This window comes from Andrographis paniculata, unplaced genomic scaffold (genome assembly GCF_009805555.1).
Source record: "Andrographis paniculata isolate CXL003 unplaced genomic scaffold, ASM980555v1 Contig86END, whole genome shotgun sequence".
Lineage (NCBI taxonomy): Eukaryota > Viridiplantae > Streptophyta > Magnoliopsida > Lamiales > Acanthaceae > Andrographis > Andrographis paniculata.
In genome coordinates this window covers 2,902,377-2,973,615 of record NW_026137624.1, presented here as the reverse complement: position 1 = coordinate 2,973,615, position 71,239 = coordinate 2,902,377, and the positions used below count along the sequence as shown (strand labels likewise).

General features: G+C 37.3%; 6 protein-coding genes across 15 annotated transcripts; 2 read left to right on the top strand and 4 right to left on the bottom strand.

The window, feature by feature from the left end:
* The first annotated feature begins 130 nt into the window (after positions 1-130).
* LOC127242400 (lipid phosphate phosphatase 2-like) lies at positions 131-4,223 on the top strand. Of its 9 annotated transcripts, none has more exons than XM_051261935.1 (10): positions 131-355; positions 479-560; positions 1,829-1,906; positions 2,078-2,341; positions 2,450-2,537; positions 2,667-2,776; positions 2,883-2,973; positions 3,087-3,275; positions 3,367-3,426; positions 3,889-4,223. In XM_051261935.1, exons 4-10 carry the CDS (start codon positions 2,126-2,128, stop codon positions 4,134-4,136), a joined length of 1,002 nt encoding a protein of 333 aa, XP_051117892.1. In that variant the 5' UTR covers positions 131-355; positions 479-560; positions 1,829-1,906; positions 2,078-2,125; the 3' UTR covers positions 4,137-4,223. The 9 variants fall into 9 exon arrangements, with proteins under 9 accessions (XP_051117892.1, XP_051117890.1, XP_051117895.1 ...); XM_051261934.1 differs by having other exon boundaries at positions 132-355; positions 2,120-2,341; XM_051261933.1 differs by lacking the exon at positions 479-560.
* A 26,340-nt stretch (positions 4,224-30,563) lies between these two features.
* LOC127242433 (mannose-6-phosphate isomerase 2-like) lies at positions 30,564-33,974 on the top strand. The gene is made up of 5 exons (XM_051261973.1): positions 30,564-31,179; positions 31,617-31,784; positions 32,508-32,720; positions 32,912-33,178; positions 33,442-33,974. Exons 1-5 carry the CDS (start codon positions 30,844-30,846, stop codon positions 33,760-33,762), a joined length of 1,305 nt encoding a protein of 434 aa, XP_051117930.1. The 5' UTR covers positions 30,564-30,843; the 3' UTR covers positions 33,763-33,974.
* Positions 33,975-34,572: 598 nt separating this feature from the next.
* On the bottom strand, positions 34,573-36,663 carry LOC127242258 (40S ribosomal protein S7-like). Its single transcript, XM_051261730.1, has 6 exons — positions 36,446-36,663; positions 35,775-35,856; positions 35,597-35,670; positions 35,397-35,520; positions 34,950-35,132; positions 34,573-34,844 (listed from the first exon to the last, which is right to left on the bottom strand). The coding sequence occupies exons 2-6, from the start codon at positions 35,847-35,849 to the stop codon at positions 34,725-34,727; spliced, it is 576 nt and encodes a 191-aa protein (XP_051117687.1). The 5' UTR covers positions 35,850-35,856; positions 36,446-36,663; the 3' UTR covers positions 34,573-34,724.
* Positions 36,664-37,031: 368 nt separating this feature from the next.
* Positions 37,032-39,828, bottom strand: LOC127242257 (caffeoylshikimate esterase). 2 transcript variants are annotated; one of them, XM_051261728.1, is made up of 9 exons: positions 39,652-39,828; positions 39,357-39,535; positions 38,626-38,655; positions 38,343-38,469; positions 38,111-38,257; positions 37,870-38,000; positions 37,648-37,785; positions 37,464-37,562; positions 37,032-37,398 (listed from the first exon to the last, which is right to left on the bottom strand). In XM_051261728.1, exons 1-9 carry the CDS (start codon positions 39,701-39,703, stop codon positions 37,156-37,158), a joined length of 1,146 nt encoding a protein of 381 aa, XP_051117685.1. In that variant the 5' UTR covers positions 39,704-39,828; the 3' UTR covers positions 37,032-37,155. The 2 variants fall into 2 exon arrangements, with proteins under 2 accessions (XP_051117685.1, XP_051117686.1); XM_051261729.1 differs by having other exon boundaries at positions 39,357-39,527; positions 39,652-39,797.
* Positions 39,829-55,723: 15,895 nt separating this feature from the next.
* Positions 55,724-57,059, bottom strand: LOC127242364 (LOB domain-containing protein 40-like). The gene is made up of 2 exons (XM_051261877.1): positions 56,751-57,059; positions 55,724-56,626 (listed from the first exon to the last, which is right to left on the bottom strand). Exons 1-2 carry the CDS (start codon positions 56,938-56,940, stop codon positions 56,067-56,069), a joined length of 750 nt encoding a protein of 249 aa, XP_051117834.1. The 5' UTR covers positions 56,941-57,059; the 3' UTR covers positions 55,724-56,066.
* Positions 57,060-67,641: 10,582 nt separating this feature from the next.
* Positions 67,642-70,033, bottom strand: LOC127242023 (uncharacterized). Its single transcript, XM_051261357.1, has 2 exons — positions 69,989-70,033; positions 67,642-68,154 (listed from the first exon to the last, which is right to left on the bottom strand). Exons 1-2 carry the CDS (start codon positions 70,031-70,033, stop codon positions 67,642-67,644), a joined length of 558 nt encoding a protein of 185 aa, XP_051117314.1.
* Between the last annotated feature and the right edge of the window lie 1,206 nt (positions 70,034-71,239).

The window sequence follows — 71,239 nt, the reverse complement described above, 5'->3', positions numbered from 1 at the left end:
AATATACAATATTTTTATTCTAACCAACATTCAGTTCCGTTGAACAGTTCGACAGCTCGATTCTAATTTTTTTTTGCCCATACAGACCAAACCCATTACCATCCGTGTGGCGTCCCCAACTTGTGACACGCCCGCCCGCGTGGCACGTCACATCCTCGCCGCCTCAGCCGCTGTCTTCACGACGTGGCGGTAATTCCATTCCCATTCTCATTCCCTAGTGGTCGGTCAGTCGTAGTCAGGTCGCCGTATGCCATGATTCTGCCGAGCGAGCGACACCCATTATCTGTCTCTCCCCCTCCGCTTGCTTGCTTAGTTGACTCTCTCTACCCTACCCTTCGTCAACCTCCTCCCAAAGGTACCATTTAATTGATTTATTTATTTAAATTACATCGATCTTTCTGTCTGCTATTCAATGTCAACGCTATCTATTATATGGAACTGAATTGAATACAATTAATTAATTAATCATTCATGGTAGGGCAAAGTTAAGCTTCGTTTGCCCCATGTGATGTGACCCATCTCTCGTCGGGCTCTGATTTTCGCTTTCACGGCCCTTTTTGGTATTTGATTTCTATTGTTTAAGAATGATTGAATAGAATAGAACCAGTGTTCATTTCGACCTCACGTTATTTGGGGTTTATTTGCTTGGCTTGGCTGTATGTAAGTTCCATTTTGTCTCAATTAATTGGAAATCATCAGCCATGCCCATGAATGATTTTGACTATTCTTTTTGGCCCCAGGTTTGTGGATTCTCTGTTTACGATACTCCTTAAGCATGTTACGTTGTTCACGTTTATGTTGTTGTTCTTAGTTGTAAAGCCTCTTGGTTTTATGCTGAGTTGAATTTGGTTGCAGATTTTCGTGATATTGTTTCTAGTTTCAGATTTTGTTGCATTTCTTTCGAATTTGCTGGACTGCGCCTTTAATCGGATTCTTGGAAAGGAATATGATAGAATATTAACATTTTTTTTTTCTTAAAGATGAGGAAAATGAATAGTTTTAGGTTAAAGAAGATTGCTTTTTTACCTTGTACAGGGTTGATGAATATGATGAAAAATAATACTTTTGCTCCGCCTTTCTCCTGCCAGATTGGACATTTTCTTTTTCATTCTATACCCATTTCCTCCACGGGCTTTATAAAAAATCCTTAAATAAATTTACATTTTTGTTACTTTGTTTATATCTCTTTTAAAGTGCCTTTACAAAGATGCATAGCCAAACAGGATGTTATCATGTGCTTCTCTTATAACTTTTGAGCCTAACAGAGTTGAACTTTTGCTTCATTTATATGTATTGTTGAGGCCAAACGTGCCTTGAATATGGCTGCATTGGGACTGACTGTCCATTATGAAAGAACTAACTTCCCGAATATTGAATTTGTGTATTTGATAGTAGAGCTGCTGTATCTGATTTATCAGAAATGTTCTAGTTGCCTCTGAATTATTTTGGTATCCAAAATCATAATTACATATATGCTATTCAATGCCATACATGTTAGAAATGGAAGAAACATCAGTAGTTCACAGAATGACCAACATTTTTTTATTAAGAAATCCTTTTTATTCTCATAGTTTGAGAACTATTCCCACTATGTATTCTTGTCTATATGTATCATATCACAGATTTGCGATCAAGCGCCGGATGCTCGTCTCTGTATTTTAATGTAACATGTTTCCTTTGTGTAACATATTATGTGATGCAGTCACTGACATTTTTTATTAATCTTCTTTTCTCAACACGGGTTGCAAAGATTTACATCGTGTTCCTTGCTATTGTTCCATTAAAGGCCATCTTTTGTGATTGTTTTGTATTTTTGATTTGGAAACAGAGGACTTATACCAGTATCAGTGACTGGTCTTCTCAGCTAGATGCCCCTTTTATAGAAATCAATAACCATAACCAACGGGTATTTCTTATCATCTAGTCTTTTTTATTTTTTATGTTTTTATGAATGTGCAATTGCCATGAATGATTATTATCTCCCATCAGATCATGACGACTTCTTGCTATTTTTGTCTTCTCTGAGATTCTTACCATTTTTAATATTTCGTTACTCACTCGTAACTTTGTGCATCAGAATAAGGCAGAATCAAAACTCATTATCTGTTGCGTTCTTCAGAGAGGAATGAGAGGAATGCCGGGCGGTGAATACATCTCAAGGTCCCATGGAGTTCAAGTGGTGAAGACACACACATATGATTGGCTAATGCTTATGCTGCTGGGGTTGATTCTAACTGTGCTTAATATTATCCATCCATTTAACCGATTTGTTGGAAAAGATATGATGTCAGATCTCAAGTATCCTCACAAAGCAAGCACTGTTCCATTTTGGTCAGTTCCAGTAAGTCAAAATTCTATATATACAGGCGTATTGAGTTAAGAGTTTTCTACTCAAGCTCAAATAGGTCACACTAACTTAACATATGTTGACTTACATGGAATGTTTTAGGTATATTCAGTTATGTTGCCAATGTTGGTATTTCTGTTATTCTATCTTCGACGACGAGACATATATGACCTTCATCATGCAATCTTGGGTATTTTTTACTACGGCGCTATATTTTTTGTTCATTTTGAACTCATTATTATACTCACACCAATAAAAACTGGATTGGAGCACATGCATTCTTACATAATGAATAAAGGTATTTGTTTGTTCGTGTAAGGGATTCTGTTTTCAGCACTCATAACAGCAGTCCTCACTGATGCCATAAAAGCTGCTGTGGGCCGTCCACGTCCTGATTTCTTTTGGCGATGCTTTCCTGATGGAGTAGATGTAAGTGATCCCCTGACTCAGTTCTTTACAGCACTCACTGTATCTTGAGAGCCCACATTTGTTTCAGATATAATTCGATTTGTTACTAAACTTCCACAGCATTCAGGTCTACGACCGATGGGGTAATGTGGTTTGCCATGGTGACAAGCATGTCATACGGCAAGGCCATAAAAGCTTTCCCAGTGGGCATACTTCATGTAATCACCATAACCTTAGAATCACCCGTCCCAATGTAATTTTTTCATGCAAATTTCTTAATGAATGTCCCTTTTACTTATCCCATTTTCTCCAATGTCACTTTTCAATTTAGGGTCATTTTCTGGCTTGGGTTTCCTATCATTGTACTTAGCCGGGAAGATAAAGGCATTTGACGGTAAGGGCCACATTGCAAAGCTCTGCGCAGTTTTGCTTCCTCTACTTTTTGCATGCCTTGTTGGGATTTCTCGCGTTGATGATTATCGGCACCACTGGCAGGATGTTTTTGCAGGAGGCCTCCTAGGTTTGTCTAATGCAGCTCATCGCAAAAAAAGTCCCTCCGATAATAATTTATTGAACTATCTTCCTTTGTCTAATGCGTGTTGTGTTTGCAGGTCTAGTTGTGGCTACCTTTTGTTATTTGCAGTTCTTTCCACCTCCTTATCATATTGATGGTATGTATGTATGTCTTTCCACGATTATAATGTCTTTTCCTCACAAAATTGTTTACCCCAGCTAAACCCGAAACACTGCCATATATGTGTTGGGTTTGCAAATGCAAACATAAATGAATTGTTGATTTTGGGTTATTTAAATGAGGAAAGTAGGATGTTGTTGACATTGGTTATTACAGATCAGGCAGGATGCTTTAATTAAATGAATAGGAGGAGGCAGCGACAAGATTTGAACTTTTCTGTTGAGATTTAGATCTAGTAAATGGATTCAAGTTTCTCTTATTCATTGATTTTATGATCACCATTGGAAAAAATTATGAGCAGACTGAATATTATTAATTTGTTGGGTGCTAATATATAGTTTGGGGTATGAATGCTCCCTCATACTCTTTCTGTTTGCTAATGCCAATGCAATTAATTTTGTGGAATGGTTAATGTAGTTTCTTCTTGGTTGCATTGTAGGATGGAGAACTTATGCTGCAGCAGCAACACATTTAGGAATAGGAATAGGAATAGGAATGGCGGAGGAGTTGCATCCCGGCCCTCGCAGTACTGTTGGGGGCTGCGAAGCTGAAGCTGCTGAGGTTGAAATCCAGCCAAGTGGAAGGAACAACAATTCAGAGTCAGATAGAGAAAAGGGAGTGTACTTGTCGTCGTCAGTTTCAGGCAATTCCAGCTTACCAGTTGATCTAGAATTTGGAAGATCTTGAGGTTTGAAGGTTGTTGGTTGGCATGGATGCATATGTACAGACATACATGCATGTTCAGGGAGGGATGGATACCAGTTTGTATGTTTATACCTTTTTTCTTCCCAAAGTAAAAGGGTGAAATTTCTGTAGGTAGTTTTTATTTTTATATATTTATTATTATTACAAATCTTTTTTATCGGAATGATCAAAAGTATATTAAAAGTATATTAATATTGAAAAAATAAATGTACAAAATCCCGGGCATACCCGGGAGATCAGGAGAGAGGACCTACTCACCTAACGTCAGGAATTAGCCTATACAATCAAGAACTAATGTTCGGATATTAAAAAAAAAAAACTAATGTTCGGATTAAAAAGAAAAAGAGACGGATCCGGTGTTGATAGGTGCACTTATGTTGATACAATATAATCTAATGATTGTAATTTAAACATGGTCTAATAATTTTTTAATTCAGATGAAAGGTTTAAGCATTCGTCTTCCCTTGTACTGATCTGTAAGCTTCCCTCCTTCGGTATTCTTTTTCGAATCACCTTTTTCAGCAAACTTGTTCACTCGTTCCTCGACCTTCTTTAATTCGTCTTCAACTTTGATTCTTCATCTTCAACTTCTTTAACCCACTGCGCCGTTTCAAATCAATGACACGGACGCGCTCGTGATTGTCAATTTCCTCATCACCGGTCGCTCCTAAATTTCGGTAAGTACTGTATGTTTAATCGCTCGTTAAATGTTTCTCTCATTCCACGCTACCCAACTTAAATCGTCGTTCTTGTTGTTGGAGAAGCCCTATTTTGAGTTTGCGGAGCCCTAGTTCGATTAATCCTAACTCGTCGAAAGCGATCAACAATGTCGAAGGCGTCCAGTTCAAAGGATTCTATCGTTCAACTACCACGTGTTCCCAGGAAAGTCGCTCACCTCAACGAATCTTTACAACAACCTTATCGTGAGCTGATTACAAGGTATATTCAATCTAGTCCTTTCAAATGATTATTCCATGTGAAACCAATGCCTATTCTTATGGCTCATATTATGCAATTACTGAGTTATTGAGATCCTGATAGCGAGTGCTTTCATCTATCTAATGGGAATAGATGGTATATTACGGATCGGGATGTTATTGTTGTGTATGGGCTGCCATATGGGAAAAATAAGGAATCTATTTCATTGTATGAGTTTGATTCTTGGTACAGTTTTGCCGATAGATTTTGGTTAGATATAAATTTATATCTAGAAATAAGAAATATATTGTCGAGCCTTTGTGAAAGAAGTTACTAGACAGTGGCAGGCTAATGAGTGATGTTAATTTTTTGAGAATATATGTCATCTACTGCATATGTGTCTTGTTGACGCCCATATCCAATTCGAAGATCAATCATTCGTATATTATAGTTCCTTGAGTCCAAGGAGTTGGCAAGTGAGTATAATTGAGTTGGTTTTTTGAGGGATAAGATTGTGGTGGGTTTGGACGCGATGTCCAAAAAATTCAAGAAAAGTTCACCGGTCATTGGAAGGTCATCCAGAGATATCCATTGTTTAATGGTAAATTAAAACATTGTAATCTTTTTGCTTACTTTTCTGTTTTATTGTTCTCTTTGTGTAATATGCTAGTTTTCTATTTTCAGCATATATTTTTTTGACAAATTCCATAATGAGAAAAAATGCGGGAGGCTTTTTTTTTCAAGTCATCTTACACGAAACTAACGTTGGAAGATGTTTCAAAGCTCTTCAGCCCTCAAAATTTTCGATCTTCAAAGGTTAGAATTAAACATGTAGCTTTGAATATTTTGAGTTGATGATTTGTTCAACCTGCTAACTGTTCCTTTACGATCTGTTAAGTAATACTTGTTGATATGCTGAATTAATATTTCTGAAATGCTGGATTTGATACATTGACTGATAAATAGGATGATGGTATAGATTTTGTTTGTTTTTTCCTGGTGACTATTCCACTATGATGCTGACTTAATACCTTGACTGATACATAGAAGAATGATTCTGAAAAATCATTACAATGGTACAAGAATGAGGTTTTACGGGTATCATGAATTCTTTGCAATTTAATGCAAGAATACAACAAGAAGTTTAAGGGTCATGAGGATGACATTATTGATGGAAGAAAAAGAGCAGAAGATGAAGATATTCATGAAAAAAATGTTGAGAAGGTGATTTTAATTATATGAGTTTATAATTTTGAGGTTGTTCTGTTATATATCAATTGTTTTTATTGAACAATTGCAATGTATATAAATCTTACTCCTAATTATTGCCATAGGAATTTTTTGAGCGTGATTTGCCATCGCGGGAGGAAGCTGTCTGTGAAGAACAAAATATTGAACAAGTATTTAAATTATATGCACATTGATCATTGTTAGATAACCATTATATCATTTATATTTTGAATTACTTAAAAACATATGCCTTGATCATTGTTATAGGAGCAAACTGAACATAAGGCGGCAGTGCAAACTAATGAAATAGATTGTGAATCTCCCAGAAAGAAACAAAAGTGCGATGAAGAAGTTTATATTGACTCAATGAGTCTTTTTTCACTTGGGTTAACATAAAAGTTTAAGAATGATGCCGGACATCCGAAGGAAGGTTCCCCAACTAACATTGCTCTGAGTATTTGCAAGGTATAACTAATTTTATTTGCTTTTTGGGTTTATTTATAATTTGTATATAGAAAATTTTTAAAAGACTGATGAATTTATTTGGCAAGAAATTGTGTTGTATGAATCAAATGAACGAGAAAACATTCAATGGCCAATGTCATCCAGTCTAAAATTACCATAGTGCATTGAGTCTTCTCTTCCCAAGCTTCAAACAAAAAAAATTTTAAGTTAATCCGGATCGAATGGCCTCGAACGTGTTGTGTTCTCCATATGAAAGATCCTCCAGCAGTTTTGATGAGTTTAAGTTGAGTGAGGAGAAAGAAAGGACTGTTAAAAGGGCATTTTATTTACAATACCCCTCAGCAGCCGATTTGGGAGATATCATTTTTTCGGATGGAATCACTGTGATATTCAAGCATGATATCCAGAGTCTACGACCCTCTTCTGATGTCGTAAGGAATGTGGTTGATGCGTTTGGTACCTTCCTAAACAGATCAGATTTCAGAAGAAGCAAACAAAAAGGTGTTTCAATGTCCAAATTTTGTGTCTCCTCCAACATGGTTGTAAATATATATTTATATGTGCTTAACCTCTGTATTGAAGATGATTATTAATTATATTTCAAATGCTAACACATGAAATATTTGATGCTTATGGTAGAAATAAATTGATGCTATGTTTCTTTTTATGCATGTAGTATATGGTGCGAGTTGAGATTGAGAATAATTTTGCCCATAAAACTGACAAGGAATTGGTCCAGGAATGGGATCGACAATTGAATCTGGAATATCTTGGTAATTATTGAATTGAATGCTTAAAGGCTGATAATGTGAGTATTTTTAATGTATATATGGCATGCTGATTTTACTTACTTGAGATGATGATTGATACATTGTGAAATGCTGAATGGGTTTTGTGTATCTTATTGCAGTACTTTTTTTTTCATACTATCCCTCCAACCACTGTGTGCTTTTCTTTGTGTCCATTCTTCGCAAGAATATTTACTATTTCAATAATTTAAATGTTGTTGATGGATGGACATCAGAATCAGTGGTTTTTGAACAACCTTTTGGTTATTTTTGACAGGCTACAAAGATATTATTTCCAGATCCACAGTGGGTTACCCATTATGCAGTCGAGTTGCCACCCCATATTATATAACCTGATATCCACAATTGTGGTACTTTCTCTATGTTCTATATGATAAATTGGCCCATTGACTTGACTGGGCAGGGTTGTGAACAAAATGGCAAGCGTGAATTTCTAGATAGATTATGAAGAAAGTATTTTGTATAAATCTTATGAGGAGAATCGTAGGATTGAGATTGTGAAAGAGAGGGCGAGGCATTTTTTTGGTGCTAAGGTTACACATGAACAAAATGAAGACACTGATGCTCAACTGAGGAAAGGTCATGTTAAGATGGGCGCAAGGAAAGTTGCTAGTAGGCAAGGTCGAGGGCGAGGACGAGGTCGTGGGCAAGGGAAAAAATGACTATGATGATTGTTGACTTAAATGAATTGAATTTGAATGGATTGTTGATATTGATCGGTGGATTGAATTTGAATGGATTGTTGGTATTGATCGATGGATTGAATTTTATAGGTGATTGGTATGTTGGTTGTGTAATTTGATAACAATTTTTTTTATTAACACGCATGTTGGTTGATAGAATAGCAGATGCTTACCGATATCTAGTAAAATGCTTGGCAGTGTTATATAAATGCTAGCTAGTTTGGGATGGTTGTAGCAAAATGCTGACAGATTGTAGGTGGAAATGCTTGATGATACTGATAAAATGTTGGATTCAGTAAATGTAAATTCATGTCCATCATTTTATGTTTTTGTTTATAGGTGATATATTTTGGTGGAAAACGTGTTTATAGTGTCCTTTTTGTGGCATTTTATGGACAATATTTATATTATTTGATAACAATAACATGCTAAAAACAATTGTAGAAAATGTTTATTCGTTTTTTTTTTTTTAGAAAATGTTTATTGGTATTCAACAAAATGCTTAGTCTTGTATATTTAAGTGCTTATTATCAATTATTCACAATGAATCATGTATGAACTGACAAAAAATCAATTCCCTTGCTTTTATCCAGCTGGTTATCTCTCTTATTCATCATTTGATGCTTATTTTGTCTCCCAGAGTTGCTGATTGACACCTTTGTTTTAATTCTTCCTTTTGGATTGTCTATTGGCTTCAATATTAAATGACCTGCAATGGTTGTATTTTGTACTCTCCCTGTAGCATGAAGAATCGATTAGTTTAATATTATATACATTTCATTAATATAAAATATATGCAAAACGTCACTGTTATTTTCATCTGTTGGCATTCCTCCATACAGATTTGGGTAGTTAACTGTGTTGAGAAGCAATTCATTAAATTTATCTAAGAATGAACTGTAATTCTTCGGCTCAGAAGCTATTAACTTTGCAGAATTCATGAACAAGTGGCAAAATGATTTGTATCTTCCTGAAAAATCCATTTCTTCCCAACTAGATGTTAAGCTTGTGTGGTGCTGCTGTAATACCCTCCTAACATCTTTTCTCCATCGATTTAATATGTATTTGTTTGGGAGGTTTTTGAATTGTGCACACCATATTGCTACTAATACATCCTTCGTGCGTATTAAATAACAACACAATATTACAACATTTTTCCACATGTTGCACGTGCACTCAATCGAAGACTCTTGAATATTGACGCGAACAAGATGTTGATAGCTTGTCTTTTCCATGTTATATACAAGATATGTTGTCTTTTTATCTAAACACTGTGTTATGAATTCAATGGATCTTTTGTGTTGCTTTCGAAACCATTGAAAGACATTTGGTGTGTAGAACATAGCTGCAGATTTCATCAATGGGTTGAACATATGATTTGCAGCTAACCGTCTATCATGTGCGAAGAAATCTGTTGTTCCACTTTTTATCTATGATTCTCCACCACTCTTTGAAATTGATAAAAAAAAAAAAAAAAAAAAAAAAAAAAAAAAAATTGAAGAATATTACTATCTGGATGTAAGAACCTATTCAGCATATTCACATTCATTCAACAACGCATATGAAGAATATAATTAACATACTAATTTATTAATTTCAGCAGACGAGTCAAGTAAAGAAGCATGTTCAGTTCTATAAAGCATAGGGGCTTGTAGATTGCATTTTCAAACCTTTCATAAGAAGTTAAGTGATTCACTCAGTTGTGTTGTTCATATCCCTGCAGTAAAGTGTTGTCTTGTCCAAGCCGAAGACTATTGTTGTCTTAATGAATGAATGTTTAGTAGCCACTTATAGGCCCTTTGGGGAAGCATGCCTACAACAGATATTCTCACTAAAGGCTGAATTGGTTTTCATCATGTACCCCGTAGAGAATATGTTAAAACATATCAGCAGACCTGTATGTACAACGCAAACAGAGAATTACCATGTGTATAGAGCATGGTATGTCGTTGGCTTGTCCCTTTTAGCGTTGTAGCCATAGCCAAATCTTTATCCGTAAAAATAGCTTTCGGTCTTTGTCCGTCCATGAACTTCAAGACAGTATTGTAAATCCACTTGAATGAATCTTGTGTTTCCTCGTACAACAACGCTGCCCCAAATATAGATGTCTGGCGGTGGTTATTAAATCCCACGAAAACACCTGATGGTCCAATATTGTTAGGATCAGATACATATGATATGATGTATACAGTGTATGAAGATGCTGACAAATAGTATTTAAAATGCTGACTATGCACAGAAAAAAAATTTGTATGTTTACCTAGTGGCCTGTAGTTCTTATTTGTTTGGTATATGGTATCAAATATAATAAAATCCCCAAACAATGCGTAGTCTTCCCTCATTTTAGCATCTGACCAAAATATATTAGCAATCTTATCTTCATAATCGACTTCAATTTCATAAAAGGAAAAAGGATTATCCATTGATCTTTGGCCAAAGTACTGTAGTATTGCATTTGCTTCGTTCTCCTTGAAAATTTCTTTTATTCTTCATGTGATTCTTCAGGTCCAACTTCATAAATTCCACATTTTCCTTTCCTCCAGCAGCTATTTTCATCAAATCATGCAATGATCTAATTGGTAGTCCAACTTCCTTATTTGTGTTCGCAATGATTAAATGTGATTCATCAATCCTACAATTGGATATAAGCATGTGCTTGTGTTTTGTAGGATGTAGATCATGATTGTGGTTGTCTTCAAAGTATGTCACTTTGTACTTTGCATTCTCCTTGTCAAAATCAAATTGTATCTTTGAATTATAGCATGTTCTCGTTTCATGACTACGATGCATAGTCTTGATCCTTCTTAACTCGCTGCATTGTTTTGGATGAATTTCAGGATGATTTGGTTTTGCATTGCTCCCCTCTTTGAACACTGATTTGTTGCAACAATATTCTATGTATTGTATCTGGTGAGGGTCTTTTTTGAACTTTTTCTGCATTTTTACCTCATTGAAAAGCCTCTATTTTGTCCATACTCACAATAGAAATTGTATGCATCATCGGTTTTGTAAATTCCATTGCATGCCAATCTATGGACTCTGCACATATGGAATGCTAGATAATGTAAATCAAAATGTTGACTACTATATTACAATATTCTTTCAGATAACTGGCAAAATGTTGATCTTCTTGTGAAATACAATCATATATCATGTTGATAATTAAATAAGATGTTGTTCTCTTCATAGAGAAATGCTGATGTTACTTGAACGGTATGCTACATAATCTTTTTTAACAGTAATTTGAATGCTTTAATTGAATCACGAATGCTAATATATATTTACAAAATTCTAATCCGATAAACTGAATCTAGTAAATTCAATGAAATAGATCACATAAGGTATGATGTTCACAATTTCAAATCAATTATCAATAAGTAACTTACGCGATTGAGCGATTTTCAATTCCACTGCGTCTAGTATTGGCGAGGGCGCTGGATCATCCGAAATTGCAATCTCTTCGATGTCTCCATTACTCGTTGAACGATTGGTTAGGGTTGGAATAATTGATAATTTATTTTGCCCACCTTTTTCTATATCAACCATTGATTCTGTTGGAAAGGATGACGTATATTCTCCCCATCGATTTTTGCCTGAAGAATGGAGGAGGGTGAGGTCAGCATGAAGAAATGAAGAAGATTGAGGTTTAAGGTAGTTATATAAATTAGGGATATTAAAATTACAATTACACCCTTAATTTAATATTAGCCATTGGATTAAAATTTTGGGTAAACTGTTTTTTTAGTCCCGTAACTGGACCCTTTATCATTTTAGTCCCGTAAGTGGAGCCTGTCGCAAACTAGTCCCATAAGTGAAAAGTTTACGCTGTTTTAGTCCTCCGGCACCGGAGATGCCCGCGTGGCTCGCCGGAGGTGACGTGTCCGCCAGGTCAGCGACACCTGTCGGACACGTGGATTTTTTTTTCATTTTTTAAATTTTTTTTTAAAACTTTATTTTAATTTATTTTTAATTCTATTTGCATTTTTTTTATTTTGTCCAATTTAAAAAAATTAAAAAATGAAAAAATTGAAAAATAAATTAAATTCACGTGTCCGTCAGGTGTCGCTGACCTGGTGGGACACCTGGCGGACACGTCACCTACGGCGAGCCACGCGGGCATCTCCGGCGCCGGAGGACTAAAACAGCAAAAAAATTTCACTTATGGGACTAATTTGCTACAGGCTCCACTTACGGGACTAAAATGATAAGGGGGTCCAGTTACGAGACTAATTTTTTTTTTAATCTAATGGCTAATATGAAATCAACATAATGTTGATGGTTAATGATCAATATGCAATCCCATCAAAAAAAAAAAAAAAACTAATGTTCAGATTAATCATTAATGACATACTTACAATTAACAGCTAACAAATACATAATTAATTCATAACACGCCAAAACAGGCATCCCCAAATGGAAAGGGTTAAGTTGTTGCCTGCATTTCCAAAGTTCGGTCGCTTAAGCCGTTGCCTTGATTTTAAATCTATCTGCCTTACAGTCGCTTAAGTCATTGGCCTGATTTTAAATCTACATACCTGCATAGGTACAAGGAGAACAAAAGGCTCGAAAAAAAATGAATCTACCTGCCTGCATAGGTTTAAGGAGAACAAAAGGCTCGGAAAAAAATTGAATCTACCCGCCTACATAGGTACAAGGAGAACAAAAAGCTCGAAAAAAAAAGAGCAGTCCTAATGCACTGTCAAGAAATAGGTCTTTTGTAGCGGGAAACGTCAATATAAATGCTCATTTTTTGATACAAAAGTCTTTTGTGTCGACTTTGTAATGAATTTTGGCTGCCACAAAAAAAAATCGAGTAATAAAAAGTCTCTATAATAGAACTTTCCATAACAAAAGTTTGATGGTCAATTTTTATATTACGCATTTGCTAAATTTATTTGTAAGGGTTCAATTTATTTTTTATAACGAAATTATCCGTTAAAAAAACCGGTATTATTGTCCTTTGTGATAATAACCTTTTGTTATTTGTAACAAAAGGGACGTTACAAATACTTTAATCTAGTTAGGAAAAGTATTTTCTACGAAAATTCGTCGTAACAACAAAACTGTTATAATTTCCTACTGACCGTAACAAATCTTTTTTTAACTATCTAACAAAAATGACAAAAATAATGGTATTTGTTACAATATTAATTTTGACACAAATAGCATTAGACCTTTTTTTCATACCAAATACAAAATCATACAAAAATATACAAAATGATGCCGATCGATATTTTCTAACACGCCAAAAATATAAATACAATGGTTTGCCCCAACAACCATGTTATGACATATTCGAAATACCTAACATTCAAAATATCCACAATCCATACTATCCAACATTCAAAAGATATAAAAATAAATATAAGTACGAATTAAAATAGACATAGTTGTTGTTTTCGGAATTTTTCGATAAGAACTAAGGGGTAGCGAATTAACTGCAATGAAAAGTACACTTTTTTTATCATTGCCCAATGAATTTAATTAGTTTTCAAGCAAAAAATAATTAAAAGAATTAATTACATACAACTTTATACGTCCAATCGATGGACTCAATGTTGACTACCTCGATGAGGGTGTGTAAACCAACATTCGTGGGAAGGATTCGAATGGTATCTGAAACCATAATAGATGTGACAAACACCTTCACTATTAAGGATTTATCACATAAATACAAATCACACATACATATTTTCTTTAGAGAAATAATTTAAAATATCACACAACAATTAACATATAAACAATAATAATGAGGTTAAACATCAATAATGACTCATAAGAAACAACACATAATGGAGGTGTTTCTCAAATATTGCATAATCAAAGAGATGCGCTATTTGAAACCCGCAAACTACACCACAAATATATTCAGTATACAAAGCTTCAAACTATCCAGAAAGATTTTCCAAGCACAGTCTTTTGCGTAATGTATACTAAATAGACATAATACTTAAAATCAAAGCATAACATTGGTAAATCTAACAACTATACTCAACTCTAAGATTGAGTATCTACATCCATGACGATGTAAATATCCACCACCTAAAAGTTCTAAGGGTGGACCATATATAACAACGAAGCAACGACAATAACAAACTCCTTGACCATGCATCAATAATAGAAAAAGGTTCTTAGATATTTGAACAAGAGGAATTATGAATGTGCCCACAAACCAACTCGATCAAAACATCAAGTACAAAATAGTGTGATCCATGACAATTAAGGAAATGACAAGAAGGTCACCCTTATTACGGAACATTTAATAAACGGTTGCCACAACTCGTATAGGGAGCATTGTATAGTTGTGTCCGTGCTTTTCCCGTTGAAAGCATAGTTTAAAAAATGCATAACTCTATCCAAATATATAAAAGAAATGTGGTTCATTTTATCTATCCAACTTGTATCCATCTAACAAAACAAGTTTAAAACATTCTCATCAACTGTCCAACCGATCTCGTGTTTCCGGTAAATGGCAAAGCATTTCTCTGTTTTCTTCATCAGTTGACCTATCGAGCCACGGTGTTTGTTATTTTGGGTTAGGAATAAAGGGGTCACAATAGCTAATATCGTATATGGAGCCACGGTGTTTGAACATTAGCTAACATAAGTTATTGACAACGGGAAAACATGGACTTGACATCATTAATAGTAAATTGTGTGGGTTCAGTTGAAGTAAAACGATCAAAAATCGTATATGGAGCTCTAAAAATATATGTGGAGTAACCATCAGAAAAAGATTTTTTCAACCAAGAAAATAGAAGTGGCCCAGAAAAGTAATACATATAGATTTGTTGAGAAATCAGAAAATCACATCTTAAATCATTTAGTAAAAGAACATGAAAAATACCTTTCAACACAATTAACTTCATGATAAAAATATGTTGCGATAAGTTCTATAGCTTGCATAAAATAAAATTACATATATTAAGCATCTACTACATAGAAAAATTCCTCAAGCCACACACCAAAAGAGAAATCAATCAACCCAAGTAAAAATATTTTAACGACTATAACATGTCTTGCTGAATGTCAATCAAATATAGGAGTTAGGAATAATCCGAGGCATCCTTCAATGTATTGATGTGAGAGAATAAACATGTCTTTTATATAATTATGATTTAAACTGTGTCACACTTGTCACTGAGATCTACATACATCTCTCTCCCAATACAAAAGATACATATGAAAATGCAGCATAAATTATTTACTTGAATCGAATCTTATCCCATCCCACCCCAGTCCAATTCAGTCCAGTAGTACCAGCCAATCCTCAATTTCTTTCTTAATTATCATTGCCCTAATTGATCCAATCCATTTCACGAACTTGCATATGCATGATCCCCAAAATTTATAAATACAATATGATCAAACTACACCTAATGCCACCCTGAAACTAATACAAATACCAATACCACATTTCATCCAACAAAAAACTATGCCTAAAGTTACAAGATCGGTAAATTGTATAAGGAAAAATTATTTTCACTCTAATTACCAAATTTGCAGCAAGAAGACATGTGTAATAACTAATGTAATAATAAACACACATTCACTAGTATCTTACCTCAGAAATCCTTTGTAATAGCACTTTATAGTATGTCTAAAGGAGGTTCGTAAGGATGAGGATTCAATAGGACCACCGAGGAGCAACAAGATCAAAGATACGGTTATCTGGCGTATATGCTCATTGATTATTAGAAGCAATAATCACAATAATGGAGTAGTGGAAAAAGAAGAAGAAGATTGGTTTAAGTAATAGAAGAATCCAAGCATATATATATATATAGCAGACCCCACCCCCAACTCTTTTCTTGTTGGCTTTCAGGCACACCAAAAAAAAATACAAACATACATATACATAAAAATACAATTTACAGAATATATAATCTTTTACTTTGTTTAAAATCCTGGCACATATATAATAAAAATAATGTCTATTATTTTCCCCGTGACTTCCCACCCCTACATGAATAAATGGCTTTTTACTTAGTTTAAAATTCCACTCATAAATATATTAGGGTATAGTAGAAATAAAGATATATAAAAAGACTAAAATATCCTCAAGGTAAAAATTTATTGTAGTGGTATATTTGTAATATAGTATAAGTTTAAGGGTAAATTAATTGTAGGTAGGTATTAGGGTTACTAAAAAAAATAAATATCTTATTTTGAGACGGACCAAAATAGAAAAATGAATAAATAGTTAAGAGACAGAGGGAGTATAAAATATTTGAAAAACATCAAATAATATTGCGGCATTGGAAGATGGAAAAACAACTAGAAAATATCTGACAGTTATTACGCACACTTCTTCAGAACACATGCACAATTTCAAAAATGAATACTACATTGCAAGAACAACATAAAATATATATATATATATAGATATCAGCCAAGACTAATATTATAAACTAGATAAAAATCAAAGCAAGAGCTCAGAGATGTACAGAGGAACTAAAAAAAAATAATCAATATAATCTTGTCATCAACTAACTTCATTGTCATATACAAGCAATCCCTCGTAATCTTCTATTATCCTTGTCCACTCCAAACAAGAAACACGAACCAATGGTTACAACCAAAGGAAATCATATTTGATTAGCTTACAATTTGTCAAATGTATCCTAACACAACATCTAATATCCATTTGGTGACATCTTATTAACATATATAATTTTTTTGAAAAAAAAAAAAAAAGCAAAAACTACAAAGGGTGTGGCTAGATAAGTTTTTGAAGTACTTTGGTGTTTCAGATTAGTTTGGAAATTTAAAAAAAAAAAAAGTTGAGAAAATATATATATTTGATGTGATATAAGTTGGTGTTGAACACGATATTTTTTAAAGATAAATTTTGATGAGTAGTTTTTTAGTGGGAAAATAAAGTGTAATACATTAATAAATAAAGCCAAAATTGTTGGATATTTTTTAAAAGCATATTCTCTCGGTGTTATTTAATAACAACATTATATGTACATAAACTGCTTTTTACTTTCAATCCGCACCTGAATGGCAATATAAGTTTATGTAAATACTGTTAGAATGACAAGAACATGAAAATCAGAGACAACATGAATGCACAAACAGATAATTGTTGCCACTAATAGTTACAATTAACTGCACATTTCACACTTACATTTATATGCATACATAAATTGACATTTATTGAGATACCTTGATGTTCCTTGCTGAGAGGCTATCATCTATGGTTGTCAGTTGCCCATTTGCACTGAAAGTTGTTGCAACTTGTGCTCTTCTTCGTTGAATTAGCGTTGAAACTGCCCTGTAAGCATATTATTTTAGAACTGTAGATGTTTGAGCTATCTAATGTTACATCACTGATCACACAAACAAGAAATAAACCCCTAGAAATTATCACCCCCAACTTGCTCGAAGAAACCTCGGTGCTTAATAAAATCGTCAATATACACTAAGATCTTCTCTCAATAAAGCGAAACCTTGTATACAAAACCACATTTTGTGCATACAATTGGAGAAATCGACATAAAAAAAAATAAAAAAAATCACCACCTTTAGCAGCAACAATACGTATATAACCCTAATCAATTTGAATATTTACTCAATACATGAAAATCAACCAACATATACATACATTCACGCATATATATATATAAGAAAGGTTTGTTCACAGAGAAAAATAAATCCATGGCTTGAATTACAGTAACAGTGAAGTCTCAAAAGGACAAACCAAACCTCCAATTCCACTCTTCAAGAAAAATCAAAATCTAAAACCATGAAAAACACACACAAAAGAAGATTTATATCGAAGACTTGGAACTTTGGGTACACAAAAGCATATTTTTTCCTGATAAGCTTGTCGTCAACCTCTTCGATTCTTACCATAAAGAACTCTACAACAGTGGCATATGCACTGCGCCAGAGTAAATTCAAAGCGTAATGTAGATTTTTGTTCAATTCTCCGCGCCAATGGTAACTGACAAACACCTAGGGCACGCGAGAAAGGTTTTTGATTTGGGAATGAAGAACATTTCTCAATTTTTGCTTAGTGTTATGGATAAATTGGTGATTATATGAACACGGTGTGTTTTTTGAAAGGGTGTTTTGTTCAATTCTCTGCGCCGATGGTAGCTGCTGACACCTAGGGCACGCGAGAAAGGTTTTAATTTGCGAATGAAAAATATTTCTCAATTTTTGCAAAATGTTGTGGATAAATTGGTGATTATATGAACACAGTGTGTTTTGTGAAAGCATTTTAACATCCAAATGGGCTATGGGTTAGGATGTAAATTGCAAGAAAGATGTAGAAGTGTTTGGTAAAAAAACACGTATGTTTTTATGAGTCATCATTCCTCTTGGCAGAATTTGGTCTGGAAGGAGCTGAATCAATGATGCTTCACCCAAAGGAAACTCCCCTAATGGTGGTTCTTCCTTTAATCCGGAAGTTTTTCTGCTGCCAATTTCAAGTCATATGTCTGCCCGAATCATGGGAAATCCTCCAACTCCGCTAAGCCTTCTTTCTTCTGGCGGCCAAGGAATCCTTCCATTAGCTCATCACCCTACTAATGCTGAAGTTCAAAAGGGTATCCTCCTCGAACCGGGTAACATTCTTTTGTCTCAACACTGGCTGAAAATAGATGTTTCCCCCTCTAAGTTCACCCATATCCCTATAAGTTCTTTAGGATTTAGCTCATGGGTAACTGGGTTAGAACCTCATTTTGAATATTTGTTTAGAGAATAAGGGGTTTATGATTGATAACACTGTGTGCACATCCCGTGGAAGCCCTTGAACCCCCTCTCATTGCTTCGGATATGTCTTCCCCTTTAGTATTTTCCAAGCCTTATAACAATAAGACCACTTCCAATCATTTTATGGTCAACAACAAGTTGTTTGGTGTTGTTGACCCCCCTGAAATTATGCACTTCTCTTTGTTTGGTTTAGCAAGTATTTTGCTTGTTTTGCTTCCAAAGGTGGGGTGAAGGAAGCCGAACCCATCTTGCATATCATTATGTACGGCCAAGAAACCGATTTGCCTTCATTTTTTTTTTTAGGTTCCTTTATAGAGAAATCATTTATTTGATTAGCAAAATATTAAAATCCTTTTCTAAGAAAACCGATCTGGGTTCATATCCTTTATAAGGGAATCAATGATATGATCATCTCGGATGCATATTGTGGTAGTGCATACAGGACTGTGGCAGTTATCACACTGTCCATGGTCACTTCATCCCAGCCGATGAGAAAATTGGCGAAATTTGGGCATACACACCCCACAAGATTCCATAGTACGTCGGGAGAATGTAGTGTTGTTGACTCCCCTTATGGCCCTAATGGAAATGGCGGGACTGTATTTTCTCCAGAACCATAGAAATTCGCCATTGGCTCTGCGAGTCATCATGTCCCCCAAGCAGGTTGGCTGGATTGATGGTAAAGCCGGCAGAAAATTCGACTCCTATTGGTGGCAGCACATTGTTGGAAGTGTCTGCCGAAGCTCCATCCTTCGGAAGAATAGAAACCATGGAAACACCAGAGGTGTTGTTCTTTGGCAGCATGATGGAGGATAGTTGTCGACTACATAGTTGCATTCACAAAAAGTAAGACACGAAATTATCATTGTTTCATTAGGTGTGCAATTTGTTGTATTTGAAAATTCAGATATTCAATTTTGTGACAAATTGAAAAAATCGGTTGGAAAATGGGTGAAAAAGGTCCCCTGGGATGCTTCAGAAAACTCCTAGGAAGAATGTTTCATGTCTGCAAAAATAGGATTAGCAAAAAATCTGCTGAGTGAAATGAACTTGAACTCGACTTTATAAATTAAAATCTCATTAAAACTTGATAAAGGACTTGAAAAGTACAAGATGAATTGAAGTAAAGTTTTAAAAAGAACTGACATAAAAGTAAATGACAAAGAATCAAAATTACAAGAAAAATAAAGATAAAAATGATAAACTAAAGATTGTGTGTTTTTTCGAGACTTTTTAAGGTATCGTAACTCTAACTATTGGGTTTCACAATTCCAATTAAGCAATCATTTCCTTCTGAACTTCCACTCAAATGAGCTCCTCTTCACTTTGGGTCTTTTCATCAACTCCTATTTCCTGGGCTCAAAATACTTAAATCTTATTATACATAACTCCTATTTTTTGGGCTCAAAAACACTTTAATTTTTTTATACATAACCGAACATCAATAAATTATATGTGTTGATGTAATTTTTCAACAAAAATAAAGTAAAATTCAAAGATATAGAAAATATCCTTAAACTTGATTAATTAGTGCCTGAGATTAGGAATCTCTAAACACTGTATGGTACAGAAAATAAACTGGAAAATAAAAGACTGAAATTTAAAGTGGTGATCCCCAAATCTGACTTTGCTTTGTTGAAGTTGATTGAAGATGCCTTGCCAAATGATTATCCAAGCCTTTAAATATTCTCTGGGAAACCGTACCGAAAACCGTCACCCGAACGGTTACAACGTCTCCTTCCCAACCGTCTTCCAACCCTTCTCCTGCTGACACGCGTCCTCAGCAGACCAAAATTATCCCTATATTTCACTCTTTGAGCCGACCACAGACCTTCCGCCCTTTAGGCCCGACTGCCAATCTACAATAGTATGGGTCCGACTGCCAATCCTCCCGACTTGCAAACCATCTGACTTGTTGGTTCTGCCGCAGAATTCCGACCTGAGAACTTCCCGACCTGAGGGCCTCCCGACTTGCGGACTTCCCGTCCTGAAAGCCACCCGACCTGCAGACTTCCCGTCCCGAGGGCCTCCCGACCTGCGGACTTCCCGTCCTGATGACTTTCCGTCTTGATGACCTCCCGACCTGAAAACCTTCCGACTTGAGGTCTTTCCGTCTTGAGGACCTCCCGACCTGAAAACCTTCCGACTTGAGGTCTTTCCGACTTGAGGACCTCCCGACCTGAAAACCTTCCGACTTGAGGTCTTTCCGTCTTGAGGACCTCCCGACCTGAAAACCTTCCGACTTGAGGTCTTTCCGTCTTGAAGACCTTCCGACCTGAAAACCTTCCGACTTGAGGTCTTTCCGTCTTGAGGACCTACCGACCTGAGGTCCTTCCGTCCTGATGACTTTCCGTCTTGAGGACCTCCCGACCTGAAGACCTTCCGACCTGAGGTCTTTCCGTCTTGAGGACCTCCCGACCTGAAGACCTTCCAACCTGAGGTCTTTCCTTAGAAATAAACCCATTTTCCTTGATTTCCTCATGGTGTCCTTCAGTCAGTTCAATCAATTCTATTGCCAGGCCCATTCTTCTTTTTACCTTGGGCTTTTAACCTAATTCTAAATTTCGTACATAACAACTTGCCCGCCGCCAAGGGACTTTCAAACGCCATCTAACAATCAATGTTTGGAAGTTCATAAATCACTACCCTCTTGAAAAATTCCCTTAGCAACTGCACCAGTTACTGCAACACTCTTGTTACATATACTCAAGCAACTAGACTTCAAATTCCGATTCTCCCAACGAGGTAGAAGAACCATTCATCGCGTCATCCGCCTAATGGAAAAAATCATTGAGGGGTATGAACCTCTCCGTGACATCCTTGGTCGCATTCCTGACCTCCATCATCACATGGAAATGATAGAAAATCACGCAGCAACCATACTTCCAGATCTTGGTTGGGATAACATATTCTCCAATCAACGAAAAGTCTTTTCAAGATTGCGTACCATTGTTGACCGTGAATATCAAGCCATAACGGACATGCAAGCACGTACCAATCAAGATTTAGACGAAATGCAAAGCCAATGGGAGAGGTACCGACCAGACTTGGAAGATCTTATTGAAGAAGAACCAGAACTAATATCCACTCACTGGGATGAAAAGTCTGATTCGGAAGCAGAAAATTTCTCACAAATACATGATGACTAACAGAAATGAACCTTTAAATAGGTTCGAACACCGAACCCCACAAATGGGTTCTGAATAATATTTGTTTCAGGCAGTTTTGTTATCTGAAAAGGCAGGATAATACCTCTTCAGATATTTAGCATTAATACAATCATGTACTCTTCTCCCTTCATGATTTACAATAATAAAAGCGCCATTCCCAATATCTTTTTGAACAATTTATGGTCCTTCCCAATTCGGTGACCATTTTCCCAATTGGTCAGTTTTCTTATATGTAGGAAGAATGGTCTTCCAGACTAAGTCTCCTTTTCGGAATGTCCTGTGAAAAACTTTCTTTCCGTAACTCCTTGCTCTGATTTCACTCTGTTTCACACTTCGACTTATTGCCTGAAGTCGGCTAACATCCAAATCCTCCAACTGTTGCATCATAAGTTGTTGGTATTCTTTTGTAAGACCACCATCAGTAAATTCTGTTCGGCCAGATGATACTCGGATTTCGGCTGGTAAAACAGCATCTTGGCCAAACGTGAGTTGATAAGGTGAGAACCCTGTGGCCGTATTTCTGGTATTCCTATGTGCCCATAAAGCCTGAGACAATAACAAATGCCACTTTCTTGGGTTCCCTTCAACCATCTTCTTTATAATCCCAATAATAATCTTATTTGCTGCTTCCGCTTGTCCATTGGCTTGGGGATAATAAGGTGACGAATGATGTAAACGAACACCGAATTCTGCCAAGAAACTAGAGAACTTTTCCCCTGTGAAAACCAGGCCTTGGTCGGTTGTTATAGACTGAGGAATACCATATCTATAAATAATTTGGTTCGAAACGAAGTCTATCACTTCTTTCTGATCCACATTTTTCAAAGCAATTGCTTCTACCCATTTGGTAAAGTAGTCAGTCGCGACCAATATGAAACAATGATGTTTCGATGAAGCAGGATGTATTTTACCAATAATATCCATAGCCCATGATTTAAAAGGCCATGGTTTTGCCAAGAATTGCAATTCGGTTACTGGCAAATGGTTTAAGTTTCCATGTCTCTGACATTCCTGGCAGCCTTTGGCAAATTGTATGCAATCTTCAAAAATCTTTGGCCAGAAAAACCCCAAACGATGAATGGCCCACCTCATATTCAGACCTGCCCGATGAGCTCCACATATCCCACCATGTACTTCTGTCATTACCTCTAGAGCTTCTTTAGACCCCAAATACTTCAAAAGTAAACCTTCAAATGATCTCTTATACAAAATTCCATTTATCAATTGAAAACGTAAAGCTTTCAATCGTGTCGCAACTGAAACACTTGCACCTGGATTCTGTAAATACGTGATAAGCTCTGTTCTCCAATCGGGCACTGTTTCGCCGTCGGACTCCTGCCCGATAGTAACTACGCAGTCGGGCTCCTGTCCGACAATAACCTCGCAGTCGGGCTCCTGACCGACAGTCTCCTGCCCGACAACTTCGCAGTCGGGCTCCTGTCCGACAATCTCCTGTTCGACCGTAACTTCGCAGTCGGGCTCCTGTCCGACCGTAACTTCGCAGTCGGGCTCCTGTCCGATAGTCTCCTGCCCGACCATTCGGTCACATATTGGGTCTGTCTTTTCTTTTATGCCCGACTTGACCTCCGACCAAATATCCTCCAGAATTCCTTTACAGGCCCTTTGAGCCAACTCATCAGCACGTTGGTTTTCTTTCCTCGGAATGAATTCAATTATTACTTCTGAGATTTTTGTTAGTAACCGACCCACAATGTCCCTGTATCTGCGAAGATGAGGGTAATTGCAAACATATTGATTGTTTACTTGGTTGACTACTAATTGAGAATCCCCCCTTATGATTACAGACTGGACCTTCCTGGCTATTAAAGCCTCCAAACCCAAAATTAAAGCTTCATATTCTGCCGAATTATGGGTCATTGCTTCCAATCGTAGTTGTAAGTTGATTTTTTGACCGTCAGGTCCTTGCAAAAAGACCCCTGCCCCTGATTTGTTTCCAGAGGTAGAACCATCAAAGAACATCAACCATGTTCTGGTACTTATATAAGGTACACATCCGACCTGTAGATTATTCAAATATGATGAACAACCAAGTGGTCGGGTGCTATCACAATGAGAATACCCGACTTGTGAAAATTCTGCTAAGAAGTCGGCTACTGCTTGTCCCTTGACTGCCCTCAAAGGGGAATGTTGAAGATCAAAAGGAGCCAATTTGATGGCCCACTTCATGAGTCTGCCCTTCATAGTAGGTCTCTGCAAAATCAATTTGATGAGATCCACCTTTGATATGACCTCAATCTTTCTGGGCAGCAAATAATGCTCGAGTTTAGTACAAGCGAAAACCAATGAATAACACATTTTTTCTGGCATAGTGTAATTCAGTTCTTGTCCTGTAAGGGTTTTACTGAGATAGTAGATTGCCCTTTCCTTCCCGTCATCACCATCCTGTGCCAATAAACAGCTAACCACTTCATATGTATTTGCCAAATAAAGTTTGAGTGGCCGACCTTGTTTAGGAGGCATCAAGACTGGAGGGTGAACCAATGCCTGCTTGATAGCATCTAAAGCCATCTGTTGATCGGGACCCCATTCAAACGCATTTTTTCCAGCTTTCAACAATTTAGTAATGGGTCTGACCTTGCCAGCAGCATTAGAAATGAAACGCCTCAAATAGTTCACCTTACCCAAAAGACTTTGGATTTCTTTAACCGTCTTGGGTGGCCGACTGTCAAGAATGGCTTTAGCCTTATTGGCATCGATTTCAATTCCCCTCTCATGAACTAAGAACCCTAAAAAGCTCCCGGCTGATATTCCAAAAGCACATTTGGTTGGATTCATTTTCAACTTGTACTTCTTCATTCTTTCGAATGCCTCTTCAAGATCTCTCAAATGTTCGTCAAAACTGGCAGATTTAACAATAACATCATCAATATAAACTTCCATAGATCTGCCAATTAAATCATGAAAGATTGAATTCATGGCTCTTTGGTAAGTTGCCCCTGCATTCTTTAACCCGAATGGCATGACTGTCCATTCATAAATACCTAAAGCCCCTAGGCACCTAAATGTTGTCTTAGGAATGTCTTCTTCTGCCAGAAATATTTGGTTATAACCTGCATAACCATCCATCAGACTAAGGACTTTGTGCCTTGCTGCTGCATCTATCAACATGTCGGCCATAGGCATCACATATTCATCCTTAGGGGTAGCTAGATTCAAATCCCTGAAATCAATGCATATCCTTATCTTACCATTTTTCTTGACCACTGGCACAATGTTAGCCAGCCACTCCGCATAACGGCAAGGCTGAATGAAACCCACTTTGAGAAGTTTTTGGATTTCTTCCTTGATTTGAGGCATCAGATCCGGGCTCATTCGCCTTGGAGGTTGTTTGTAAGGTTTACAACCTTCCTTGATAGGCAATCGATGCTCTATTAGACTCCTTGTCAAACCAGGCATCTCTGAATAATCCCATGCCAAACAATCAATGTTGTTTCTAATAACTTCGAGCATCATTGTCTGTTGCTCTTTAGAAAAATAACCACTTAGCCTGATCACTTTTGGAACCAATTCGGTTCCTAAATTAAACTCCAATAATGGGTCTTGTGATGAAGCTGTTGGTTCTGTTTTTTCTAATAAATCGGGCCAACGAAATTGTTCATCTTCTTGGAGGTGAACATCCAAAATCTCTTTACTATTTTCTGCTTTATGTAATAACTGCTTTAAATAGAACTTATTAATAAGAGAACTACATACTTCTAAACTTGTATCATTCATAACAAACAAATTATATGGGAATGGGTGTGGCTTTATCATAAGCCATACAATCAAAGTGTTCTTTTAATAGAACATCGAATTCTGGCCAGTGACTTTATAACCCTTGTTTGGGTATTCCCTGGCCATATACAACTGAGACATCGGAGCCAAATGACTGGAATAAAACACTGACTCTTCAACTTGTTCTGATACATCAAATGGGTTGTCATTCGCTTCCATTTTGAAGACCTGATTTCCTTCCCAGAACATTAATTGTTGGTGCAAGGTTGATGGCACACATTGAGAGGCATGAATCCAGTCTCTTCCCAGCAAGAGAGAGTATGTAGTATCTGCGTCCACAATAAAGAAAACAGTGGAGATCTTTTTTGGTCCGACTTCAATTGTGGCAACCATCATGCCTTCAGGCTTAGTCGGCTGCCCTGTAAAGCTTGTCATTTCGAATTCCACAGGAGACAGATCATGAATTCCTTTCCCTACCTTCTTGAGAGTCTTCAATGGCATAACATTAAAGACTGCCCCATTATCCACAAAAACCTTTGTGATTGGTTTCCCGCATATGTGAGCATTAACATACAGAGGTTTCAAATGGGAGATCGCACCCTCTGGAATAGGAGGAAACACAATCGAAGGTGCCTCCGTTTGAGGCTCGGAATCTGTAGTCTTTGCCCACTCTGTTTCCTCTAATTCATCATCTACCAAGAATGCCCATAAAGGTTCGTCCATAGTATCATCTACCAGACTTGCCCACATCGGTTCATCTCTCATCTGATTAATCTCTGTCATTCGACAAGGGATTCGTGGTCCCAGACGAGATTTAACCGATCTTGAACTTTCCTCTGTAGTTACAACTTCTTCCTTTGTCTTATCCCGAGATTGAACCGTCAAAGATTCTATGCGAAATTCCTCAAGAGATGGATTGATGTTGATCCGTTCACAATGTTGGCATCGAAAACCTCTAATTATTTCATCTGCCATTCCTTTACCTTTCCCTTGTCCCGACGAACTTCTTTTGGTATAGTCGGAAGCGCCTAATCCGTCATTCAGTTGCTTACCTGACCAGACCCGACTGGACCGACCAATTGGAGACTGAATGGCTGCTCCCTGCTCGTTGGTCGTTTGTTCTGTAAAGACTCTAATGGACTGATCTCCTGCCAAGTGGTCGGCTGATTTTTGTTCGTCGGTTCGTTGTTTTACTGAAGGGACTTGTTTCCTATACTTTGCAGCATACCTGCGTTTGGCATTGCGAATCTGTGTACGATTCATACCTGGGAAACGAGGATCTATATCAACGGGTAAAGGCTTTTTATTTCGAGCCCAATTGTTCCCGACTGATCCTGTTTTTCTGGTCGGGTGGTCACGTACTACAACCTTTTCTTTCACCTCCACATTAAACGAACCGTCTGGTCGGTCCCATTTTTCAGCGACTGGCCTTTCAACAACTTTGAATCGTTCTTCCGGTCGGCTGCTGTTTGGCTGATTTCCTTTCTTTGTTCCGGGGCTTGCATGAGTTCGTTCCCCTGTTTGTCCACTATTGGCCGAATTTTTCCCTGTTTCCGAACTTGGTTGGATGTCAACCATTGCCGTTGTTACTTTCGGAAACTGTTGCTGGTCTACACCTAGAGTGATGTATTTGAGCCGACCTGTCTTGATGGCCTTTTGAATTTCCTTCCTGAAATGAGTACACTGACTTGTAGTGTGCGTGAAAGAATTATGCCACTTACAATATGGTCTCCCTTTGATTTCTTCTTTAGTGGCCAATCTTTGCCCCTTTGGAATACGGATTTGCCCATCAGTCAGTAGGATATCAAAGATTTCATCAGCTTTCGAACTATCAAACGTCGGTTGCTCCTTTCCTTCAGATCCTGGTACTGGCTTCAATTTAGGGCATACATAAGGTTTTCCAGAAAGGATTTCGGCTGCCATCTCTTCTGATTGATTAAAATCAAAGTCACATGTTTCTGTTCCCATACTCGCCATATGTTGGCCTCTATTACGCCTGTTATGCTGATCTTCCTCTCTGAACAAAGACTCTAGACGTCCTGCCTTGGATGCAAGACTTGCCAAATCCTCAACATCCAGGGCAGTGAGTGCCTTTCTTAGACGAGTATGCATATTCCGGACCACTAAATTGGTCATCTCTTTCTCACTGATTACCGTAGGACATCGTCCCTTCATCAATCGCACCCTTTCTATAAACTGTGAAGCAGTTTCTTCTGGATACTGTCTCAATTCAAGTAAATCAGTTAAAGAAACAACTGGTAAAGGATTGAAGAATCTAGCGTGAAATGCCATCTCCAATCCTTCCCATGTCTGAATTTGTCCAGGAGGCAGACTTACAAACCACGAAAACGCCGTTCTAGTAAGAGATAAACCAAACAGCTGCAGCTTATAAAAAGGGTTATTGCCAACTTCTCCTAATTGTGCTGTGAACCGACCAACATGTTCTATGGTGGAAGATCCGTCCTCCCCTGAGAATGCATGAAAATCGGGTGGTCGATAATTCCTTGGGAGAGGGTGTTCATTAATGATCCTTTCTGGGAAAGGTCTCTGATATGCAGGGCGGTTAGCCATCTGAGGAGTTAATCCATACTGATCCCTTAATATATGTGCAATCTCATCAGGATCTACATGAAAGCGTTGATGATCAGGAACATGGAACGGATCCTGCACAGGAATATGAATAGGATCATGTATATATCCTTCAGGCCTGTCCTCCCTCGTATTGTTTGGCTGCGGATTGGTAACCCTTGGTCCCAGTGGAACATTGTTGGGAAAAGTCAAAGGAGATTTTCCCCTATCCATTCGGTTGGGATTTGTGGCACTTGGGAATGTACTATCCACGAATGATGGCCCTGCAAAATTTGCCTGTGGTCTGGACGGTGACACTCCTGGTGGCGTTTGAGTGGGCTGAAGACTAACCCTTGACAGTGCTTGATCTATCATGTTCTGCATCAGACTCTGTTGCTCACGCAACATGTTCGTTTGTTGCTCACGCAACATATTCTGCATAACCAAAGTATGCTGGTTGTTCATTTGTTGAACATAAGACCACCAATCAGTTGGTGGTTGTGGGATTTCCCCGGCATTTGGCACAATAGGTGGTGGAACGGATTCTCCCACCGGTGCCGAAGATGATTGTGGTTGTGAACCTGCCATATGGACCCTTCCGATGATTCGGCCGGATCTTAGACGTATGAAATTATCGCCGGAATTGGAATGAGCAATTTTGTCTTGCTCCCACTGTGGTCGCCAATTTGTTGATGTAATTTTTCAACAAAAATAAAGTAAAATTCAAAGATATAGAAAATATCCTTAAACTTGATTAATTAGTGCCTGAGATTAGGAATCTCTAAACACTGTATGGTACAGAAAATAAACTGGAAAATAAAAGACTGAAATTTAAAGTGGTGATCCCCAAATCTGACTTTGCTTTGTTGAAGTTGATTGAAGATGCCTTGCCAAATGATTATCCAAGCCTTTAAATATTCTTTGGGAAACCGTACCGAAAACCGTCACCCGAACGGTTACAACGTCTCCTTCCCAACCGTCTTCCAACCCTTTCTCCTGCTGACACGCGTCCTCAGCAGACCAAAATTATCCCTATATTTCACTCTTTGAGCCGACCACAGACCTTCTGCCCTTTAGGCCCGACTGCCAATCTACAATAGTATGGGTCCGACTGCCAATCCTCCCGACTTGCAAACCATCTGACTTGTTGGTTCTGCCGTAGAATTCCGACCTGAGAACTTCCCGACCTGAGGGCCTCCCGACTTGCGGACTTCCCGTCCTGAAAGCCACCCGACCTGCAGACTTCCCGTCCCGAGGGCCTCCCGACCTGCGGACTTCCCGTCCTGATGACTTTCCGTCTTGATGACCTCCCGACCTGAAAACCTTCCGACTTGAGGTCTTTCCGTCTTGAGGACCTCCCGACCTGAAAACCTTCCGACTTGAGGTCTTTCCGACTTGAGGACCTCCCGACCTGAAAACCTTCCGACTTGAGGTCTTTCCGTCTTGAGGACCTCCCGACCTGAAAACCTTCCGACTTGAGGTCTTTCCGTCTTGAAGACCTTCCGACCTGAAAACCTTCCGACTTGAGGTCTTTCCGTCTTGAGGACCTACCGACCTGAGGTCCTTCCGTCCTGATGACTTTCCGTCTTGAGGACCTCCCGACCTGAAGACCTTCCGACCTGAGGTCTTTCCGTCTTGAGGACCTCCCGACCTGAAGACCTTCCAACCTGAGGTCTTTCCTTAGAAATAAACCCATTTTCCTTGATTTCCTCATGGTGTCCTTCAGTCAGTTCAATCAACTCTATTGCCAGGCCCATTCTTCTTTTTACCTTGGGCTTTTAACCTAATTCTAAATTTCGTACATAACAATATGTAAGAACAATGTAAATCCAAATGTCCTTTTATTTTATAGAATATTACATCCCAATCATTATTTACGCATAAATAAAAAAATAAAATAAAATAAATGTACGTGTAACTCTTCCAATATTTATTCATTACATTTAAACGACATCAATTTATGCGGCCATAAAAACTAGTTGGGCCCGAAAGGGTGTCAGTGGCCCAGACGAGTCCACGTTCAAATTCAGTTTAAATCGCACCGACGCAATCAATTAAAAACCACGTTTCTAGTGCAAAGTAAACGACGACTTTAGTTTCTCTGCCACACAATACAATACTGCAGACGGATTTACAGAAGGAGAGGGGCCTTTTCACAACCGTCACGTTAACGCCAACAAAGCAAAGCTACCTAGTGTGAAGATTAATCAATTAGGCGAAAAAGGAAGGAAGGACAATCAATCCATCCCCTCTCACTCGATCGTTACCTTCAAAAACCCAGTCCATGGGAGTATTCGCCTTCCTCGATTTCCCACTTCTGCTGCTCTTGTTCCTGCGTTTGCCTTCGTCCCATTGAATAAGCTGTCGGCATTGCATTGCATTGTCCATGGGTGCCGACATTCCTGGAATCGTTCGACTCAAATGCTCGGTGAAGAAGTACGCGTGGGGTACGGTAGGGAGGGAGGAATCAAGTGTGGCGCGCCTGTACGCGAAGAACAATGGGCAGGAGATCGACGTGGATGAGCCGTACGCGGAGTTTTGGATGGGGACTCACGAATCGGGTCCGTCCTATGTGGTGGAGGCAAATGGTGGGTTTTCGAATGGTCGGAAGCTCAAGTGCTGCGATTCAGTTGGTTTGAAGGAGTGGATCCAGCAAAACCCTAGTGTGCTTGGGGATAAGGTGCTGCAGAGATGGGGGCCCGATCTCCCTTTCCTCTTGAAGGTAAGTGATATCATTTTTGTTCCAGTTGATAATATGATGTAGCAAATAAAGATCTGGATGTTTCAGTGGCAACATATTCATTCCTCGAATTCTAAAGGTCTTTGGCTTCTAAGTGTGTAACTGATTTGGTTAATGTTTATGAAAATTGACATTTTAATATGCATGATGGAAAAAAGTGGAATTACTATACGTGTTGTGTTCCATCAATTGGCAATGAAAGTGATTTATAAATGATTTGGCTGAATATTAAATTTATGGTTAGGGCAGCTGACTTTCTGTCCATAAAGAAATCTAAACTTGAATCTGAATAAAGGGGCAATGATTGAATCATTATATATGGCGTTGTTAAAGTTATGTTGGTTGATTTAGTTACTTTGAAAAGAATTTGGGTTATAAGAAACACATCCAAACACAAAAGTGCTTTCTCTGTTGTTTAGGTACTTTCAGTGGCAAAGGCACTGTCCATACAAGCCCATCCCGATAAGAGTTTGGCTGCAATTCTTCATAAGCGAAAGCCAGATGTGTACAAGGATGCCAATCATAAGCCTGAGATGGCTTTGGCAATCACCCACTTTGAGGCATTATGCGGATTTGTTGATCTTCAGGTATCGTCAATCATCATATCGAAACACCATTTCACTGTATTAGTTTGAGATTTGCTCGAGTGGGAAATGAGGATTAATTGGCCATTAAAAATTTATTCGAGGAGCAATTCTCATAAATCATGATTGATGTTGACAAGCCAATGCTTCCTCCCAAATTTCTCCGTGGTTAACTGCTACAGATGTGGATGGGAAACTGGGTAAAGTTGTCCAGGTCTGTTATTATGTTTTTTAAGGAGATGGAACTTTTTTTTCTGTGGAGATTCGGTGAGATAGTTTTTTTATGTGGCCATCTTATATTATGGAAGCCGATCAAGGTCCTCTGTTTTAGGTTACGATCTTTATTTGCATTTTTAAGTCAAAATATAAATGATGAGTGTACCCGCATCTTGGGGAAGCAAGAAAACCTTCATTGTAGCTGTTTTCTAGTCCTATAACGCCTTTTACAAGTGTTCGGTGCCCATCCATTCTGTGATCCTAACTAAGATTTTCAATTCTCTTTTGATTCTGTGCTGGGTTGGTTGCTAGGACCATGATTATCTTGATAGGAATAGCTTGTGATAATTTCTTAATTAGTGAAAGTGGAAGTAAGGGCATGAAGAAAATTGTTTTGCTGATTTCTTTGGGTTTATGTGACTTGGCTTCATTTCCTATACAATTGGAAATTAGATTTGTACCTCTGGAAACTTTGTTTTGTTTGATTAAATATGTTTTCTTTGTTTATAGGAATTGAAGAGTGTTGTTCAAAATGTACCTGAAATTGTTGAAGTGGTTGGTACTGCTGCTGCAGATCAAGTATCGAACATGACCAAAGATGTTGGGGAGAAGAAAATGAAAGATATCTTGCAATCACTGTTTACTAAACTCATGTCTGTCAGCAAAGGTGTAATTTCTGAAGTACTTCTCAAGTTGATAAGTCGACTCAACAGAAAATGTGAGGTATTTAAAAAAATTTGTCCGTAGGCATGATAGCCGCTAATCGATCAGTATCATCATATTATTAATCCAAAACATTGGTTAAAAGTTTCCTGGTATTTTGATTATATATATAATTATATATATATATATATATAATAGCATCTACTTAATTAATATTGCATTTACCAACAAATTTCAGTTGCTGCTGTCAGGCGGGGGAGCTGACAAGCAAGGAAGAGCTTGTTTTACGACTCGAGAAGCAATATCCCGGGGATGTCGGTGTGATAGCAGCTTTTTTGTTGAATTATGTACGGCTCAATCCTGCAGAAGCTCTGTATATAGATGCAAATGAACCTCATGCATACATACATGGTGAATGCGTTGAGTGCATGGCAACTTCAGACAATGTTGTACGAGCAGGGCTTACCCCAAAGAATCGAGATGTTCAAACACTCTGTTCTATGCTCACTTACAAACAGGTGATTAATCGATCCCTTCCCCTTTTGACTAGTATTTGATATATTTTACATTTTGTGATGATGATGCATCTAATCTTCTCCAATCGTACTTCTTGAAATGGCCAAGTCATGAGCCATCATCATGTTTATATTTCGAAAAGGTTTTTATTTATTTATTTATTTATTTATTAATATTGTGCATTATTTCGAAAGACAAGACAAGACAAGACTACTTTACCTTACCTACATATCATACTACATGTTCATATGTGTTTTGGTTGCAGGGTTTTCCCGAAATCCATTATGGAATCCCTTCATCAAATCCTTACACGGTCAAGTATGTCCCTCCTTTCGACGAATTTGAGGTTGATCGATGCATTCTCCCCCGAGAAACACAGACTGTCTTTCCTGCACTTCCGGGCCCCTCTGTTTTTGTTGTGGTGTCAGGAGAGGGGGCCTTTCTCACCTTTTCGAAAGAGGTATTCGTAGTCATTGAGGGTGACGTTCTTTTTGCTCCTGCAAACACGGAAATTGCTGTCCAAACTGCTTCCGCATCCGGTTTGAACTTGTTCAGAGCAGGAATCAACAGCAGGTTTTTCGAGTGAATGATTGATTCCCCTTCATTGAGTGCATAAATACATACATACATACCATACACACGTGATGATACACCACAAATTTTTCTATCTTCATGCATTGCTTATTATAACACTACATGTATATTTATCACGTCAGATCTCTGCACTGTAATTTGATCACTCATTTGTAATAATTAACAGAGAGTTCAGTTTATATTTTACTCATGCAAATTTTCCTTCGGCTTGCCTCACAAAGATTCTCACACCTCATTAATTACTTGAGCTGTTAACAAGTCAAGTGTTTATGTTTGTTTGTCAACGTTTACGAACAAAGAACTTTGTTCGTTAAGCTTTCGAATTCGTTCGCAGTGTTCGAGCTTGGCTCATTATGAATATTTATTGTTTGAGCTCGTATTCAGCTCGATTAAGCTTGTTCGAACTTGTTTGTTTCACTTTTTTCTTAAAAAAAATTATACATAAATTAAAAACAAATTTTGAAATTACTTTATTTATTTATTTTAAATTGATATTTTATTTATTTATAAATTATAATTTTATATGCATATATAATATATATAATAAATATATTATTTTAACAAAAACAAAACTCAATACCAACCAAACCAAACGAATCTATTTATATTGTTTTGCTCGAACCAAGCCGAGTTCACGGTATGTTTAACAACTCTATTAATACCTCATGTTTTTAATTGCTTTGAACAAATAGAAAATGTACATATTCAGTAAATGAAAAGGAGGATCAAGCAGGCAGCATTCAACAAATGAAGATTGTAGAATTCATTTATTTATTCCACAAGAATGTAACAAGAAAAATAATCCAATAAAGCAAGCCAGTGAATCAGTCAATACTTGTTCATGGTCAAAATTTAGGACATTGAGACGAATAAAAGATAAAACAATAAAGAAAAAAAATTGCAAAAAAACAATCATAGGTAATGTAAGATGCAGTTGTAGAGACAGAAGCACAATTAAGCTTCTGTATGGGGATATTCGAAGACAATATCTTTCCCTGAGAGCTTCCTATAGACACCAGCAAATGTCTCCAATTTATTCTCAGTGTCATTCTCCGACTTTGGATCCAGAAAAACCTGCAACAAGAGAGAGTATACCAATGTTATAACACAAGCATAACCACCATGCAATCGAATGCAAGTGAAGGAAATTTCGACATAAAATGGAGAAAAGGATATCACCTTCATAATCTTGGACCCATCAAGTCTATATCTGATGCGTTTGCCCACAATCTCAGCAGGATAAACAATATCCTCAAGCATTGCTTCATGCACAGCAGTTAGTGTGCGAGTTCGGGGCCTCTGTACAGAAGAACCCTTCTTTGGTGGGCGCAATATTCTTCGAGTAGCAATGAGGACAACTTCCTACACCCAAGGAATACAACAAATGATCAGAAACCAAACATATGCAACAAACAAGAATCCCCCAAAATTACAATGCAATAAAAGGTCGTGAAAATAAGAAAGCTGTAAAACAGACAAATATGAAAGACAATACATGCATAAATAATTAGTTCTACCTTCTCTATCATAATGTTGTAATCCTAGCATTCAAACATACTGAAGAAACATGAACAGAATTGCCTATTACTGAAGCAGCATTACTTAACTACTGTTAATCGGTACTACCTTTCCACTGAATTTCTTTTCAAGTTCTCTCACAAGTCTAGGGTGAATCTTGCGGAAAGATTTTCTCAATCGATAAGGAACATGGATGACAACAGCTTTTTTGCCACCAGATACATCTATCTGCCTGCAGTACACAAATCCAAAACTGATTATAGTTATACCATTAAAGTCATCCATCATTCCAAAATCACAACACCCACATAGCTGAGTTAATGTAGAGATCTTTCAAGTCGCTCTTAATCTCTTGGTTCGTATTTTCCAAATCAAACAATGCCTGTAGATCATTGAAAATTCATTATTGGTGGAGGAAAAAACTGAAAAACTCCACAAACACAGCATATATGCAAGCAGAAACAGCATTTCTCTCGGCAACAATACCTGCGCAACATTTTCTTCAAATTCTGTGGGTTCAACATTCTTGTCCTTGTGAATTTTCTGCAATGCAGTATACATCTTGCAACTACAATACAACACCCCATAAGTACCAATCTTGTTCTTCCAAATTATGCAATTTAGAGTAGTGGAGCAATATAATTCAAAATCAACTGTCAATATATCATGGTATAGGACATTGCATTCATAGCATCAGTCAGCCATAAGAAGGCTTTTTAGAGTTGTAATAACAATAATCATAATAATAATTAACTGCGAGTAATGAAGCCAAGTCTAACTTCTGATTTTATGATATTCGATCTTAATGAATAACACATATTTAGGCATCCAAAGCTTCACGAATTGATCAACTCCAAATGATAAGCATGTAGGGCAGTAATGTAAAACTATATCCAAGACAACTATAATGATATTGGATCCATACGTCAGTGATATCATATCTATCATATATAGTAAGCAGCAGCAACTGCACATAAAATTGCACAGGGGCTTCCGAACACCACAGGACATATACAACAAAGATTGCAACACACAAACACGGATAATCGACATTGAAGACCGAAAGGCTAACCGCGCAAATCGACTAGCATATGTTCAAAAAGAAGAAAATAAAACAAAAACCGCATTTGAAAGTTACCAAAAAAAATAAAGCGTACCTCCGGTAGGCAGAACGTAGGAAATTGACTTGTGCAGGCAGCCAGGGAACAGGGGCGAATGTGGAATATACGCAGGCAGTGCAGTTTTAAACGAAACGACTGCAAGAAGCACTGCGGCAGGCAAGGTTGGATTGGGAAACGAGGTTTTAGTGAAACCCTAGCTACCTCAGGTTCTAGGTTTCCGATGAAGCCGGCCCTTCGAAAGAATTTAAATGGATCACTTTGGGTGGGGTTACAAATACACAGCCGATTAAGATAATTGCAAAAAGCCCAATGAGAGTTGTCTCTAATAGCCCATGCGGCAAACAAGTCCATCACCCGCAAATTAAGGAGCGAAGGAGAATGAAGCAGCAGCTTCAGCATTGCATTAATGGTCGCTGATGATGGTGGTTTGGTAGATCATCATCGATCACCTGCTCTTCAATTCAATTCAAGTTTATTTATATTTATATAGTCAAAACTCCGTGAGACAGACAGACAGACAGACAGACAGACAGATGGGTGATGAATATAATTTTTCTTCCAAATCATCATCAATGGCGGCAGCAGCAATGAATCGATGAAGAGTTAGCTATCAAGAAAGAAATAATAACAATAACAATATGAATAATAATAAGTTAAGTCTCAGATACATGCTTACATACACAGATACATATTGATATACCACGTCCATGTTCCTCTAAGATGCTAACAAAACTAAACTAAGAACTCTAAGAAGAAGAAGAAGAAGAAGATGAAGCAGTTGTAGTGTGATCGTCAAGCCAAGAAATGATGTCAGTGAATACCCTGGAAATCATATCGTCGGGCTCCCCCTCTAAGAGGGAGTGATAGGCGGCTTGGTAGAGGTTGAGTTTCTTGTCCGGGCTAGCAGCCTTCTCGTACAACGCCTTGCTCACCGACGGATCAGTAACTCTGTCTTCCTCCCCATGCAAGATCAACAATGGAAGACACACCTACACCAATCCAATCCATACAGATGAACAAAGCTTTCTTTTCATTACATAAAAACATACAATACCTTGTCCAGCTCCTTCTCTATCTCTGTGGATACCCTCAGCAACTCCAATGCAGTTCCTAGGCGTGGCTTGTGCTTGTACGCAATAACATTGTACGCCGCCTACATCAACAACAAAATAATCAACACATACCTACCTACCTATATACATATATATATATATATATATTTATCTATCAATACAAACCAGCTTTCTCTTAGCTACATCGCGAAATGCCAACTCAGCCATATCCTTTTGTGGAACAAGCTTGTGTTTCGGAAGTACTTTTGCCACTCCAGTAAGAATTCGAGTCACTATCTTTGGAGGGACCATATCATCTGCTATCTACATAAAATTAAAAAAAGAAAGAAAGAATCCATCAATCTGACTAAAGGCCACTCCTACATGCTGGAAATAAATTTGAAGTACCTTGCACATGGGTGCAACTAGGACAGCACCAGTCCAAGAATCAGGTTGTTTAAGATGCACCTTCAGTGCCACTGCGCCCCCCATTGATTGACCAAATAGAAATCTCGGCAATGGTTGAAATTTTGGATCTTCTGCAGTTGTGAAAGGGTTTTTTTACTAATGATCCATGACAATAAAGACATGTATAAACAGACATGATGCAGAGAGACAAATTCCTTTCTCAAACAACCTTTTACCATACCTTTCACTTTGGAGTAATGCTCTATAACATCCTGAACTAAATCGTCAAAGTTTGGAGCATAGCCATGCAAGCCCTCGGATAGACCGAATCCCGGGTAATCCATAGCAAACACTCCATACCCAGCGGAGGCTAACTTTCTAGCAAGTCCTGCAAAGAAATAATACTATAGTTCATAATTGCCGGTACTCTGCAGTTGAGGCTATGATCATAACCATCTTTGCAAGCCATCTACCTTCAAAGAAAAATGTGCATGTATCCCCGTAACCATGACAGTAACAAATTATGGCTTTTGGGGAACCGCTTTCTGGAAGCCAATTTTTGGTAAAAATCTCTAGACCTCGTGAATTCACTTCATATGACTGTTGATAGATGCAAAAAAAACAAAAAAAAAAAGGCATTCTTTCCCATCAATAGAAAATGAAAACTAAGTCCAACTATACATAACAAAGGATAAAAAGTGAGCAGTAAATACTCGAGAGAGGAAAAGGAAATGAATTGAATACAAAACACATTACCTCAGTGATCTTTAATTTATCATAAGGTGTCTGCAACATCACCAAAAAAGTAAACATGAGTAACCACAGGCTAGTCGTTAGAAATCAAAATCTCGCACATATTAACACAGGGCCACTAGACCTTATGGGTTACATACCACTCATATTCTGAAAAAAGAATATATACACACACATATATACATATTATCAGACTGTGTTGCTTATGCAACATAACATGCCGACAAATAAATGCAACTTTAAGCCATAAAATACGAGCAGCCTAGTAACTAGATAAGTATAATATTTTAGGAAAAAGCAACTGCAAGAGTTTAGGCAACAGAGGCACTTGGTACATGATCAAATGCAAATATTATAACACCATCCATCCATATATGTTACAAACCATTTCAAATTCATCATATATTAACTCTATTTGGCCTAGAAAATGGATATACTTCTATTACTCAACATATATAGAATTCCTGCACACCATTCTCAGCAACTGTCAAATGAACAAATTAAACTACACAATGCAACAAAGCTACCAATCTCAGATTCAATGGGAATGGAGGAAACCAACAACAAATGAAAGGGCACGAAAAGGCAACGATATTAGTATTATTATCTACCAAAATTCAAACCCACAGACAGGACAGCCTCAATCATATTTGAATGCACAGAAACCATACATACATACATACACAGGCAAGCAAGCAACAGGCAGATATATTCTTATCCAAATAAGTAAATACCTTGAACAGGATGTGATCGATGGAGAGCTGAATATCCTTGAAGGCCTCGCGGGCACGCCTCCTGGCGCCCACATCGTCCATGTTAGCATCGAGAATCATCTGCAACTCCTCGTTCACGCCGTCGAGCTTCACCATTTTTTCGGCGGTGGACCTCCCGCGAATAGCCTTAGCCTGCAATTCTAACCAATAAAAATACAATTTAATGAAATCGGAATCATGGAACCGTGGAAGATTCGAAGCCCAGAAGGTACTCAAACAATCAAAGAAGGTGCCCCAATGGCGGGGCTTCGCTTACCGTTGAAGGGGTGAATCTTATAGAACTGAGAAGATTTCAACGCCATGCGCATTCCAATCTATGGGGTTTATCAAATATCATTTGAGCATGTCTTGGTGACACAGAGATGCGATCTTGTCGGGAAATTCGGAGTGGTTGGCGTAGGCGCACTGGGGATTCTGATATCTGATTAGTCTCGTCAACTCACCAATTAATTTTTTATTTTAGCGTCGGTCCCCCTCTTTATTTATACCTCAATGTAGCCTCCTCTTTTTTCTTTTTTTTTTTTCTTCTTTTTTTTTTTCTTTTTAATTTCACTATATTAAACTAAATATTTATATTTTTAGATTATATAACATTTTATTTTATGTTGAAAATATTATTATTACTATTTAAATTCACAATTCAAACCTAAAATCTTGTACAAATAGAGACCGCTTCATACATATACTTAAAATTTTGAATCTATTAATAGTAAAAATAAAATAAAATAAAATAAAATAAAATTTAACATTATATTCTTCTTCTGTTCTATTGTTGTTTTTTATTTTTTATTTTTTTTAAAAACAAAAATACTATTTCAACTTACAATATATTACACAGATATTATTATTTTTATATTATACAATATTAATAGAAGTATTTTTGTTTTTATTTTTTTTATTACAATCCAAAATAATACTAATATTAAAAATTTACGCGAACGTATTAAATATAGACTAACTTTTTATATAATAAGTCATTTATTTTAGTTATTATTTAATTTATTATATAATTTATTTATAATAAATAATTTTATTCTACCGCGATTTTATTACACATATTTTAAAAAATAATAATAAATTTATCAATACTTATTTCTATTTACTCACTATTTTATTATTAATTATTTAATAAATTTTTAATAATATTCTCACTTTATTTTTTTACTTATTTTCTCCGCTTCGCTAAATTAGTTTCATTTCTTTTGGACATACAAATTGAAAGGTATTGAATTATATAGTTAATTATTTTGATTTAGTTTATACAATGTTTGCAATATAATACTATTTAATTATTTTTTTATTGGGTAAAAAATAAAAATTATAACGATATTTATTTTTTTAAAAAAATTATATTAAATATTTTATATATTGAAATTAATTTTGAAAAATTATTATATCAATTATAAATTAATATGAACAATTAGAAAACAAAAATAATTAAACTAATTTTAATAATTTAAAAATAATTAACAATAAAAATAAGAATATCATACATCATCAGTAATGCATTAACTTCAAAATGTCTATTACTATGGTTCAACACATAATACATTTTGTTATATCTATCTTTAAGTGAGATTCTCATTCATACATGGTTAGATGATCTCATAGGTCGTTTTAGAAGTATCTGTTGATGCACACTAACATTTGACAAAATGGGGGTGATGAAATCAGCTGATAGTTGTCTGATTCGGAAAAAATCAATGACAAATTTTTTATAGATACTTAAATACCCGTGTTTACAAAGATTATACATGTATATGAATATGAATTCTTTCATATACAATCACACAACCTTTTAATTGGTATGTGCATTTCTGGTCATAATGTGTCCCAGGCACGTAACAACATACTCATACTTTCCTTGTAACAACTTCGTCGAAGAAATTAAATACTCGCATAATAAATATGATATATTAATGTAATTTCAAGTACACGATGAGGTTACACTATAAGTTATGTTATATCATAACGAATACTTAGATGACATAAAAACCTTAAGTACTTTGTAGAATTTAATAAGTAAATATCATGTGCAATGTATTATCGTTGTTAATAAGTATTACTCTTGCTCATATTTTATATCAATACAATAACATGTAATGCACTTTCATTGTAGATTCATGTACTCTTGTTTTGTACTTTGGAAGAATTACTTTAGACTGATACGTACACCGTCATAATAATTGTGTATGCCCAGTAATATAGAGAAAAATATAATATAATTTTCAAATCCTTCAATAATGGTCTCTTACACAGATCCACATTCAATGTATCTTCGAGAAATAAAAGAAAATTTCAACCACGAGAAAACAACATAAATACCTACGATAAAGCCTTCTTGCGAAATTGTCGGTTGTGTCCTAGATGATCATAATGAGTGAATGAATTTCACCTTCGACTGTGCAATTAAGTTTTGGCAAGTGGCATGACCTTTACAATAGACTTTATATGCTACTCAAAAATCATGAAAATGGACGTCCATAGTTTCTTGTTGTGCATCAGATATCTCCATATTACCTATAAGAAATCTAATTATCTTGTTGAACATATCATGCTAAACGACACATATATTTTACATATACCTGAGTGCGAAAGTTGTCCACTAAGTGCCAAAGATAGTATTTATGGTGGGCTCCGGGAAATACAGTTGGGATGGACTTTAGAAGGCCCTAACGTCTATCCGAAAAAATGTATTGTTTTAACTATATTGGCCATCAACATGAAGAATATGCCTTAATTTTCAGCAAAATCATTCTCAATTTTTATCATTTTCGGCAGACACTGTTGCATAGCAATAATACTTTAACATTATCAAATATACAAGTACTTGAAATAAATACCAAAGTTCATAGATAAGTAGTCATAGTATATATCAATAAAACCAAGATATTTGAAAACAAATGCAGTACAAAATATCAAACAACATAGGTATAAAATTGATAAATGTAGGTATACTACACCGAGAACAGGTATTCCATGAAAATACCCACATATATTAGAATAAAATCACAACATCCCCACAAAACGTTTTTCCTATACATACGTTCTTAACTGTTGGAATAAGAAATCCCCTAATCTATTTTGGCATATGGGCACTCCAATTCTTTCTTGTTGCTTTCTTTCTCAGGTTTCCTTTTGCAGTAAAGTGTCCCATCTGGTTGTTGCAATAAACTGACAACAACATTGTTTTTCTCTCTCTCTCGGTTGGTGAACAGACAAGAAAAATGGAATGGATGTTTTGGGTGGTCAACTTGGTTACAAATTTCATGTAGGAACACACAATACCATTTATGCGCAAGGGGTTTTAATTGTACTTGTTTTACATGGCCTGAATGGCTACTACCTTGTATGCCGTGAGGTGAGTCTTTGGTTGTGTGAAGGATTTTGAGAGTTGCGTCTAGTGAGAGAAAATGTGTTAAATCTTCTCAATCCAACCCTTCTCTTTTCCATATTTTAAGTGAGTGCTTGTAAATTTTACCCACCAGAGAATTCGTTGGATGAAGGAGAAATCGGAATTCCGATCAGAAGAGATATCCAGATTTTGAGTAGCCCTACTCTGTGGTAGTTGTTAGTACGAGCTTTTGACAACTTAAGTATGTGGAGGAGTTTTCTAAGGTAACCATTGTAGAGGTATGAGTTGAATGAGTTGTGGTTTGTCTTTATTCTTAATCAACACTGATTATTATAACTACTCTTGGATTGGTATCCCCCGGATGTAGGATTGTTTATATCCGAACTGGGTAAAAAAACCCTTATCTCATTTACTGCTTTGTATTTCTGCATGCATACGGTTGGTAGTAGGGGGTTATAACTGTGATATAAGTATGCTTCGGAAGTAGATCCTCTCACAGTTGCAAGGATGAGCAAGGAAGGTGATTCGACCTCATGTCCTCCGTTGTTCGATAGAACAAACTATCAAAGTTGGAAAAACAAGATAGAAGCATTTTTTATGTCTCAATGAGAAGATGTAGTCGATGCTGTTGAGTTTGTCTGGTCTCACCCCATGAAAACCATTCAAGATGAAGATGGTGGTACCACTCTTTTGAAGAAACCAAAGCGGGAATGGACGTTGAATGAGAAAGCTGTTGGGATCGTTAACTCGAAAGCCATTTATTCTATCTTCAACATTGTGGATGAAACTCAGTCGAAGCTAATATCTAACTTCAAAGTTGCTAAAGAAGCTTGGGACATTTGGGAAAATGCATTCGAATGATCTATTCAAGTTTTAGAATAAAAACTGGAACTTGTGGAGACATTGTTCGAAGGGATAAAGATGAATAAAGATGAAACTGTTGCTGAATACTACAATTGCTTTATGGATGTTGTCAATCAAGTAGAAGCTTTAGGAATGCACTTTGAAGAAAAGAGACCGGTGAGAAATATGCTTAAAAGTGTCACAAAAAAATTTAGGGCAAAAGTGATTATGCTTGATGAGCCTTCGAAATTGAGAAGTATGACTTTAGATGAATTATATGGTACATCGGTGAGTTATGAGATGAACTATCTTGAATATGAAACTCCTAAAAGTATGACGTTGAGTGTTGAAGACATGAAGCTGATTGAATCTGATGAGAAAATGGCTCTTTCGAGTAAAAAACTTTCTAGGATGATAAATGATAAACGAACAGTGAAGCTCAAGAATGAGAAATTCCAGAAAAAAATGGTTATCAGGGAGTGAATACATCTAGTTCACAACAAAAATACCCTGAGCAAAAACCAACTACTTACAACAAGCCGAAAAAATTCGATGGTGGATTCAAGAAGAAGATTGTGGTGTCTGCAAAACCTAGGATGGTTCGATTACCTACTTGCTATGGATGTGGTGTTGTTGGACATATTAAATCCGAGTGTCCAACAATAAAGAAAAGAGAGCTTACCAAGCCACATGGAGTGACAATGAAGATGGTGAATCTAGTACTGGTAAAGAACAAACAAAAATGATGAAGTGGTGGCATTTATGGAAAGTGTTGATGAAACCAGTAAAGGAAAAGAATGATCCAGTTTTAAAACAACTGATGAGCCAAGGAACTTGATGCTGATGAGTTGATTGAAGCCTATAAGGAAATGGTGGCCGAACAGAAGAAGTTGTGGTGAAAAATAAAGAATTTTTGGACACAATATATCGGTTGGAAGATAAAAAAAAAAAAAAAAAAAAAAAAAAAAGAAGCTTGATGATGAACTTGAAAAAATGAAGGAGATTGTTGATGAAAAAGCTGTTGAATTTGAGAAGTTAAAGTCTGAGAATCTGAAGTTAAATAATGAAAATGATAGACTTTGGAAAGAAAATGAGAAATTTGATAAAGTACTCTCAATTGGTAAACCTTTTGATGATCTCAAAGGGTTGGGATTTTGTGAATCCTCACAAAGTAAACCAACTATATTTATGCGTGGTGGTCTTTTAACTGATGTCAAATTTCCAGAGAAGAAATCAGTACCTGCAAAGAAACATAACTCAAAGAATAGCATAAACAAAAATTGGAATAGAAACCACAAAAGAACTCAAAATGGCAAGTCGAAGTTATCACAACCTACAGACTGCAAGTACTGCAGTATCCTGGTCATTTGACTGAGAAATATTTCAAGTTGGAAAATGATGTCCTCAATGGAAAACATATTCAGTGGCCTACTGAATGGCTGAAATAGAACATTAAAGTTAAATTGGTGTGGATGCCTAAGGAAAGTAAGAAACAGTTGGAATGCAATGTGAGTCTACGCGAGCAGATCGGTGGTACTTTGATAGTGGATGTTCTTGACATATGACTAATCAAAAGGGACTTCTGAAAATTTTTATTGAAGACCGAAGTGGAGATGTTATCTTTGGTGACGGTGCAAAAGGAAAGATCAATGGATGTTGTGTTCTTGAAAAATAAGGGATTCCAAGATTGTCAAAAGTATATTATGTTGAAGGTCTTAGCACAAACTTGATCAGTATTAGTCAACTCTGTGATGATGACCTGGATGTGAAGTTTACAAAAGATTCATGTGAAGTATATGATATTGTACAAAAATGTGTGATGACTAGTGTTTGATCATAGAACAAATGCTACCTACTGGAGTATCCTAGGATGAAAGCGTTGATATTGAAATATGACGAGACTATGCTGTGACACACCAGATTGGGTCATGTAAATCCACAAAACTTGCTGAGGATCAGAAAAATTGGAACTTTCAGAGGATTACCCAAATTTTCGAATATGCCTAGTACTACATGCGGTGAATGTGCAAGAGGAAAACAAAATAAAGTTGCACATTCGTCATAAGAATAACGTGATAGCAACCATTGTTTGGAGCTGCTGCATATAGAGTTCATGGGTCTAGTTAATGGTTGTAGTTATGGAGGTAATAAGTATATTTTGGTATGTATGTCTTTTCTAGATATATTTGGGTTGATTTCTTGCGTGAAAAGAGTAATGCATTTGATGCTTTAGAAAAATTGGATATGTGGCTCATGAATGAGAAGATATCGAAGATTGATAGGCTGAGGATTGATCACGGTAAAGAGTTCAAAAATCAGAGATTTACTGTATTCTACAATGGACTGGGAATTAAGTATGAACATTCAGCCCCGGTGACTCTACAACAAAATAGAGTGGTGGAGAGAAAGAATCGAACCTTACAGGAGATGGCTAGGTCGATTATGCATGCCAATGGAGTTGCTAAACATTTGTGGGTGAAGCTATTAATACATTTTGTTATGTGATCAATCGAGTTTACCTCAGACCTCATACAGAGAAGACACCATATAAAATCTGGTTTTGAAATAAACCAAATGTTTCTTACTTTCATACATTTGGGTGTAAGTGCTACATCATGAAGGATAAGGCATCTTGTCCTATCACCATTGATCAGGCAATGGATTATACTCTTTGATGACTCAGCTGAAACTTTTGAGTATGATGTCCTCCCAGACCGTGGCTTCACTGTTGAGAAGCGTTTCACGAGCAATGAGCATATGGAGGTTGGTTTCTCAGACTATTTGTGTCGGAAAGGGCTATTTCATTGGGCTATAAAATTGCGAAGGTACTGTGCAAAACTTGTCAAAGAATTTTACACTAATTTGTCTTTCAATATTTTGGATAAAAGAACTCCATGGTTCTATAAAACATATGTGTATGGGAAAGTTTTTGAACTGAGTCCTTGGTTATCAACAAGCTGTTGAAACTGCCACACAACAACCTTGAAGAGCTGCCATCTGCCCTGCTGAAAGATTCCAAGAGATATGTGACTCTGTTTCTGTCTGATCGAAAGTCTGTTGAAAGGTCTAGCTACGATAGAACTCACGATGATGTTCGAGTGTCTTTTCCAATTCTATGCCATGAACATCTTTCCGACGAGCAATGCTTCTAGCATCGGTACAGAAATGGGTAATCTAATGTACTCAATTGATAAATTTTGTCCTAACATCAATTTCGGATTAGTTGTATTGTCCAAGATGATCAAGTTTGCAAGGGGTCATAAGTATGAGGCTACCACATTGCCTTACCCTACCTAGATTACACTCTTGCTGAAAGAAAATGGGATTGTACCTGATCCCACCGAAAATGTGATCCCGATCGGAGCTTTCAAATCAAAACCCAATACCTGCACCTGCATAACGACATTGTGGAGGAAACTCCGCTGGAAGTCACAGGCCAGCTTTTGGAAGCTTGCGGGTTGTTGCAAAAGGTCATGCAGGAACATATTGCAATCAGGAACACTCTTGATTATCATCGCCAAAGATTTCTCGTGGCATAAATTTGTTTCCGAAGGTTGCCTCTGCTCTAGATGAAGAGGAGAACTCACAGCCTTTCTAGCGTGTCATTCCGTCCGTCCTTTTTGGCATCTGCTCCTCGAGGGGAAGAGATGTGCAGATGGAGAGAGGTAGCTCAAAGATGAGTCTGCTGTTTGTTATGCTGATGTTTGTTATATGTTTGTGTTTTAATTGAATGTTAACTAGTTGTGTGCTTGATGTTGTAACAACTATCTTATTTGGAAGGCTGCATGTAGCTTGTGCTTTATTTTAGCTTGTAACGAATTGATGAACTTATTGTCTAACTTATTGGATTGATTGATTTGGTGTATGAGTGTTTCTCCTGCACATTGGGCAAAGTGTAATATGCCAAAAAAGGAGAAAATATTGGAACAAGAAATCCCCTAATATATTTTGGCATATGGGCATTCCAATTCTTTATTCCTTTTGTCTTTCTCAGGCTTTCTTTTGCAGTAAAGTGTCCCATCTGGCTGTTGCAACAGACTGACAACAACATTGTTTCTCTCTCTCTCTCGGTTGGTGAGCACACAAGAAAAATGGAATGGATGTTTGGATGGTCAACTTGGTTACAGATTTCATGCAGAGACACACAATACCATTTATGTGTAAAGGGTTTTAATTGTGTTTATTTTACATGGCCTGCATGGTTGCTACCTTGTATGCCGTGAGGTGAGTCTTTGGTAGTGTGAAGGGTTTTGAAAATTGTGTGTAGTGAGAGAAAGTGTGTTCAATCCTCTCAATTCCAACCCTTCTCTTCGTCATGTTTTAAATGAGTGTTTATCACTTTTACCCGCCAGAGAGTTCCTCCGAGGAAGGAGAAATCGGAGTTTTGATTAGGAAAGACATCCAGATACTGAGCAGCCCTGCTCTGTGGTAGTTGTCAGTACGAGCTTGTTACAACGTAAGCCTGTGGAGGAGTTTTCCAAGGTAACCATTGTAGATCTATGGGTTGAAGAAGTTGTGGTTTTTCTTTGTACTTAATCAACACTGATTATTAGAACTACTCCTATATTGGTATCCCCGGATGTAGAATTTTTTATATCCGAATAGGGTAAACAAACCCTTGTCTCATTTACTATTTTTGTTTCTGCATGCATAAGGTTGGTAGTATGGTGTCATAACTGTTATATAACTACACTTCAGTAGTTGGCCCTTATTTAGGTGTTCGAATAAATTTTGTTGCAACACTTATTCCCCAAAAATAACAAAAGCTCATAATGAATGTAAATTAACAACCACTAGAGCCATAATATCATAATATGGTAACAATAACCAAAGCATTAGTGAAATATTTACCAGAAAAATGCTAAAGTGAACATCTCATCGTTGCTTAAGTTCTAGTCTTTGTCTTCAATCATGTCTGAGTTCCGGTCTTCATCTTCAACCGAAGGTGGGTGGAATCGGTATTTACTAGAGATGAACGAATTTGCTCCATAGGGAATATGACACGAACCAAATGCCACCAACTTCTATACTAGAAAGGTTGGTACTCGGTATTGGACGCGCCCGGGCAAGTCGATCAAAGTCAAATTGTACAACCTTGACCATGGATTTGATGACATCTTGAGGATTCAAACATGAGTTGGTCTCATAGCCATATTATGCTTGATGATAGATGCCAAATGTTCGGGAGTTCCTCTATTCAATCATTTTCCTTCTTCTTGTTGCTGGATATCTCGTTCTTACACATCTTTTATTTATTTCTCGGGCCTTTAGTGAGTTACAGATAGAGTTCGAAAAGGTCAAATCTTTGATGATTCCATCATCTATGATTGAGTTGGGAAAACTTCTAGATAGGTATCCTACATCTGCACCGAATTCTTTATGGTTAAATAATCTCTTTCTAGTTGCTCTGGAACAATTAGGAGATTCTCTATAAACAATACGGGCTGTAATTATTGTTGATCAACATGAAGAATAAACGGCCCTGCAAGAGTGTCTCACTTTGGGAATTCCTAGCTGTAAGGATGTTATACTATCGATCTCAACTACTAAATCGTTGAGATTTGATTGAAGAGGCAAGTGTTATAACTGTTCGTGAACCATACCCATAGCTCTCTCACTACCGATGAGAGTTCTCTCACTTATTGACGTAAGGGAAAGTCCAGAGTTGGAAAACAATCATAAAATCATATGGACACAAGTTCACTAAAATAACTAAAAGAGCAGTTAGGCTCTTTCCATATGTCCCGCTCCACCGGACATTCCCTCTACGCCTACCGTACTCTAGCTTGGTAGTTTTCACCGCCTGTCCAGGGTTGAGCCCTGAGATTTTATGGTGGACTCAAAATCTTTCACTGCAACACATGTGCTATAAACTGATGTCGATCTCGACCTCGGTCGAATGGTTCTCACTTTGTTTGGCTACGTCTGAGAGAAGCTTCCCTTTTGATATCATCATAAGGGGAAAGCCTCATAATTCTTTCAATATTTCTTTCTGTAATTAGAAGATGGTGGAGCCCTATTTGAATGATTCAAAATACATAGTATTCCTCATACTGAGATTTAGAAAGTCGTCTTTCAAAAACTTACAGGACTTGGAGAAAACTTTTGAATCCCTCTTTGTCCCTTTAATTGACCTAGACCCCAGTTATCCCATAAAATGAGGGTGGGATGCCACGGAACGGTCGGGATAGCTCAGCTAGTGCCCAATATGTGATTTGTCCGAGGCAAGATCTTATGTTCTTGTTAGACAACCTCTATCTCTATATCATTTCTCATATAAAGTGTGTATATGCTTAACAAAATGACTTCTTCTTTGAACAGGAAAGAAATAATTAAAAAAAAAAGATTCGATCTTCCCTTACTATCCATCTATACCTATAAAGATAGTAAGAACCAGCTGGAATGGAAAGCTTCCAAGGTCTATACTTGGTGATAGAGAAAGACAAAAAATCGATTCTCTTCGTCAGTTTGGCAGGTACTCCTCGACTTCTGAATCCCTTACGAATTTTTGAAATGTTCTTATAGTGGATAACGAAAATGAACTCTTTGCGCGAATAGAGAGTCTCTCTACAAGTCTATATATTCTTTGATTTCGTTCCCGCCGTAAGATCAATATCACAACCAATAAGGTCTGCAAGTTTCATATCTAAGTAATACCTGATCCGATAGTTTACGATATAGGCAGATGTATATATATATATATATATTTCAAAACAATATTCTAAGAAAAAATATGATTAGATATTGGTAGTTGTCTGGTACGAAGGGTAGCACTTTTGTACGTGATCGTAGTATGTCACGTCATCTCGTCCCCGCTGCATCGAAGAGTACCCATGCACTATATTTTCACTGAGTTGGAATATAGAGTTGAGGTGGGGGTCTACTATGTGATACTCAAGTATGACCCGGGGAGATACATGCTAACTATGGGTAGGTTTAGCAAAGGGCGATCCTCCGCCGTGACTGCTCATAACACCACCGTGATCAATGCACAAAATTATCGTACCAAAAGAACATCATAGTTTAGAATCGAACCTTCGCCTTACCCATTTACCTCTCGTACAAATGAGATTTGGATTCAAAATTGATCACAAAATTGTCTTTCGATTACTCTTTCGTACGAAGAAAACCTAACACATAGTGGTTGTAATTGTAATTAGAATTGATTGACAATGGCAAAATTAGAAAGTTGAGTTCAGTGGGAAGTAAAATGTAAAAGATTTTAAAAAGTAGAGAGTGCAGTGTCTACAAAATCTTCTTGAAATTGAATTTAAACTTCAAAATAAAAAAAAAAAAAACAAGTATTTAATTACAATTTCCGTTTATATTACATCAAATAATTATAAAAATTTAAAAACTCAAATACATAATTTTTTTTTATTATTCTATTGAAAGAAATAAAATTCAAATTCAAATCATACTATTCATTAGTATTTTTCATTCTAAAATATCAAATCAGTTACTTATTATTTTTATTTTTTATATTTAACAAAAAATTAATTTAACATTCCAAATATCATATCAATAGTTATTTATATTACATCAAATGGTTATCTAAATTAAAATTTTATTATTTAAAACTCAAGTCTAACTATCAAACAAACCCTAAGGGTGTGTTTGGTACAAAGAAATGAAAATTGTCTCATTTATCTTGTTTGGTTTAACAAGAGAATCATTCTCTGGTTTCATTTCTCTGTGATATTTAGAGAAATTCATATAATTGTATATTGATGCAATATTTTTATTTTTATTTTTATTTTTTGTATTATTTAATTTTTATATTTATTAAATTATATTATTTCAATTTTATAAAATATCACATTTAATTTATTATTCAAATATTTAATTTTTTAATATCTTTTTAAAATATTATACTAAAATTTAATCTTACAAAAAAGACATCGTATCTAATTTATTATTTAAATATTTTTTTTTATGAATTCTTACTCATTAAAATTTTTTATTGCCCGATTAATAATTTATTCTTGATCGATTCATCCAAATACCTGCATTTTTTACATTTTTCAATTGAATTTTCATTTTTATCAAACAAAAGAATTAATTCTAATTCTCTATCGTACTCTCATTTATCTGCAATTTTATTCTCTATATCAAACGCCTCATAAAAATATGTGTGCTAGTAATTATAAAATATAGTTAAATTTTTATTTGAATGACTAGTTAATTATTACTTTAAAAGAAAAACTATATTAATTTTTTGGGACAACAAAAAAAAAGAAAAGAAAATAAGACTAATTTCAGGGGAAGTGAGTATTATTTTTTAGTTTATGTGCACATGCATTATGGCATTATTAGCTTAATCGGAAGGAGTATTATATTATAAAATACAATATACACGTATTAATATAATAGATAATATAAGTGGAGGAGGAGTCTGCCTCCGGTCGGTTTCTGTGACCAACTGATCATCGGCGATTCTCCTTGGGAAAGACCATGAGGTGGTTCCGGTGCCAGTACCCAAAAAAATTGAATTGTGAGAACGGAATATCTAAATTATTGAAGACTTTACAAAGAAAAAGAGTAAAGTTGTTACCGGTGGTTCAGGGTCGGTTGGTTGAATTGTTGCAGCCGTTTGTTAGGGCTGTTGTGGAGGCAATGGTGGGCCAAATGTGCAGACGTTTTATGTTATTGCAAAATAAAAACTAACATACAATTATAATTTAAATTTTGGACTTATTGAAGCCACTTCGTATGTGGGGCGGCATCCAATGTGTGTCAACAGGCAGGGAGACTAGGTAATCTTCTACTGTTTGATGGTCTATTGGTGGGGATGGCGTCGGCTTTGGTTGGGCTATCTTCTTCTTTGGCACACTGGGGCCGACCTCGGGGGCAGCTGTCTGTCTTTTCCGACAAGCCGGTGTCGGGGAAGCCAATGCCAGAGCTAAGGCTGGTGTCGGCAGAAGAGTCGGAAGCATTTGGTCGGATGAATGGACCAACAGGGCCCATGAAATCGATCACCATTCACGGAAAGGTTCGACAATTTGGGGTTCGGTTTTGAATGAAAGGTAGGAGTTGGAGATGATGTAGTTGGAGATCTGAGTCAGGTAAGGTTCGATAAGTTCGGGAATCACTCTCCCGTCGGGGCTCTATGTGATCAAATGTAGTTGGGCAAGGGGACCAGGAATACCTTGGCGGTAGCGAATTGGCGCACCAGGAATTGAGGTTGGTGATTATAAGTGTAGAAATATTTGTTCCCTTTCTTGTCCATTCTTTTTTTGGGAAACAAGGATCGAGGTTTCAGGGCTGAGTCCCAGGAGAAAGGGTAAGTCGGATGAGGTAAAGGATCAGGGTATGACCAGAAAAGTTCGGTGGCATATTGTACAAGGCTTTCATAAACGTAAAAGCAGAAGTTGCTTCGGCCATAAAAAATTATTGAATATTAGGGTCAGAATATTTGAGGTTGGATTATTTTGGGGACATGGAAACAAGGGTCAGGCTAAACGAACATTCGGGTCTTGGGTTTATGGGTGGGCAACCATAAGAATCGGTTGGGAAGTATAGGCAAAGCCAAAGCTTAATAAACCAAAAGGGGCCCGAGGCGGCTGTATTTATTTTTTTGGCATTAGAAAGTCGGGCACTAACTCGGGACAGGCCCTAAAAATGGTTAGCAAGAAAAAGCGTCCTGATTGAAAAGAACCAACAAAAAATAATGTGGATGGCTAGGTCCACATGAGAATGAAGAATACATTTGGAGAAGGATAGGATGACGTACCTGTACAATCAGAACAATATGAAAGGGGTGTTTTCTTGGTCGGTTACAAGGGTGTCCGATGCTCCTTGGAAGTCGGTTATGAAATTTGTCCATCATCTGTCTTGTAGGTTGGACACTGACCAACCAGCATGGTCTGAAGTAGGCTCTTGGCCGTCAAGGAAGCCGATCATCGGATCTTCACCCACGATTGGAAAGTGAGAGATCATAGCTATATCCATCAATGTTGAGCTCAGAGAATTTGCAGGTCGAAGGAAGACACAAATTTCTTAGCTCCAGAAAGCTGCCACGCCTAATAGGACTTTGTCATGGAGGTGAAGTGCCTTAGTGGAGAGAAGAATGACCTTATCAATCCCTTGGCGCTTCCATTGTTCCTGGAAGTGGGTAGTAGCCTGGAGTGCCAGGTGCGAAAGCTACCTTTGGGGTCATTGAGATGGTTTTGATAATATCTAGGAGGTGAGTTGGGTTGAAAGCAGCATTTCGGATGGCGAGGGGGGTTCCTTGTTCGAGAATCTTCCGCATTCGGGATGCATCTTCAGTAGTGGTACATTATGGATGAATGGTAGGGGTAAGTATTCTGGATGAAATGAAGGGCGTTTCGGAGTTGGAACTATCGAAGAGCGGGAACGTACTGGTTCACCATAGAAAATAAAGCGCAAGCAAATGAGAAGTGATTCGTGTTGAGGAAGATGAAAGACTGGATTCAGCAAATGACGAAGAGGAAGTGAGTTGTTGTGAAGGAAAATATTTTGGTAAAACTCTGTGATTGGACTCGAAACGGCGTAATGATTACACTGTTGCGTTGAGTTTTAGACTTCCAAACATCCTATCTCATGACGGTCAAGGTATGACGTTCGGAAGTCAGGAGAGGGGGGAAGTTGTTGAGAACAAATTTCTAAAAAATTAGAGCTTTGGCCCAAGATAAGGAAAGAGTGTGGGCCAGTAGTGGACCATGAGTGAATTTTGGTAGGTCCGACTTAATGAACCCAACATACCATCAAACTCGTTTGGTCGGCACATCAGATAAGGGGGCCCATCCGAATTTGAGTACTGAGTCGGGTGGTTATGAAAGAACTTATTGAAACCGTTGGTTGGTCGGTTGTGATTTTGGTTTACTATGTGTCGGCAGAAGGTTTCCTAACACTACAACAAGAAAATATTATTTTTGTAACGAGGTTTTTTCGTTCATAAATCTACTTTTTCCATTACTAATGATATTAGAGACGGAATTAGGGATGAAACTGCGTTAGCTACGTGAACTTTAGAGACAGAATTTCGTTACAAATATACTATTTTTTTGTAGTGATAAAGATAACTGACATTCGTGTGAACAAGGTAACCAAAAATAGTTTAGTACACGACCTTGGGTAACCGACTCAGAGACGATTTTGGACGATTTAAGTGAGACTTTATTTAACTAACTAATGGATGATGAAAAAAGGATCTTCGATCATCACACAAAAAATCTTATTGGAGATCACTTATTTTAAATTTCTCAGTTTTTAGTGTATTTTCTAATTCTTTATATAATTTGTTTTAAAGATCTGATATCTTTGAGATTCTTTTATTTTAATTTCGAAATATATTTTTAATTTTATTTTTTATTGTTAAAAATTCACATAAACAATTACAATATGAGACTTGTATTTACATTCCAACAATAGATGTGTCGTCCCAAGCTGACATCGTGAAAATATTAAGGCTCATTAGTCATTACAGAAGCCTTGGAGGTGGAGGCGCCAACAATGGCGGACATGTTTAAAGATGGGATGCAAGCGATGAGGATGGCCTACTATCCGCCTTGCCCGGAGAAGGTCATCAAACTTACGCTGCACTCTAATGCCGGCCTGCACGATGACGGTCCTCCACCGGGTGAACAGCGTCAAAGGCCTGCAGGTCAAGAAAGAGGGGTTGGGATCCTCCCAGGTGTCTTCGTCGTCAACATAAGAGACAAAGCACACGGTGAGGGTGAATTCAAAGAAAGAGATGATCAACATTACCATGTTCATCAACCCTAAGTTAGAAGCAGGATCAAATTGCAGGTACGTACATTGACAAAAAAGGCCAGCCAGCTCGATCATCATAACACAACTGTGTTCTTTTTTAAAGACATTTTCAATCTATGAATCAATTATCATAATAGATTTATTACATTCACATCACTATTTAGTTTTTCAACTATAAAACCCAAAAAATAATTAAAATTATTTGTTTACCGTTTGTTATTCATTCAGAACCAATTCTTCCTTCCTCCTTTTCTCTCTTCTTCTATTTATCCTCATTTTTGGATATCTTAGACCGTATTTTAGAATAATTTATTGTATTTTATTTATAATAATTATGAATTGTACGTATATTATATATTCAATTTTTGTTTTCATTATTGCTGGCAATCGTTCCTAACAAACAGCAAGTAACCGAGACACATTCAAATCGAAATCGAAGTCATTCACATTATATTCAGCACAATACCAATGTGCCCATTGCCCTGCCAACTCAACTCTATCATTTCTCCTACTATCTCTTCCCTCCTCTATTACAGATTTTCTGTTCATTCATGTACATATTGATCAAAATTAAAGGCATTTATCATTGTACAGCTCTCTCTCTATATAGCAAAAAAAAAAAAAAAAAAAAGAAAATTAAAAACCAAGGATTATAAATATATATAGTAATTAGTCCGAAAAAGTCCAAAAATTAACCCACCAACCAACCAAGAAATCAAGAATTCATGCAAGGCTCATCAATTAGCCTTGGGCTTTGCACAGTGCTTAACCGGCGGCTCCAAGCTGAGAGTCAGATCCAGCTCGATCTCCTCGCCGGCGTCCACGCTCGCTTCCGGCTCGGCGGTCTCGGCGGAGCCCAGGCTCTCGCTCGCCCGGTCCACGGCAGGACCCGCTGCCGGTTCCGACTGGTGGCTCAACGACGAACCGTGACTGGGCGACCGGTTCGCCGCCTCATCTCGACAATGACTATGACTATGACTACTGTCGTCTTCCGCTACACAGACCCGACCCGGTTTGGGCTTGGGTCCAGACCTCTTGAACCTGCCCCGGGACCGGACCCGATGCAGCAGCAAGTTATCCTCCTGCTGCTTGTTGACGTGGCGTATGTCGTAGGCTTTCCCGATCTTGGCCTCGGCGGCGGCGTCGGTGGCCATCGGAGTTATCTCCGCCCCACTCAGCACGGCCTCCACGGCGGCCTGGCAGAGGTCCCAGTTTCTGGACCACATCAGCCCCACAGAACCGTATATCGGATTGACGATCCGCCCGCACGCCTCGTACAGCAAAGACTTGAAGATAGCTGCAAAATTAATCAGGAATGAAAATGGATTCATAATTAAGACCGCGTTTGGCTAGCACGACAGACAGACATTTAGAGAAGCAGAAACAATCAAACAAACAAACAAACAAACAAATAAACCAACCTGGGCGAAGGTGGGGGGGTCCGGCATTGATGAGGTTGGTCAAGCCGGCGCGGCCATAGAACTTGGCGAGGAAGACGGTGGCGTTGGCCTGAGACTCCGCCGATTTGATCCACTCCAAACAAGGCCTTATGCTGCAGTCATCACTGCAGCCTTTCCGCAGCACACGGCACCCACTGCAACTCAACCGCATTATCTCAATAAATAATTATGTTCTTTCTCTCTCTCGAACCAGAAGAAGAAATTCTCACAAACGTTCCAAAATCCAACACAATCTAAAATCAATTGAAATTTGGGAATGGGTTGTGTAGCTGTACGTAAATATATATATATATATATATCAATAATAAAAAAATAATCCGGGGGCTGTTGATTTAGCAGAAAGCAGAAACAAGGGGTGGACACGCAGTTGTTTTTGTTTTCCAAGTAGTGGTATTTGTTAATTGTTATGTTAGCCAGATTCATGGAATTAGGGAGGGGGGGGTAGGTATACTATTAGACTATTAGTACAGTGTATTATTGCATCGTATTGGATTGATTTAATGGTTTTGATATACTGTATTCTCACTCCTTATTAATTAATTAATCTATTCTATTCCATGGTCGCCTTTGTCGTCTTCCTCCCAATGTCAAACCCAGCTGCGTTTTCGTTACAAAACCGGGTCTCAAAATCATCAATACTCCCTCTACCCGCGCGCCATCTCCGCGAGTGGACACACTCGACTCAGAAACCAAAAGCCCAATAACCTGCGCGTGGATGCCACGGAGCTGCTCCCGAGTCGCCGCGTATTGCGGAGCCCGTGAAGGGGGCCTACCTCCACCCTCTCCCGGTTTTCTGGAAAACCGCCTGCCGGGTGGATTGCCAAAACAGGCGGCCAGTGTTACGTGGTTTTGGACAATCCGGTTTGGGACTGTGGGCGCCTCTATCAATATAGTAGTATTATTATTTATAAATTAATTATTTTATACATGTGTATATATATACTTCGTCTACATCGAGAATTTTTTTTTTTTTTTTTCAGGAATACAATTTTTTAAATAACGTTAATCAGTTTATTAATAATACCATATAATATTAATTTATTATTTTTATATAAATAATATTATTGATATTTTAAAAAATTTAAGAATTATATCTAAAAAAAATATATACAATATGATTTTATTTATAGATAATAAAATTTTATATAATATAAATAAATAAAAAATAAAGAGTTTTAAAGATACATAAAAAAAATATATTATGTTAATTGAAAAGAGCAATAGAAATATAGAAGTTTTGAGTAAATTCTATCCGTAAAATTAATTTAATTAAATTGATAAAGTTATCGGAAATTGAAAAAATTCATCTTTTGCAAAAAATAAAAAAAAATAAAATAAAATAGATCATTTGCGACGGAATTGAGAGAGTATATTATATATATGTATGTATGGGCCCGCCAGATGAGAAGGAGCGGCTGTGTTCACGTCATTCGTGCTTATCCCATATGGTTGTTGGATTAGTTTCTTTATTATTGTCTAATTATATTATTATCATTAAATAATCAATTCAATTTGGAACGAGTTATTCAAGCAGGTGTTTATTCCTAAACAAGTTTAGTTGGAGTTGTTAGAGAGAGAGAGAGGGAGAGAGGAGATTAAAAAACTATTATAGGATAGATCTCTTTTCCAATTGTAGTAATGAAATGGTTTGAATCCATAATGATTGATGCATGTTGAATATCATTATTCATTTTTTATTTGTTTACTAGCGTGTGGCATGTGACATCCACAATTTTATATGTTTTTTTTTTTTTTTTATATAAATTAAGTTATTCAAATGACAAGTTGGAGCTGAATATTTTTGTACACAAATTTTTTTGGTCTTAATCTTCAGCGTAATTTTATTTATTTTTTATTGTACTAGTTATTTGTTTATGATAGTTTGCACTTAAACATTTTTTATCTTTTATTATTATTATTATTATTATTATTATTATTTTTATTTTATCCCAACTTCTCATTTCTACAATTGAAATTTGTTTTCGTATAGAATATGCATGGTATTAACCACCTACTTCATGGGCATCGCATCACTCTAATGGAGGCTAAAGAATTCGTTATATACGGATATTCGTATATATGGGATCTTACGAGGTTTGATGAAATTTGTCGAAGAACGGTTAAGGATTCTCTAGGATACTCTAAAAAGTTCATCGGTAATCTTTTGTATTTGCAAAAATGATATTAGCAGGAAATTCGCGATAGAAATGAAAAGAAAAAAGCTTAAAAATAAAATTTTATTGAACTGAAAAAAATAAAAAGTACAAGCGAAATTTAAAGAAAAAATTAAAAAAAAAACCTGATAAACTTGTAGAAAGGTAAATTGTAAGAAATGTAAAATATTAAAAATTAAAGATAAAAATTTGAAAATTTTAGATTGGTTGGGACCTTCTTTTGTTATCATCCGTCTCTTTCTTGTTATAGCTCGATTTGGAATGCTTAAACTCCCTTTCATTAATTTATGATTTATTCATTTCTCAAAGATCACTCATTTGAGCTTCCTCATTAATCAACCATTTTAATCATTAATGGAAGTAATTTCGTATTAACCATTCGTCATTAATCTTCCTTAGGTAACTCCTAAGTTGTTCTTAATTGCCCTTTCTCCATCATATTTTTTCTGCAGTCGTTTCACTCTTCCAAACTTTCGTAAGTCAACGAATTTTTTTCACAATTATCTGGGCTTCTTCTTCCGCCACCCTCAACTGGCTCAAAACCGTGGGCCACCAACTCCCCCACATGTGGGCCTCTTCGGCGGCTGTTGTTCTATCCCCATGTGGACTTTTTCTCGGGCCTTTTCACCATCACAATTTTTCGGGCACAACATATTGCCTCCTCTAAAAATAAGATAAAAATTAATTCCTTAATTCATCCTATTTTTGGATATAATGTGATGCGACATGCTTCCAAAGGTGGGAAAGAAAATATCACCTCACTTCACTCTCAAGTCCTCTCAACTCCTCACACATTCTCTCCCATAACTCGCATTATTCTACCTAAAACAGCTCATTTTAGGGTTCTTGGGAAGTTACTTCATCGTGCCTCTTCTCTCTCTCAACTTCTCCTTGTTCATCTTTCCCAAGATTTCCATGGCATCCAACAAGTCACCACCATCCAGCAGAAACTCTCCATCCCACGGCTTAACACCTCGCTCATCCACTTTTCCGCAGCCCCTTAATAGTAATCTACCAATCCCGGTGATGGTCAATTCGCCATCTACCCTACGGTTTCTTCCTGTAGGCAGCCAATGACTCATTCCTTTGGCGAAGGATGATGTTGACTCCACGGCCTAGAAGGACTTCATTCTTGAGGCAAGTAACCTCCCACTCACCCAACTATGACAAAAAATTGATTCTTTTCCTTCAAGATTTTCGCATATTCCGACCAACTCTACTGGTTTTAGCAAATAGGTAGATAGATTAAAGCCTCAGTTTGGCCGTAGTTGGAGGGATTTGTGAATCCATGACATGATCTCACTGTGTGCTTACCAACTTCCCCGTGACAATGAACTCATAAAGGCTTTGCTTTACTTTTGAGATTTCAAACTAAATGCGTTTATTTTCCCTTTCGAAATTTTGAGCCTCACAATCCTAGATGTCATTGTAATTTTTGGGTTACCTATGAAAGACTTAGAACCCCCACTTATGGTTTTTGAGATGTTCGCCCCTCTTGAATTCCCCAAGCCATACAATAACAAGACCATTTTAAATCAATTCATGACTAAAAACACTTTAATCGTTGATGTTGAGCCTTTTGAAAATAATGCTTTATTTTTTATGGTTCAACAAATATTTTGTATGTTTTTCTTCAAAAGGGGTAGTTAAGAAAATGGAGTTGATTCTGCATACCATAAATTGGCTTCTTACTTCTTAAGATTTCCTTATCGGGCTATAAATGACTTGCTTAGTAAGATGGTGAAGTCCCCTGGTAAGGATCCTCACGTGGTTGGCCTTCTATGGTTTCTGGACTTATGAGCGAGACTTTATATCCATGAGTTCATAAATCCACAAGCCAAGCCAACCTAAGTCTGTCATGTCCCTCTTCATCCTTGGGGAAACTTACTCATCTCTGGCCTGTTGTCTATTGGCAATTGTCATTTCATTGTCCACTCCTTTTTTGCATTCCTTAATAAGACTATATGAGTTCTTCTGCCCTTTATCCGACAACAGTTGTGGTCCCTCCTGGTTCCTCGGGTTGAGGGACGGTAATCTTGCCCAAAGCCTCCGCTCCAGTGTTTGTTGGAATAAATATTTTGCAGCTCGGTCCTTAATAATAGGTTGCTCTTCCACTTTGCGTTATAATTCTTTATGTACAAAGCTTACCAAACCTAATTCCTAGCCCGAAAATTCGGCCTCACCTAAGACATTCCCTCTGCTAGGTATCTTTTTCCACCGCCTATCAAAGTCTACTCCGACATCCCCTCCGCCGACCTACCATGGCGTTCCTATAAGTTGGAAATGGAAGCGTTGGCATACTTTCCCTACCAGCTTCAGCCTATATTCACCCCATCCTTTAAGGACTGGTGGGCGGATATTGGTGATCGACTGCTACTGGAGAGCCCAATTACTTATTTGGCAAAATAAGTTGATGAACACTCAGATGACGAGACTGCCCCTACCTCAGATACTGAGGATGTTATGGTGACCGGCTCCAATCCTGCTACAGGTAATCCTCCTTCCTGATATTTAGTATAATGTTATCGGTGGCATGAACTGTCACTTTCCTTTTGTAGTTACAACCCCTAAGAAGTCAGCTGCAAACTCTGCTTCTACATCATTTGGTCGTTGTTTCTCCAGATGACTTGCCACTCCTGAAGTTACTTCTCATCTTCTTGGTATCAGAGCCACGGGAAAGGTATGGTTTTTGGTTTATAAGTTCATTTCATCTTGTGTGTATTTTTTTGATTAATTTGCTTGCATAAGCATTGACAAGACCTAGTAAACTCGTAAATCTATTGGTCAACCGTGTGATATTAGGTGGTTCCAATGTGGTTTTAGTGTTGCTCCTGATTATACTATCATAATTAAGAAAAACTGGTTGCTAAATTAAAAAGAATGTTGACACGACCCCACTTACACTATACTACTAACGCCAATTCACATATAAGTAAACGATAAACATGCTATAATCCCTCTTAATTACTTACATATATAACAACCTGTTCACCTGCTATATATATATATATATTTTTCAGCAAAACATAACATAACTCAACAGTAGCCTGTCAACATTCACCAAAAGGATCTCAAACCATATCAGAAACTACACAATCGACATACTATTTATAACAACACCATACAACTTCTAAAATAGACGTAATATAGAACAACAAAAGCAAAACAAGCCACGGTCCTGCCCACAGGTCGTCATCTATGTACACGGTAACTCAAAATGCCTGTAAGAGCGTCACGGCTACTCCAGTATGACCATCAAGTCATATATCATCAGGATTACCTACAATACATAAACTGAGTGAGATTTATAAATCTACGTAAGTAGAAATTATGCATGATGTGAAGTTTATCTAAAATTCTCAATATGAAGAATGTGCACTCGTTTGAAATCACCAATTTATTTATGAAATACTCTTCAGGGCCCTAGACACATTGCTAAACACCGGAAAGAGCTCAATATCCATATATTCAAATCAAACGGTGGCCTACACCGGATTTTCTCGTTAGGTTTCCCTGGGTCGCTTCTTCCCAGGCCGCCTCTTCCGAATGCATTGTTTAAGCATTGTATGTAAAGTCACAATAGACGGTGGCCTATACCAGGTAGCCTACACCAGGTTTCCCCAAGTCGCTTCTTCCCATGTCGCCTCTCCCGCCCTCGGTGTATAATCAGCAGTCTAACATAGTAAAACCATCTTATTTCATTTCAATGCATGATATGCATGCTTAATGAAAATGCAATGCTACATATTTCACAATATACATATACTATTGAACTCACTGGTTCAAACCACATCAATTTTTTAAATTCACAGACTCCTTCAACATCAAATATAGAGTTCACATGCTCAACCATATCGCATACAGAGCTCACAGGCTGGAACCAATTTATATACGAAGCTCGCAGGCTCAAACTACATAATCACAGAATATTAATCACATATTACAGTTTTATGATATTCACATATTATCAATCAAACATAAATAACTCACAAAATAATATATTTATGCATTGTAGTTGCAAATGAATTTCTACTTACCTGAAATTTGCCAAAAACGTCAATAACCCCGACTCCTAAAGCCCTTTTCACGATTCTAGTATCGTATCTAACAACAATTAATTACAAATATTACCCCAATTTACTAAATAATTATTTCTACTCAAAACTTCATCTACTTAGTAAAAATAGCAATAATTCGTGAACACAAGAAATGCTTGAACTAGGCTTTTAACGGATTCGGCGTGATTTTTTTTTTTTTTTCTTCTTCGCGTTTGCCTTTCTCTATTCTCTTGAAATTGAATTGATATGGATGAGGTGGGGGGTGGGGATTATTACCCCACCCCACCGCCTCACTTTATTTATTTATTTATTTATTTATTATTATTATTATTATTATTTATTATTATTATTATATTTAGTTATTTAATTATTCTATTTATTTTACTTTTTTATTTAATTACTATAATAAATTTTCAAGTGATCTATATTTAATTTACACCACTAATATTCAAATAATTTATCCAATATATTTGTATCCTACTAGAATCTAAGATAAATTATGTTAATATCTTATTATTAATAAACAGGTAAAGCATATACCAAATTATAAACAAGTTAATATATAAGTAATTTACTAGCACCTAAAATGTGAAATATGTATTGGCCAATGAGTAGTGAGAACCTCGGGTATCACATCTTCCTTTTCTTATAAAAATTTCGTCCTCGAAATTTAACTTACCTGAAGAGTTCTGGGTACTTAGATCTCATTTCATCATCTCTTTCCCAAGTAGCTTCTTCTACTGACCGATTTCTTCATAGTACTTTAACTAATGAAATCTCTTTATTTCTAAGTTGTTTCACTTCTCTCATGAGAATTTCTACCGGGACTTCTTCTTAACTTAGATCTGATTTTAGCTCTGTAGGTTCACTTTTCAAAACATGTGATGGAATTGCTATGTACTTCCTTAATGCTGATACATGAAACACGTTGTGTATTTGAGACATGGATGTAGACAAATCAAGTCTGTAGGTCACTTCACCAATTCTTTTAGTAATGGAGAATGGACCCACGTATCTTGGACTAAGCTTTCCTTTCTTTCCGAACCGCATTACCCCTTTCATTGGAGAAACTTTTAGAAATACCTGATCACCCACTTCAAACTCTAGTTTTCTTCTTCTTTTATCAGCATAATTCTTTTTTCGGCTTTGAGCAACTTTCATTCTTTCCCGAATTTGCACTACAGTTTCACTCATTTCTCGAATCAAATTTGGACCCAAAAGTTTTTGTTCCCCAACTTCATCCTAATGTAATGGAGATCGACACTTTCTATCATACAGTGCTTCATATGGTGCCATTGCGATAGTAGACTGATAACTGTTATTGTAAGAAAACTCAATCAAAGGCAAGAATTTGCTCCACTGACCTTGGAAATCTAACACAAAAGCTCTAAGCATATCTTCCAGAATTTGTATCGTTCTCTCTGATTGTCTATCTGTTTGTGGATGGTACGCAGTGCTGAAAGATAACTGAGTCCCTAATGCTTTATGCAAACTCCTCCAGAAATTAGATAAAAATCTGGGGTCTTTGTCTAAAATGATAGTGAGGGGTACACCGTGAAGTCTAAAAATTTCTTGTATATATATCTAAGCATAACGATTCATAGAATATGTAGTGCAGATCGGTAGAAAATGAGCTGATTTAGTCAATCTATCAACAATTACCCAGACTGCATTATAACCCTTGACTGTCTTGGGAAACTCTGTAACAAAATCCATTGTAATATTCTCTCATTTCCACTCTGGAATAAACAAGGGTTGTAAAGTTCTTGCTGGTCTCTGATGTTCTGCTTTGATATGCTGACAAGTCAAACACTGTTGTACATATCGAGCAATGTCCCTTTTCATACCAGGCCACCAATAATACAATTTCAAATCCTTATACATTTTAGTGGCTCCTAGATGTACAGAATAAGGTGTCAAATGTGCTTCAGCCATCACATCTTCACGAATTTTATCAGTATCTGGGACATATAACCGGTTCATGTATCGGAGTACGTCATTCTCTGTCAACTGGAAATAAGAGGGTTCACCTAAAGTGATATCTTTCTTCACCTTAGCAGAGTACTCGTCATGTTGTTGTCCTGTGTGAATTCGATCTAGCAATGTCGGTCTGAGTGTTAAAGCTGCAAGTTTTGCTGTTACAAGCCCAGGTTCAATAAGTTCAATGTTCATCTTCTGTAGGTCAAGGAGTTCAGGTTTTTGAATTAAAGTCATAGCTGCCACTCTTTCTACTGATTTTCGACTCAATGCGTCTGCCACAACATTAGCTTTACCAGGATGATAGTTGATCACACAGTCATAATCTTTCACAAGTTCTAACCATCTTCGTTGTCTCATATTCAATTCTTTCTGAGTGAAGAAATAATTCAGACTTTTGTGATCGGTATAGATCTCGCAACGTTCACCGTACAAGTAATGTCTCCAGATTTTGAGTGCAAACACCACGGCTGATAACTCCAGATCATGTGTAGGGTAGTTCTTTTCATACTCTTTCAACTGTCGGGAGGCATAAGCGATCGCTTTATCGTTCTGCATCAATACACACCCGAGACCATTCTTCGAAGCATCACTGTAAACTTTAAAACCTCTAGTCCCAGTTGGGATTGCTAAGATAGAAGCTGATGTCAATCGTCATTTCAATTCTTGAAAGCTTTGTTCACATGATTTTGTCCATTTATATGTCACATTCTTCCTAGTCAATTGTGTCAAAGGAGAAGCAATTTTAAAGAAGCCTTCCACAAATCTACGGTAATATCCTGCCAGTCCGAGAAAACTACGCACTTCTGATGGATTTGTAGGTTGTGGCCAGTTATTAATGGCTTCAACTTGGGTCAACTGAAATTCCTGCTCCCGATATAACATGTCCCAAGAATACAATTCGATCTAGCCAGAATTCACATTTCTTGAACTTTGCATACAACTGTTTCTCTTTTAGAACTTCTAACACATTTCTCAGATGCATCGCATGCTCTTCTTCAGTCTTGGAATAAATCAAAATATCGTCAATAAATAAAATAACGAACTTGTCTAGAAAGTCTTTGAACACCCGATTCATCAGATCCATAAACGTTGCTGGGGCATTTGTCAGTCCAAATGGCATTACTAGAAATTCATAGTGGCCGTATCTCGTACTGAATGCTGTTTTGGGAATGTCTTATGTCTTTATCTTCAGTTGATGATACCCAGATCGCAAATTAATCTTCGAAAAGATAGTCGCACCTTGTAGCTGATCGAACAAATCATCGATTAAGGGTAAAGGATATATATTTCTGATCGTGGTTTTGTTCAATTCTCGGTAATCAATACACATCCTCAATGTGCCATCTTTCTTTCGAACAAACAAGACTGGTGCTCCCCAAGGTGAGAAACTAGGACGAATGAAACCTTTTTCTAGTAGTTCTTGCCGTTGTACTTTCAGTTCTTTCAATTCATTCGGCGCCATTTGATATGGTAATTTAGAAAGAGATGACACTCCAGGTTGTAGCTTAATCACAAATTTAATTTCGCGATCTGGTGGTAGTCCTGGAAGATCATCTGGAAATACCTTAGGATATTCTCGCACTACTGACACATCACCAACAGTAGGACACTGTTTCCCCTCGACACCCATCACACTTATCAAATAGCCTTCACAACCACTTTCCAGTAATCTTTGTGCCTTAACAGTTGATATTATAGGAAATTTGAAACGCTTCTTCATCCCGATAAAAGAAAATGGTTCTTCACCCTCACACTGAAATACAATACTCTTGTTTTAACAGTCGATTGTAGCATCATATTTCGATAACCAATCCATACCCAATATCACATCATAATCATTCATGTCCAGCACGATCAAATCAGCATATAATTCTCTACCTTCTATAGGAATAACACATCCTCACAGTATCTGATTAGTTTGTTTTGTATCACCGAAAGGAATCATCGCATCGAATTTAGCCTCAGTTAAGTTAGGTGTTCTACGCAGTTTTCTCACATACTCAGTGGATGCAAAAGAATGTGTAGCCCCAGAATCAAATAACACATAAGTCAAAGTACCGAAGATAGAAAGCTTACCGGTGACAACTGGATTTTCTTCTGCATCTTTCTTTGTCATCGTAAAAACTCGCGCTGGTACTTTCCCTTGGTCCTTTTGTGCTCTCAGACACATACTAGTCATATGTCCCCTTTGTCTGCAAGAAGAACAAGTTTTCGGTTCGTTACGATCCCAAAATGTGGTTTACCACAATTTCGACACAGAGGTCGTGGTGGTGGCGGCGGCGGTAGTGGTACTCCTCTTTGCTCCACCCTGGGACGTTTATCTGGTCCTCCTTGTTCAGGTCTCTATCCTTGTCGGGGTTGGAATGGTCCTGATGATTGAGGTTGCCATGCCCTTTTTCTATTATTTCCGCCCCACTGTGGTGCTTGCCGTTGTTGAAACTGACGTCTCATCTCTTGTGCATGTTTTATTCGGATCTCAGCTTGTTCAGCAGTTTGTGCTCTCTCTGCAACTTGTGCATAAGTCATTCCTTGAGTTCCCACCATACTCACATCTCTATAAAGCTCAGGCCTCAAACCTTCAAGGAATCTCTCCACTTTTAATGCTTCAGTACTGACCATGTGTTCCGAAAACCTAGATAACTACTCAAATTTACAGAGGTAGTCTGTAACAGTCACGTTTCCCTGTTTCAACTGTATGAATTCATTCATCTTCATGATTCTGACTAGAGCAGTGAAGTATTTATTTCTGAAAATCTCCTTAAACCTCTCCCAGGTCATTACAGCAACATCTTCGATACTTTTGACTGTGTCCCACCAGTGTCCCGCACTACCACGTAACATGAAGGAAGCACACAAAACCTTCTCTGTATCTGGAATTATGCTATATTGGAACATATTGTTTAAGGTTCTCAACCAGTCTTCAGCAGCCAAAGGATCGGTAGCATCTTCAAAGATTGGTGGATTCAGTTTACGGAATCGCTCGCACACCAACTCAATAGGCTCTATTCGCGGTTGTCGTTGATTCACATCAGTACGTAGGTTGTCCGTATTTCTTTGTTCAATAAGTTGTTGAACCTGTTGCGCCTGGCGTTCAACTAAGTCTGTCAGCCGAGCTATAACAGCATCCCGATCAACCCCAGCAATCGGTGTTGTCTGCCAGGCATTCTTTCCATACCACTACTTTCACCTTGTTCTCTCACCATATCTATTCAACAATACCACTCATCTTACACCACATGGCCAATATAATTCATAGTACATATAATGTAGGAACAAGAAATAACTTGACTCTAGCCTACTAAACATGTACCCGATTCGTTTCACATTCGTATTATTCACAGTATACCATATATAAGATAATTAAAACTGTTTTTATCCAAACTTTAAACACAGACCTAAACCCACAAGTACCATTACTACCACACATGTACTGTACCTCAATACACATGCACGATCACACATGCTCACGAGCACACACTTCTGTAGTAGCGGCTCAATGGCGGCGATCAAACAATAGCATTTTAGTAACAGTAGCATTATGTAGAAGTACGATAGTAGGAATAATTTTACCACATATCATCTTCATTAATTTTGAAACACAGAAGAGCATGTAACATGGAAACCAATCGCCATTCAATAAAATCATTTAATAACAACCAATTCATTATCAAGTAAAGTCTAAAGTCAATATAATTCATGATAAATATAAACAAAATTTAAATAAACACTTACTGGGTGTAGCCGGGCTCTCTCTCAAGTTCTGAGCTCGTGTACATAGACAATCTACAGAAAGCTAACTGTGCTCTGATACCACTCTGACACGACCCCACTTACACTATACTACTAATGCCAATTCACATATAAGTAAATGATAAACATGCTATAATCCCTCTTAATTACTTACATATATAACAACTTTTTCACCTGCTATATATATGTGTATATATATTTCAGCAAAACATAACATAACTCAACAGTAGTCTGTCAAAATTCACCAAAAGGATCTCAAACCATATCATAAACTACACAATCGACATACTATTTATAACAACACCATACAACTTCTAAAATAGACGTAATATAGAACAACGGAAGCAAAACAAGCCACGGTCCTGCCCACAGGTCGTCATCTATGTACACGGTAACTCAAAATGCCTGTAAGAGCGCCACGGCTACTCCAGTCTGACCATCAAGTCATATATCATCAGGATTACCTACAATGCATAAACTGAGTGAGATTTATAAATCTCCGTAAGTAGAAATTATGCATGATGTGAAGTTTATCTCAAAATTCTCAATATGCAGAATGTGCTCTCGTTTGAAATCATCAATTTATTTATGAAATACTCTTCAGGGCCCCTAGACACACTGCTATACACCGGAAAGAGCTCAATATCCACATATTCAAATCAAACTGTGGCCTACACCAGGTAGCCTACACCGGGTTTCCTCGTAAGGTTTCCCCGGGTCGCTTCTTCCCAGGTCGCCTCTTCCGAATGCATTGTTTAAGCATAGTATGTAAAGTCACAATAGACGGTGGCCTACACCAGGTAGCCTACACCAGGTTTCCCCAGGTCCTTTCTTCCCAGGCCGCCTCTCCCGCCCTCGGTGTATAATCAGCGTTCTAACATAGTAAAACCATCTTATTTCATTTCAATGCATGATATGCATGCTTAATGAAAATGCAATGCAACATATTTCACAATATACATATATTATTGAACTCACTGGTTCAAACCACATCAATTTTTGGAGCTCACAGACTCCTTCAACATCAAATATAAAGTTTACAGACTCAACCATATCGCATACAGAGCTCACAGGTTGGAACCAATTTATATACGGAGCTCGCATGCTCAAACCATATAATCACAGAATATTAATCACATATTACAGTTTTCTGATATTCACATATTATCAATCAAACATAAATAACTCACAAAATAATATATTTATGCATTGTAGTTGCAAATGAATTTTTACTTACCTGAAATTTGCCAAAACCGTCAGTAACCCTGACTCCTAAAGCCATTTTCACGATTCCAGTATCGTATCTAACAACAATTAAGTACAAATATTACTCAATTTACTAAATAATTATTTCTACTCAAAACTTTCTCTACTTAGTAAAAATAGCATTAATTTGTGAATACGAAAAAATACTTGAACTAGGCTTTTAACAAATTCGGTGTAATTTTTTTTTTCTTGTTCTTCGCGTTTGCCTTTCTCCCTTCTCTTGAAATTGAATTGATATGGACAGACGCGGAGATCTGTCAAGAGGAAGAAGTATGGACAGATGCGGAGGTCTGTCAAGAGGACAGTCTGTCCTTCTAAGGAGATAAGGTAAATAGAGCCGATCAGTTGCTCTGTGGTCGGGACCACAGTTGGTTGGTTTGCAGTTGGGACCGAGGTCGGTTGGTCCGTGGTCGGGACCACAGTCGGTTGTTCTGTGGTCGGGACCACAGTTGGTTGGTCTACAGTCGGGACCGAGGTCGGTTGGTCTGTGGTCGAGACCACATTTGGTTGGTCTGCAGTCAGTTGGTTCTCAGTCGGTTAAATAGGTCGGATGGTCCTAAGTCGGTTGAGCAGGTCGGGCAGTCCACAGTCGGTTGAGTCGGATGACACGGAGGTCGGCTGATATGGAGGTCGGTTAATGCAGAGTTCGGACCAAGTGAGGTCGGGCGAAGAAGAATGAGACGGACGATACGTGGTCGGACAAGAGACCAGATGGTGGTCGCTTGACGGGGCGGCCAAGGAATCGTTTGGTTTAGCGACCAGTTAGTCTCTAGATTAATCGGGTGGCACAGAGGTCGGGCGAAACGAAGTCGGGCAATAAGGGACATGGCAGTGGATGTGTAGGTCGGATGAAAGGCATTTCTGGGATGGTTCAAGTCGTGAGAGGCAGTTCTGGGGCGGTTGGAGGAAGTTGCAACCGGCGAACGGTTGAAGGAAGTTGCAACACGTGTCAACAGAGGAGAACTTGGTGGACGGTTGACAGTAGTTGCTGTAACCGACCAAATGATGGTTCAAACCGCTTCTTTAAGGGGTTATTTAAGGTTTGTTTTTTTACCTAAAAAACCATCTTTAATCGAAAAAAATTCAAGAGAACTGCTTTTGGGGATCACCACTTTATTTTCCAGTCTTTTATTTTATTTTTCCTATTTTACTTTATGTATTTCTACAGTGTTTAAAGATCCCTAATCTCAGGCACTCATCTATCAAATTCGAAGATATTTCT

What these genes read in the sequence shown, in the direction of transcription:
- LOC127242400 (XM_051261929.1), top strand. Translation starts at nt 702, where the DNA reads ATGCCCATGAATGATTTTGACTATTCTTTTTGGCCCCAG. An exon ending in CCTTCATCATGCAATCTTGG is followed by an intron (nt 2,538 to 2,666) that starts GTATTTTTTACT and finishes TGTTCGTGTAAG; the next exon opens with GGATTCTGTTTTCAGCACTC. An exon ending in TCCCAGTGGGCATACTTCAT is followed by an intron (nt 2,974 to 3,086) that starts GTAATCACCATA and finishes TTTTCAATTTAG; the next exon opens with GGTCATTTTCTGGCTTGGGT.
- LOC127242433 (XM_051261973.1), top strand. Translation starts at nt 30,844, where the DNA reads ATGGGTGCCGACATTCCTGGAATCGTTCGACTCAAATGCTCGGTGAAG. An exon ending in ATCTCCCTTTCCTCTTGAAG is followed by an intron (nt 31,180 to 31,616) that starts GTAAGTGATATC and finishes TCTGTTGTTTAG; the next exon opens with GTACTTTCAGTGGCAAAGGC. An exon ending in CTATGCTCACTTACAAACAG is followed by an intron (nt 33,179 to 33,441) that starts GTGATTAATCGA and finishes TTTTGGTTGCAG; the next exon opens with GGTTTTCCCGAAATCCATTA.
- LOC127242258 (XM_051261730.1), bottom strand. Translation starts at nt 35,849, where the DNA reads ATGTATACTGCATTGCAGAAAATTCACAAGGACAAGAATGTTGAACCC. An exon ending in TTGAAGAAAATGTTGCGCAG is followed by an intron (nt 35,671 to 35,774) that starts GTATTGTTGCCG and finishes AATGATCTACAG; the next exon opens with GCATTGTTTGATTTGGAAAA. An exon ending in CTCTACATTAACTCAGCTAT is followed by an intron (nt 35,521 to 35,596) that starts GTGGGTGTTGTG and finishes TGTGTACTGCAG; the next exon opens with GCAGATAGATGTATCTGGTG.
- LOC127242257 (XM_051261728.1), bottom strand. Translation starts at nt 39,703, where the DNA reads ATGCGCATGGCGTTGAAATCTTCTCAGTTCTATAAGATTCACCCCTTC. An exon ending in ATGCACATTTTTCTTTGAAG is followed by an intron (nt 38,258 to 38,342) that starts GTAGATGGCTTG and finishes ATTTCTTTGCAG; the next exon opens with GACTTGCTAGAAAGTTAGCC. An exon ending in ATGTAGCTAAGAGAAAGCTG is followed by an intron (nt 37,563 to 37,647) that starts GTTTGTATTGAT and finishes TTGTTGATGTAG; the next exon opens with GCGGCGTACAATGTTATTGC.
- LOC127242364 (XM_051261877.1), bottom strand. Translation starts at nt 56,940, where the DNA reads ATGCGGTTGAGTTGCAGTGGGTGCCGTGTGCTGCGGAAAGGCTGCAGT. An exon ending in ACCCCCCCACCTTCGCCCAG is followed by an intron (nt 56,627 to 56,750) that starts GTTGGTTTATTT and finishes TTAATTTTGCAG; the next exon opens with CTATCTTCAAGTCTTTGCTG.
- LOC127242023 (XM_051261357.1), bottom strand. Translation starts at nt 70,033, where the DNA reads ATGGCTTTAGGAGTCAGGGTTACTGACGGTTTTGGCAAATTTCAG. An exon ending in ACGGTTTTGGCAAATTTCAG is followed by an intron (nt 68,155 to 69,988) that starts GTAAGTAAAAAT and finishes AATGCCTGGCAG; the next exon opens with ACAACACCGATTGCTGGGGT.